The 72,089-nt window shown below is 43.1% G+C and overlaps 1 protein-coding gene across 4 annotated transcripts; it reads left to right on the top strand.

Moving 5' to 3' along the window:
• Nucleotides 1-12,341: 12,341 nt before the first annotated feature.
• On the top strand, nucleotides 12,342-43,790 carry LOC311113163 (cytosolic non-specific dipeptidase-like). Of its 4 annotated transcripts, none has more exons than XM_084156340.1 (12): nucleotides 12,342-12,412; nucleotides 13,036-13,127; nucleotides 14,323-14,466; nucleotides 20,767-20,929; nucleotides 33,569-33,657; nucleotides 37,943-38,143; nucleotides 38,470-38,554; nucleotides 38,901-39,061; nucleotides 39,374-39,538; nucleotides 40,137-40,278; nucleotides 40,400-40,547; nucleotides 42,811-43,790. In XM_084156340.1, the coding sequence occupies exons 2-12, from the start codon at nucleotides 13,068-13,070 to the stop codon at nucleotides 42,875-42,877; spliced, it is 1,425 nt and encodes a 474-aa protein (XP_084012466.1). In that variant the 5' UTR covers nucleotides 12,342-12,412; nucleotides 13,036-13,067; the 3' UTR covers nucleotides 42,878-43,790. The 4 variants fall into 4 exon arrangements, with proteins under 4 accessions (XP_084012466.1, XP_084012469.1, XP_084012468.1 ...); XM_084156343.1 differs by having other exon boundaries at nucleotides 12,358-12,398; XM_084156342.1 differs by having other exon boundaries at nucleotides 12,374-12,525.
• Nucleotides 43,791-72,089: the final 28,299 nt, after the last annotated feature.

A 72,089-nucleotide genomic window follows, 5' to 3' on the forward strand; every position in this document is an offset into this window, starting at 1 on the left:
ACTGTGTTTCTAGCTAGGTATAGTATTATGCTGTGTAGTAATTGCTGTTCTGATGTCCAGAAGCTCTTTTCGGTCATAAGAGACGGTAGCAGCAACATTATATACGAAATACGTTACAAACAATGCGAAAAAACAAACAAAGTAGCACGGTTGGTTAAAAGTCCATAAAACGGTAGCCTTCCCCTCCGGTGCCATTCTCATACAGGGATGTAAAGAAATTTGTGCACAAAATGTTTGCACAACATTTGAGAGAAATAAGCTTTTTGTGCGTATGGAACATTTCTGGGATCTTTTATTACAGCTCATGAAACATGGGACCAACGCTTTGCATGTTGCGTTTATATTTTTGTTCAGTGTAGGTAGGTAGGTAGCTAGCTAGCTTCTTTGCAAAAAACTAGCCAAGTATTCATGGCACATTGTAAATATCTGACTGCTACTAGGGTAGTATTCTGTACAAGACACAAGACCAAATGCATAAATAAGCCAACAAAAATTAGTTAAATAAAATATGGAACAGTAAATGAAAATGTAAAATATATATTTAGCTTTGGATTAAGGTAGCTAGTAGCTGACAGCAAAGGTGTCAGCTAGAGATGATGTGCCTGAGCTTGCAGGGATTTGTAGTCTAGCATGATGTCTACTTTGATGCTAATTTGCATTTTCGAATCTGAGAGTAAATAGAACCGAATATATTGATAAAGTCACCTTGTCCGAGGGAGATTTACATGGTTATCAAAACGTCACGCCGGGTAAAGTTTACATGAAACACAGACCTTGTTTGAAGTGGTTCTAAAATCCCCTATGGGAAATTTAAAGGTGGAAATACCATATAGAATGATGGAGGCCTCTAGTAGCCAAAAGCCCGTGTAAGGATGCGGAACACCATTGAGGGCTTCCACCATTTTAATGAAGTCAACTGGGTGGGACTTCCAACTGATTTTTTATTTATTTTTATTTTTAGTGGGTAGATCAGCTTTAATATTGCAGATAGATTGTAGCTTCCATCAATGTAATTGCATCATTTCCAATCCCCCGTATATTCTTTGTAAATATATTTCCCTTTATTATTTTCCCCTAACCCTACCACCCCTCCCCTTATTGGAGCAAACTAATGGCCAACAACACTTAAGCTTCTACATACTATATACATTTTACAGACACAATGTATTTTACAATAGTTATCTTTTGTTTGTTCTTAATCCCATTCTTCAGGTACCCTCAACCCCTCCCATCTATCTCTGAAGATCATCCAGTTTTGATTTCTATTTGCCATATGTTTTTAACTGTGCTGTTTCACAAAAGTTCTGAACCTTCACTACCAGTCAAAAGTTTGGACACACCTACTCATTCAAGAGTTTTTCTTTAATTTTACTATTTTCTACATTGTAGAATAATAGTGAAGACATCAAAACTATGAAATAAAACATATGGAATCATGTAGTACCCAGAGAAGTGTTAAACACATAAAAATATATTTTATATTTAAGATTTTTCAGATAGCCACCCTTTGCCTTGATGACAGCTTTGCACACTCTTGGCATTCTCTCAACCAGCTTCACCTGGAATGCTATTCCAACAATCTTGGAGTTCCCACATATGCTGAGCACTTGTTGGCTGATTTTCCTTCACTCTGCGGTCCAACTCATCCCAAACCATCTCAATTGGGTTGAGGTCGGGGAATTGTGGAGGCCAGGTCATCTGATGCAGCACTCCATCACTCTCATTCTTGGTAAATAGCCCTTACACAGCCTGGAGGTGTGTTGGGTCATTGTACTGTTGAAAAACAAATGATAGTCCCACTAAGGCCAAACCAGATGATATGGCGTATCGCTGCAGAATGCTGTGGTAGCCATGCTGGTTAAGTGTGCCTTGAATTCTAAATAAATCACAGACCATAAAACCTCCTCCTCCATGCTTTACGGTGGGAACTACACATGCAGAGATCATCCGTTCACCCACACCGCATCTCACAAAGACACAGCGGTTGGAACCAAGAATCTCCAATTTGGACTCCAGACCAAAGGACAAATTTCCAACGGTCTAATGTCCATTGCTCGTGTTTCTTGGCCCAAGCAGGTCTCTTTTTCTTATTTGTGTCCTTTAGTAGTGGTTTCTTTGCAGCAATTCGACCATGAAGGCATGATTCACACAATCCCCTCTGAACAGTTGATGTTGAGATGTGTCTGTGACTTGAACTCTGTGAAGCATTTATTTGTGATGCTTTTCTGAGGCTGGCAACTCTAATGAACTTATCCTCTGCAGCAGAGGTAACTCTGGGTCTTCCATTCCTGTGGGGTCCTCATGAGAGTCAGTTTTATCATAGCGCTTGATGGTTTTTGCGACTGCACTTGAAGAAACTTTCAAAGTTCTTAATGTTCCGTATTGACTGACCTTCATGTCTTAAAGTAATGATGGACTGTCGTTTCTCTTTGCTTATTTGAGCTGTTCTTGCCATAATATGGACTTGGTCTTTTACCAAATAGGGCTATCTTCTGTATACCCCCCTACCTTGTCACAACACAACTGATTGGCTCAAACGCATTAAGAAGAAAATAATTTCCACAAATTGACTTTTAAGAAGGCACACCTGTTAATTGAAATGCATTCCAGGTGACTACCTCATGAAGCTGGTTGAGAGAATGCCAAGAGTGTGCAAAGCTGTCATCAAGACAAAGGGTGGCTATTTGAAGAATCTCATAAAATATATTTTAATTTGTTTAACACTTTTTTGGTTACTACATGATTCCATATGTGTTATTTCATAGTTTTGATGTCTTCACTATTATTCTACAATGTAGAAAATAGTAGAAATAAAGAAAAACCCTTGAATGAGTAGGTGTGTCCAAACTTTTGACTGGTACTGTATATACATTTTACTGATACAGTATATTTTATATTAGTTATCTTGTTGTTGTTAGTCCCACCCTTCAGCTCCGCTAAGGTCCCTCTCAGCTCCCTGTCATCTATCTTTTAACACAATCCAGTTTTGATTTCTATTTGTCGTTATCATTTATTGACTTCTGTAACCGTAAAAGCCTTGGTTTCTTGCACATTAACATCCGAAGCCTCCTCCCTAAGATTGAGTTATTCACTGCGTTAGCACACTCCGCCAACCCTGATGTTCTAGCAGTGTCTGAATCCTGGCTTAGGAAGGCCACCAAAAATTCAGAAATGTCCATCCCCAACTACAACATTTTCCGTCTCGAAAGAACTGCCAAAGGGGGTGGGGTTGCAATCTACTGTAGAGATAGCCTGCAGAGCTCTATCATACTATCCAGGTCTGTGCACAAACAGTTTGAGCTTCTACTTTCCAGAAATAAGTCTCTCACTCTTGCCGCTTCCTACAGACCCCCCTCAGCCCCCAGCCGTGCCCTGGACACCATATGTGAATTGATTGCACCCCATTTATCCTCAGAGTTCATACTGCTTGGTGACCTAAATTGGGATATAATTAACACCCCAGCCATCCTACAATCCAAACTAGATGCCCTCAATCTCACACAAATTATCAACGAACCTACCAGGTACAACCCTAAATCCGTAAACATGGGTACCCTCATAGATATCATCCTGACTAACTTACCCTCTAAATACACCGCTGTCTTCAACCAGGATCTCAGCGATCACTGCCTTATTGCCTGCGTCCGTAACGGGTCCGCGGTCAAACGACCACCCCTCATCACTGTCAAACGCTCCCTAAAACTCTTTAGCGAGCAGGCCTTCCTAATTGACCTGGCCCAGGTATCCTGGATGGATATAGATCTCATTCCGTCAGTAGAGGATGCCTGGTTGTTCTTTAAAAGTAATTTCCTCTCAATCTTAAATAAACATGCCCCATTCAAAAAATACAGAACTAAGAACAGATATAGCCCCTGGTTCTCCTCAGACTTGACTGCCCTTGACCAGCACAAAAACATAATGTGGCGTACTGCATTAGCATCAAATAGCCCCCGCGATATGCAACTTTTCAGGGAAGTTAGGAACCAATATACACAAGCAGTTAGGAAAGCAAAGGCTAACTTTTTCAAACAGAAATTTGCATCCTGTAGCACTAACTCCAAAAAGTTTTGGGACACGGTAAAGTCCATGGAGAATAAGAGCACCTCCTCCCAGCTGCCCACTGCACTGTGGCTAGGAAACACTATCACCACCGATAAATCTACAATAATCAAGAATTTCAACAAGCATTTTGCTACGGCTGGCCATGCTTTCCACCTGGCTACCACTACCCCGGCCACCAGCTCTGCACCCTCCGCTGCAACTTGCCCATGCCCCCCCCGCTTCTCCTTCACACAAATTCAGACAGCTGATGTTCTGAAAGAGCTGCAAAATCTGGACCCCTACAAATCATCTGGGCTAGACAATCTGGACCCTTTCTTTCTAAAACTAGCCGCCGAAATTGTCGCAACCCCTATTACTAGCCTGTTCAACCTCTCTTTCTTAACGTCTGAGGTCCCCAGAGATTGGAAAGCTGCCGCGGTCATCCCCCTCTTCAACCACCGCATTCTTATTGGCAGACTAAATAGCCTTGGTTTCTCAAATGACTGCCTCGCCTGGTTCACCAACTACTTCTCAGATAGAGTTCAATATGTCAAATCGGAGGGCCTGTTGTCTGGACCTCTGGCAGTCTCTATGGGGGTGCCACAGGGTTCAATTCTCGGGTCGACTCTATTCTCTGTGTATATCAATGATTCCGCTCTTGCTGCTGGTGACGCTCGGATCCACCTCTATGCGGACGACACCATTTTGTATACATCTGGCCCTTCATTGGACACTGTGTTAACAAACCTCCAAATGAGCTTCAACGCCATACAACACTCCTTCCGTAGCCTCCAACTGCTATTAAACACTAGTAAAACTAAATGCATGCTCTTCAACCGAACTCTGCTTGCACCCGCCCATCACTAGTCTCGGCGGGTCTGACCTAGAGTATGTGGACAACTACAAATACCTAGGTGTCTGGTTAGACTGTAAACTCTCCTTCCAGACTCACATTAAGCATCTCCAATCAAAAGTTAGATCTAGAATCGGCTTCCTATTTCGCAACAAAGCCTCCTTCACTCATGCTGCCAAACATGCCCTCGTAAAACTGACTATCCTACCGATCCTTGACTTCGGCGATGTCATTTACAAAATAGCCTCCAACACTCTACTCAGCAAATTGGATGTAGTCTATCACAGTGCCATCCGTTTTGTCACCAAAGCTCCATATACTACCCACCATTATGACCTGTACGCTCTTGTTGGCTGGCCCTCTCTACATATTCCTCGCCAAACCCACTGGCTCCAGGTCATCTATAAATCACTGCTAGGCAAATCCCCGTCTTATCTTAGCTCATTGGTCACCATAGCAACACCCACCCGTAGTCTGCGCTCCAGCAGGTATATCTCACTGGTCATCCCCAAAGCCAACACCGCCATTCCTTCCAGTTATCTGCTGCCAATGACTGGAACGAACTGCAAAAATCTCTGAAGCTGGAGACTCTTATCTCCCTCACTAACTTTAAGCGTCAGTTGTCAGAGCAGCTTACCGATCACTGCACCTGTACACAGCCATTCTGAAATTAGCCCACCCAACTACCTCATCCCCATTTTGTTATTTATTTTGCTAATTTGCACCCCAGTATCTCTATTTGCACATCATCTTTTGCACATCTATCATTCCAGTGTTAATACGAAATTGTAACTATTTTTCACTATTGCCTATTTATTGCCTTACCTCCATAACTTACTACATTCGCACACACAGTATATATATATTTTCTGTTGTATTTTTGACTTTATGTTTTGTTTACCCCATATGTAACTCTGTGTTGTTGTTTTTATCGCACTGCTTTGCTTTATCTTGGCCAGGTCGCAGTTGTAAATGAGAACTTGTTCTCAACTGGCTTACCTGCTTAAATAAAGGTAAAATAAAATATAAAAAATTCAACTGTGCTGTGATGTTTCACAAAAGTTCTGAACCTTTCTTCTCTCTTAGTTTCTACAGATCGTAAATTAAAGATAAACATTTTTGCTAAAAGTATTATTATATTATTGATTGATTGACTGACTTTTCAAATCACCCAGCAGTGCTATTTGCAGAATTAGCTCCAGGTTGCAATTCTTCAGCCATTCCTGAACCTGCGACCACAAACAAGCTACATATGGACAGCGCCAAAACAAATGATCTAATGATTCTGTCTCTTCACAGCAAAATATGCAGAGCTGGGATGGTTGTATGCCATACATATACAGTGAGGGAAAAAAGTATTTGATCCCCTGCTGATTTTGTACGTTTGCCCACTGACAAAGACATGATCAGTCTATAATTTTAATGGTAGGTTTATTTGAACAGTGAGAGACAGAATAACAACAACGAAATCCAGAAAAACGCATGTCAAAAATGTTAGAAATTGATTTGCATTTTAATGAGGGAAATAAGTATTTGACCCCTCTGCAAAACATGACTTAGTACTTGGTGGCAAAGCCTTTGTTGGCAATCACAGAGGTCAGACGTTTCTTGTAGTTGGCCACCAGGGTTGCACACATCTCAGGAGGGATTTTGTCCCACTCCTCTTTGCAGATCTTCTCCAAGTCATTAAGGTTTCGAGCCTGACATTTGGCAACTCGAACCTTCAGCTCCCTCCACAGATTTTCTATGGGATTAAGGTCTGGAGACTGGCTAGGCCACTCCAGGACCTTAATGTGCTTCATCTTGAGCCACTCCTTTGTTGCCTTGGCCATTTGTTTTGGATCATTGTCATGCTGGAATACCCATCCACAACCCATTTTCAATGCCCTGGCTGAGGGAAGGAGGTTCTCACCCAAGATTTGACGGTACATGGCCCCGTCCATCGTCCCTTTGATGCGGTGAAATTGTCCTGTCCCCTTAGCAGAAAAACACCCCCAAAGCATAATGTTTACACCTCCATGTTTGACGGTGGGGATGGTGTTCTTGGGGTCATAGGCAGCATTCCTCCTCCTCCAAACACGGCGAGTTGAGTTGATGCCAAAGAGCTCGATTTTGGTCTCATCTGACCACAACACTTTCACCCAGTTCTCCTCTGAATCATTCAGATGTTCATTGGCAAACTTCAGACGGGCCTGTATATGTGCTTTCTTGAGCAGGGGGACCTTGCGGGCGCTGCAGGATTTCAGTCCTTCACAGCGTAGTGTGTTACCAATTGTTTTCTTGGTGACTATGGTCCCAGCTGCCTTGAGATCATTGACAAGATCCTCCCGTGTAGTTCTGGGCTGATTCCTCACCGTTCTCATAATCATTGCAACTCCACGAGGTGAGATCTTGCATGGAGCCCCAGGCCGAGGGAGATTGACAGTTCTTTTGTGTTTCTTCCATTTGCAAATAATCGCACCAACTGTTGTCACCTTCTCACCAAGCTGCTTGGCGATGGTCTTGTAGCCCATTCCAGCCTTGTGTAGGTCTACAATCTTGTCCCTGACATCCTTGGAGAGCTCTTTGGTCTTGGCCATGGTGGAGATTTTGGAATCTGATTGATTGATTGCTTGTGTGGACAGGTGTCTTTTATACAGGTAACAAGCTGAGATTAGGAGCACTCCCTTTAAGAGTGTGCTCCTAATCTCAGCTCGTTACCTGTATAAAAGACACCTGGGAGCCAGAAATCTTTCTGATAGGGGGTCAAATACTTATTTCCCTCATTAAAATGCAAATCAATTGATAACATTTTTGACATGCGTTATTCTGGATTTTTTTGTTGTTATTCTGTCTCTCACTGTTCAAATAAACATACCATTAAAATTATAGACTAATAATTTCTTTGTCAGTGGGCAAACGTACAAAATCAGCAGGGGATCAAATATATTTTCCCTCACTGTGTGTGTATATATATATATATATATATATATATATATATATATATATATATATATATATATATATATATATATATATATATATATGTTGCAAAAATTTTGTATAATAATTTTAATTGAAAAATTATATGTTTTGAATAGGGCGTCGTTTTGTGTATCAGCTCATAAACCATGTGCCATGGAATCGGAATATCGAAAATCTCTTCCCAACTATTTTGCAATCTATATGGCATAGCGGTACATTTTTTGGTCCTTAAATGAAACTGGTATACTTTTTATTTGACTAATTTTGTTCTTTAATGCAGGGCCAACAGACAAGTTCCTTATTTTTTCCACCTTCTTTCTTGCCTCTTCAATTTTTGCCGAATTGCTGCAATTAGTTGGTTGTCATTTTGGGGAGAGCAGATATTTCCATATTTTTGTTAGCTGCATGTGTGACAACTCCTCCAGTCCTATTAATGATATAATTTACAAAGATTTTACCTTTAAAACATTTTTTCCAAAAAGTATTCTATTTTATTTGATCAATTAGTATATTTGAGTTTAACCATAATATTAGTTTTATTATTTGTTCTGTCTTTTCTGGTGGATTAAACTGAAATTGCAACCAATTTTCTATGGCTTCTTTTTAAAAATAGCGATATTTTGGAGATTATTTCGTTTTCAAATAACCGAAAGTCAGAGGTTGTAATCTGAATAAAGGGAAAAAGGCCATTCTTGAACATGGTGTAAGACATTGTTACTAATCTGCTAGAAAACCAGTTTGGCTGCAAGTATAACTTTTGTATAACTGAAGCCGTTATTGAGAGGTTTAATGCTTTAATTATTAATCATTTCTGCCCTCCAAATTCATATTATATAAATAGGCCCGTTTAATTTTTTCTGGCTTGCCTTTCGAAATAAAATTGAATATTGTTTTGCTCATATCATTTTTTTAAACAAGTCGCTAGGTGTAGGCAAGGCCATAAGCAAATTCAGTGCATTCAGAAAGTATTCAGACCCCTTCACTTTTTCCACATTTTGTTACGTTACAGCCTTATTCTAAAATAGATTCAATTGTTTTTTCCCCTCATCAATCTACACACAATACCCCATAATGACAGCAAAAACAGATTTTTAGACATTTTTGAAAATGTATTTACAATAAAAAACGGATATCACATTTACTGTATGCTTAGGGTCGTTGTCCTGTTGGAAGGTGAACATTTGCTCCAGTCTGAGGTCCTGAGTGCTCTGGAGCAGGTTTTCATCAAGGATCTCTCATGTACTTTGCTCCGTTCATCTTTCCCTCGATCATGACTAGTTTTTCAGTCCCTGCTGCTGAAAAACATCCTCACAGCATGATGCTGCCACCATCATGCTTTACCGTAGGGATGGTGCCAGGTTTCCTTCAGACGTGACGCCATGCATTCAGGCCAAAGAGTTCAATCTTGGTTTCGTCAGACCAGAGAATCTTGTTTCTTTTGGTCTGAGATTCCTTTAGATGCCTTTTGGCAAACTCCAAGCGGGCTGTCATGTGCCTTTTACTGAGGAGTGGCTTCCATATGGCCACTCTACCATAAAGGCCTGATTGGTAGAGTGCTGCAGAGATTGTTCTCCCATCTCCACAGAGGAACTCTAGATTTCTGTCAGAGTGACCATCGGGTTCTTGGTCACCTCCCTGACCAAGGCCCTTCTCCCCCGATTGCTCAGTTTGGCCCGGGCGGCCAGCTCTAGGAAGAGTCTTGGTGGTTCCAAACTTCTTCCATCTAAAAATGAAAGAGGCCACTGTGTTCTTGGGGACCTTCAATGCTGCAGAAAGTTTTTGGTACCCTTCCCCAGATCTGTGTCTTGACACAATCCTGTTGCGGAGCTCTACGGACAATTCCTTCGACCTCGTGGCTTGGTTTTTGCTCTGACATGCACTGTCAACTGTGAGACCTTATATAGACAGGTGTGTTCCTTTCCAAATCATGTCCAATCAATTGAATTTACCGCAGGTGGACTCCAATCAAGTTGTAGAAACAGCTCAAGGATGATCAATGGAAACAGGATGTACCTGAGCTCAATTTCGAGTCTCATAGCAAAGGGTCTGAATACCTATGTAAATAAGGTATTTCTGTTTTTTATTTTTAATACATTTGCAAACATTTCTAAAAACCTGTTTTTGCTTTGTCATTATGGGGTATTGTGTGTAGATTGATGAGAAAAATAATAATTTTATCAATTTTAAAATAAGGCTGTAACGCAACAAAATGTGGGAAAAGTCAAGGGGTCTGAAAACTTTCCGAATGCACTGTCCATGATATTTGTGATTTCCATAAGTGCATGCCACTTCATTGGCTGATCCCTCCTGCTGACCCTGTATGGCTCTATATGCATGTCAATCACCAAATACACACAGAGCTAAGAAACTGATTGGTTGTGAGATGGCTGGGTCCTGTGCCGACTGGAAGAGAAGAGAATGGGCTTGTTCGACATTGCTAGGGAAGTCAGTCTTACTTACAATGACAGCCTATCCTGGACATCATAAATAATGATTATTATTTGTTAATCAGTCACAATTTAACCATGACAAATCCTTATGGGATTCCCAATCACAGCCGGATTGTGATAAAGCTTGGAATCGAACCAAGGTCTGTAGACTGGTCTTTCAAGACTGGTCAACCAGGGTCTTTCAAGACTGGTCATTCAACTGAGACTGCTCTTCTCTGTGTCACGGAGGCTCTCCGCACTGCTAAAGCTAACTCTCTCTCCTCTGCTCTCGTCCTTCTAGACCTATCTGCTGCCTTTGATACTGTGAACCATCAGATCCTCCTCTCCACCCTCTCCGAGTTGCTACGCAGACGACACACAATTAATCTTCTCCTTTCCCCCTTCTGATAACCAGGTGGTGAATCGCATCTCTGCATGTCTGGCAGACATATCAGTGTGGATGACGGATCACCACCTCAAGCTGAACCTCAGCAAGACGGAGCTGCTCTTCCTCCCGGGGAAGGACTGTCCGCTCCATGATCTCGCCATCACGGTTGACAACTCCGTTGTGTCCTCCTCCCAGAGTGCAAAGAACCTTGGCGTGACCCTGGACAACACCCTGTCGTTCTCCGCTAATATCAAAGCGGTGACCCGATCCTGTAGGTTCATGCTCTACAACATTCGCAGTACGACCCTACCTTACACAGGAAGCGGCACAGGTCCTAATCCAGGCACTTGTCATCTCCCGTCTGGATTACTGCAACTCGCTGTTGGCTGGGCTCCCTGCCTGTGCCATTAAACCCCTACAACTCATCCAGAATGCTGCAGCCCGTCTGGTGTTCAACCTTCCCAAGTTCTCTCATGTCACCCCGCTCCTCCACACACTCCACTGGCTTCCAGTTGAAGCCCGCATCTGCTACAAGACCATGGTGCTTGCCTACGGAGCTGTGAGGGGAACGGCACCTCCGTACCTTCAGGCTCTGATCAGTCCCTACACCCAAACGAGGGCATTGCGTTCATCCACCTCTGGCCTGCTGGCCCCCCTACCTCTGCGGAAGCACAGTTCCCGCTCAGCCCAGTCAAAACTGTTCGCTGCTCTGGCACCCCAATGGTGGAACAAGCTCACTCACGACGCCAGGACAGCGGAGTCACTCACCACCTTCCGGAGACACTTGAAACCCCACCTCTTTAAGGAATACCTGGGATAGGATCAAAGTAATCCTTCTACCCTCCCCCTACCCCACCCCACAAAAAATTAATAAAAATAAATAAAAACATTTTTGATATATTGTAAAGTGGTTGTCCCACTGGCTATCATAAGGTGAATGCACCAATTTGTAAGTCTCTCTGGATAAGAGCGTCTGCTAAATGACGAAAATGTCAATGTAGTGACGCCACTAGCACTGAGATGCAGTGCCATAGACCACTGCTCCACTCGGGAGTCCACAGGGTGATAAATTATGGGTTTGATGCTCTCGAACACGGCCAATCTCACGTGTTGTGGAAATCTAGAAGAGATAGACCTGGGGCCTATTCATTACGCCAATTATGTTGCAAAACGTTTCTTAAACGGAACGAAACGGGGAGGGACTTACCAGAATTTGTCCAATAGAAACTGTAGTTTTAGTTTGCAACTTTTTGGACTAATAAGCGAATTCGATTATGCGGAGCCGCTTGGTATCGCTTTATGGCCCGAGACGTGAACGGGCAAAAGCGGTGAGGGAGGAGTGCCTTTCTCAAATTAAACAGTAATCAGCGCAGCTCGGTCATGATGTCTACAAGGCAGCATGGTGCTTTGTCCAGAAACATACATATCTTTTCCATAAAATGTGTGTTTTATCAATAGCAATCTCTTTTGCATGTGAAAAAACATAATTCTACCCATTACTCCTCGTGGTTAATTACGTCATTTTTGTTTTGAGCCGTGGGCTTTGAACGGGGCACATGGCTGGCTCACGCCCGGGAGGCATCCCGGTTCCAAAGCAAATTCAATCGCTTTCACACTGTGCAAACACGCCTACATGGGCGCCCGGGACAGATTAATCGAATCCCCTCAACAATGACACGCCTGAGAGGAAGAAGCGCTGTACCACTGTCTTTGTCTGCAGTGAGTGAGTAAGCAAAAGTACGCGATGGTAGTGACTGTCATTTTCTGAAATGTCTTTGCAACACAGTTGTAGTCATATTTCACAATAGATTTCGGAGCTCATTTAGCTTGCTCTACTGACTTGTTAAACAGTAAGCTAAACTTGACAGTGTTTGCTAGCTGTTGTTGTGGTTAGCTAGCTGAATACCTAATGTAGCTAGCTAAATTGGGTTATTGTGTTTTGTAGCTAGCTAGCTTTATTGGTGCATTATTTCATTTTTTTGTTATCCTGAAAGCATAGTGCTACATACAGTACTAACTCATTTAGCTGTAGATAGCTAACGTTAGTTATGTAGCTAGCTGAGGGTGACTTGCCTCTGTTTGTTTGCAGACCATCATATCCCTAGGTTTAGAATCTGATCCAAAAAGGTTTCAACAATGTTGCCACCAAAAAAACTCTCATAGCTACGAGTACTTTGTTATTTGCAATGTTGGGGGTTTCTGAGGTAATGCCATGCGGTCACACAACTACTTGTAGTGTCACAGTCAGCAGTTTGGGAGGAGCTAATGGTCGATAAAATGTTACAAGAGATTGTTAAGGCATGTTCATTGCTCCCCTGTCAGTTCGTAGTCCAAAGTAGGCTGTTTGTCTGTCCCAACAGCTCTTAGGTTCCAGCAAACTCTTCAGCCAAAGATGGCTCATCTTCCAGAACTTTTTAAATATGTGGACGAACACCAGGAGCTGTACATTGAGGTAGTTTTTTCTCATTACTAGAAATATGACAATGCATTTAGTCATGTTTTACTATCTGCGACTTGAATGAGTTGATTAATGCATTTGAGGCTAGCCATATTAATATTTTAACCAAAACATTACTTTCCATGTGAATCCCAAATTATATTAAATTCTTTAATTTCTTAAACTTCAGATTCAGAAGGACTTGATAAGAAGGTTATTGCTTTCACTTCTCCAACCCCTTTAGATCACGAGAGTAGTAAGAACTGATGTGGTAGCAAAAACAACACCAGTATATAAGATAGGACACCACACCACTGTAGGGTATTTGGATTTGGTTTAGTGCCTAAGACTTCACTTCCTTGCCACAAGAACAAAGTAATGTGCTTGTGGGTTTTCCTATTAACTTCAAGAACAAGTATAGGGCTGGGAATTGCCAGGGACCTCACGATACAATATTATTACTATACTTAGGTGCCGATATGATATGTATTGCAATTCTCACGATTCTATATCTATCGCGATTCGATGTTCCAAGCATATTGGTCACCATATGTCTGCTGCAGAGGGACAAGATTATTTGATCAGTCATAGAAATAAAAGTGCTGAAAACAAATGGACTCCTTATTTAAGAAGATGATGGAGAACAAGCTATGAAGGAAAAATACTGGCGTTAATGTGCAGGTACAGCCAACTAGCGCAAAAATAATATCGTGATATTGTCAAAACGAAACGATAAATCATAAATAATATCCCAATATAAAACAACCCTAAAGATGTACTGATTTGAATGTGTCCTATAAATGTAATCTGAAAGTGTTCCTTGATTATTGCCACAAACATGAACTGCGTGCATATGAATTTATGAAATTGCCTTCAAAGCCTCTGTCAATATTGAAAATGCCTTTTTATTGTCATGACAAAAATACTTGTTGCCAAAGCAACAATGTTTAACAATTCTAAATAAAATACCCTACATTTAAGAAACAATCAGAATTATGCCTAATATTAATCTCTCTCTCTCTCTCTCTCTCTCTCTCTCTCTCTCTCTCTCTCTCTCTCTCTCTCTCTCTCTCTCTCTCTCTCTCTCTCTCTCTCTCTCTCTCTCTCTCTCTCTCTCTCTCTCTCTCTCTCTCTCTCTCTCTCTCTCTCTCTCTCTCTCTCTCTCTCTCTCTCTCTCTCTCTCTCTCTCTCTCTCTCTCTCTCTCTCTAGCGTCTTGCCCAATGGGTGGCTGTGCAGAGTGTGTCTGCCTGGCCAGAGAAGCGCGGGGAGATCAAGAAGATGATGGAGATGGCAGCCAAGGACATTGAGAAGCTGGGGGGAACTGTGGAGATGGTGGACATTGGCAAACAAAAGGTAGGATTTAGCACTGTGTGCCTTCAGAAAGTATTAATACCCTTGACTTATTCCACATGTTATGTTAAAGCCTGAATTCAAAATTGATATATATATATTTTTTACACCCATCGACATACAATACACCATAATGACCAAGTATGTTTTTAGAAATGTTAGCGAGTGTATTGAAAATGAAATACAGAAATAGCTCACACCCCTTAGTCAATACATGTTATAATCACCTTTGGCAGTGATTACAGCTGTGAGTCTTTCTGGGTAAGTCTCTAAGAGCTTTGCACACCTGGATTGTACAGTATTTGCACATTATTATTATTTTTATTATTTTATTTTTTTTAAATTTTATTCTTCAAGCTCTGTCAAGTTGGTTGTTGATCATTGCTAGACAGTCCTTTTCAAGTCTTGCCATAGATTTTCAAGCCGATTTACGTCAAAACTGTAACAAGGCCACTCAGGAAAATTCAATGTCGTCTTGGTAAGCAACTCCAGTGTATATTTGGCCTTGTGTTTTAGGTTATTGTCCTGCTGAAAGGTTAATTTGTCTTCCAGTGTCTGTTGGAAAGCAGACTGAAACAGGTTTTCCTCTAGGATTTTGCTTGTGCTTAGCTCTCTTCCGCTTGTTTTTATCCTAAAAAAAAATCCCTAGTCCATGCCGATGACAAGCATACCCATAACATGATGCAGCCACCACCATGCTTGAAAATATGAAGAGTGGTGTTGTGTTGGATTTGCCCCAAACATAACGCTTTGTATTCAGGACATAAAGTTAATTTCTTTGCCACATTTCTTGCAGTTTTACTTTAGTGCCTTATTGCAAACAGGATGCATGTTTTGGAATATTTTTATTCTGTACAGGCTTCCTTCTTTTTCACTCTGTCATTTAGGTTAGTTTTGTGGAGTAACTACAATGCTGTTGATCCATCCTCAGTTCTCTCATATCACAGCCATTAAACTATGTAACTGTTTTAAAATCACCATCGGCCTCATGGTGAAATCCCTGAGCAGTTTCCTTCCTCTCTGGCAACTGAGTTAGGAAGGACGCCTGTATCTTTGTAGTGACTGGGTGTATTGATACACCATCAAAAGTGTAATTGATAACTTCACCATGCTCAAAGGGATATTTCATGTCTGCTTTACATTTTTTACTCATCGACCAATAGGTGCCCTTCTTTGAATTATTCTTCTTGTTCTCAAGTCAGTAATGGGGTAATTTGTCATATGTTATGGACGGGGTATGAATTGTGTGCCGGAATCAACATTCTGTTTGTAAAACATAGCCACTACCAATGAATGCATCTTGAAACATGGCTATAAACACAGCTCTGAATGTATACCCTTTAGGTAACATTAACTATGAGCAGGAAGATGTACACTATATATACAAAAAGTATGTGGACACCCCTTCAAATTAATAGATTCGGCTATTTCAATTGCACTCCACACTGCCCTTTCCCACCTGGACAAGAGGAACACCTATGTGAGAATGCTATTCATTGACTACAGCTCAGCATTCAACACCATAGTGCCCTCAAAGCTCATCACTAAGCTAAGGATCCTGGGACTAAACACCTCCCTCTGCAACTGGATCCTGGACTTCCTGACTGGCCGCCCCCAGGTGGTAAGGGTAGGTAACCACATCTGCCACACTGATCCTCAACACGGGGGCCCCTCAGGGGTGCGTGCTCAGTCCCCTCCTGTACTCCCTGTTCACCCATGACTGCATGGCCAGGCACGACTCCAACACCATCATTAAGTTTGCAGACGACACAACAGTGGTAGGCCTGATCACCGACAACGATGAGACAGCTTATAGGGAGGAGGTCAGAGACCTGGCCATGTGGTGCCAGGATAACAACCTCTCCCTCAACATGACCAAGACAAAGGAGATTATTGTGGACTACAGGAAAAAAAAGAGGACTGAGCACGCCCCCATTCTCATCGACAGGGCTGTAGTGGAACAGGTTGAGAGCTTCAAGTTCCTTGGTGTCCACATCACCAACAATCTATCATGGTCCAAACACACCAAGACAGTCGTGAAGAGGGCACGACAAAGCCTATTCCCCCTCAGGAGACTGAAAAGATTTGGCATGGGTCCTCAGATCCTCAAAAAATTATACAGCTGCACCATCGAGAGCATCCTGACTGGTTGCATCACCGCCTGGTATGGCAACTGCTTGGCCTCCGACCGTAAGGCACTACAGAGGGTAGTGCGTACGGCTCAGTACATCACTGGGGCCAAGCTTCCTGCCATCCAGGACCTCTATACCAGGCGGTGTCAGAGGAAGGCCCTCAAAATTGTCAAAGACTCCAGTCACCCTAGTCATAGACTGTTCTCTCTGCTACCGCACGGCAAGCGGTACCGGAGTGCCAAGTCTAGGTCCAAAAGACTTCTCAACAGCTTCTACCCCCAAGCCATAAGACTCCTAAACAGCTAATCATGGCTACCATGGCTACTATTTGCACTGCCCCCCCCCCCCCCCCACCGCATCTTTTTACGCTGCTGCTACTCTGTTAATTATTTATGCATAGTCACTAACTCTACCCACATGTACATATTACTTCAACTACCTCAACTAGCCGGTGCCCCCGCACATTGACTCTGCACCGGTACCCCCCTGTATATATAGCCTCCCTACTGTTATTTTATTTTACTTCTGCTCTTGTCAACACTTTTTTGTTTTATTCTACTTTTTTAATTAAAAATAAATGCACTGTTGGTTAAGGGCTGTAAGTAAGCATTTCACAGTAATGTCTGCACCTGTTGTATTCGGCGCATGTGGCCAATAAAATTTGATTTGATTTCTGCCTCACCCGTTGCTCAGAGGTGTGCAAAATTGAGTACACAGCCATGCAATCTCCATAGACAAACATTGGCAGTAGAATGGCCTTACTGAAGAGCTCAGTGACTTTTAACGTGGCACCGTCATAGGATGCCACCTTTCCAACAAGTCAGTTCGTCACATTTCTGCCCTGCTAGAGCTGCCCCGGTCAACTGTAAGTGCTGTTATTGTGAAGTTGAATAGTCTAGGAGCAACAACGGCTCAGCTACGAAGTGGTATGCCACACAAGCTCACAGAATGGGACTGCCGAGTGCTAAAGCAAGTATCGCGTAAAAATTGTCTGTTCTCGGTTGAAACACTTACTACCGAGTTCCAAACTGCCTCTGGAAGGCACGTCAGCACAATAACTATTTGTCGGGAGCTTCATGAAATGGGTTTCCATGGCCGAGCAGCCGCACACAAGCCTAAGATCACCATGCGCAATGCCAAGCGTCGGCTGGAGAGGTGTAAAGCTCGCCTCCATTGGACTCCGGAGCAGTAGAAACACATTCTCTGGAGTGACGAATCACGGTTCACCATCAGGCAGTCCGACAGACAAATCTGGGTTTGGCGGATGCCAAGAGAACGCTACCTGCCTGAATGCGTAGTGCCAACCAATGTTCCCTCAAACATTTTGTCACTGAGCAAATTTCAGGTCTGCTGTGCGCAAAGTTGAACATTGAAAATTCTGTACAACTTCCAGTGCGCGTTTACTGTTAACACTGAGGCTGTACCCGCTTTAATTTACAGTTTTTAAGTGGCCAAGTAGACTACTGTGGCTATTTGATCATAATGTAGGCCTACCAGAGTGGCCTACCATCAAAAACAATGGCGAAAATGCATCCCATAACATTTTAACATGAAAATAGCTGTTCTATCATTCAGTCAACAGTAGCAGCCATTGTGTGGTGTTCAATGTAGGCCTACATTCCATGAGACTGTTGAAAAATAAAACATGCAAGGCTTGACATTAACCTGTTCATGACTGAAAATGTTGTTTGATGCAAGAAACCATATTATTATTCCCATACCATTTATTACAGAGAATCAGACAAATTATGCTACCCTCTGCCTATTGGCTACTTGGCTTATTCAAGCCTGTCTCAAAATACAACACTGCCCCTTTAAGACAAAGAAACGTTTTTTATCTGACTCACTTTTCAAAGCTGTCTAGAAATGTACAGGTTTTGTGCTCTTGTAGGAAGTAATCACTCCCCTATTGCTGACTACAAATGATCTATAACTGGGCTAATAACTCACTAACTGGCAAAGGATATGAACAAAATGTGCACATGTGGCTACTTGCAGCTCTTGCTTTGTTCTCAAAACAAGCACATCTACTCACGACCACAGCTGTAAACACAGTCCAGTTCAAGGTAAATGGCACAGATCCACACAGTGCCTTCAGAAAGTAATTAGACCCCCTTGACTTTTTCCACTTATTGTTAGGTTACAGCCTTATTCTAAAATTGATTAAATTGTTTTTACCCCCCTCAATCTACACACAATACCATAATGTCAAAGGAAAAACAGGTTTTTAGAAATGTTTGCTAATTTATTAAAAATGAAACCAGAAATAACACATTTACATAAGTATTCAGACCCTTTACTTAGTACTTTGTTGAAGCACCTTTGGCAGCAATTACAGCCTAGAGTCTTCTTGGGTTTGACGCTACAAGGTTGGCACACCTGTATTTGGGGAGTTTCTCCCATTTTTCTATGCATATCCTCTCAAGCTCTGTCAGGTTGGATGGGGAGCGTTGCTGCACAGCTGTTTTCAGGTCTCTCCAGAGATGTTCGATCGGGTACAAGTCCGGGCTCTGGCTGGGCCACTCAAGGACAGAGACTTTTCCCGATGCCTCTCCTGCGTTGTCTTGACTGTATGCTTAGGGTTGTAGTCCTGTTGGAAGGTGAATGTTCGCCCCAGTCTGAGGTCCTGAGCGCTCTGGAGCAGGTTTTCATCAAGGATCTCTCTGTACTTTGCTCCGTTCATCTTTGCCTCGATCCTGACTAGTCTCCCAGTCCCTGCCGCTGAAAAACATCCCCACAGCATGATGATGTCACCACCATGCTTCACCACCGTGCCAGGTTTCCTCCAGACGTGACACTTGGCATTCAGGCCAAAGTGTTGAATCTTGGTTTCATCAGACCAGAGAATCTTGTTTCTCATGGTCTGAGAGTCTTTAGGTGCCTTTCCAAATCATGTCCAATCAATTGAATTTACCACAGGTGGACTCCAATCAAGTTGTAGAAACATCTCAAGGATGATCAATGGAAACAGGCTGCACCTGAGCTCAATTTTGAGTCTCATAGCAAAGGGTCTGAATACTTATGTAAATGTTTTTGTTTTTTAAATATTATACATTTGCTAAAATTTCTAAAAACCTGTTCAATTTGTCATTATGGGGTATTGTGTGTAGATTGCTGAGGAATATATTTAAAAAAAATCCATTTTAGAATAAGGCTGTAACGTAACAAGTGGAAAAAGTCAAGGGGTCTGAATACTTTCCGAAGGCACTGTATGTTGCAATAGTCTATTTGCATATAGACCGACTGCAGCTCTGATTGGCTATGTCGCACCGGTCTGTGTAGACTACAGGCTCAGTTGTGCACAATAGAATCCTACTCCTATGCGTTCTGCCTATAACAAAATCTCTTGAATACTTTGCTTTGTTTCGGTATGTTGCATTGAAAGTGGCTAATATTGCGTTGATTCAGAAACATTGATAGTGTTAACTAACAGGGAAAACTCTAGAAAGTTGAGTGAAGTTCAAGCTTGTGCTTCTCTCCGTGGGCAGATATTTCTTCTGCACTCTGCTTGGCATTCACAAAATAATGTACTGGGGCTGTTTTTCATGGTTCGGGCTAGGCCCCTTGGTTCCAGTGAAGGAAAATCTTAACGCTACAGCATACAATGACATTCTAGACGATTCTGTGCTTCCAACTTTGTGGCAACAGTTTTGGGAAGGTCCTTTCCTGTTTCAGCATGACAATGCCCCTGTGCACAAAGTGAGTTCCATACAGAAATGGTTTGTCGATCGGTGTGGAAGAACTTGACTGGCCTGCACAAAGCCCTGACCTCAACCCCATCAAACACCTTTGGGATGAATTGGAACGCTGACTGCGAGCCAGGCCTAGTCACCCAACATCAGTGCCTGACCTCACTAAGGCTCTTGTTGCTGAATGGAAGCAAGTCCCCACAGAAATGTTCCAACATCTAGTGGAATGCCTTTCCATCAGAGTGGAGGCTGTTATTTCACGTCAGTGCAATGGTGTGCAAGGTCCCGTGTAGCTCAGTTGGTAGAGCATGGCGCTTGCAATGCCAGGGTTGTGGGTTCGATTCCCACGGGGGGCCAGTATGAAAAAATTTATGCACTCACTAACTGTAAGTCGCACTGGATAAGAGCGTCTGCTAAATGACTCAAATGTAAATATGTATTTTTAGACCATTGAGAATGAGACCTTTTCTTTTCCCCCTCAGCTTCCGTCCGGAGAGGAGATCCCCTTGCCACCCATCGTCCTGGGGCACTTGGGCTCCGACCCGGGCAAGAAGACTGTGTGCATCTACGGCCACCTGGATGTCCAGCCAGCTGCCATCGACGACGGCTGGGACACGGAGCCCTTCACGCTGGTGGAGAAAGACGGTGAGAGTAGCTATTCCAAAGCACCTAAAAGAGAACAATGCTGAAAGATAAAAATCCATGCCAACATTGAGTTGTGGACTTTGATGTTTCAGTGTTGTTCTCCTTTTGGGGGAAGTATGTTTATGATTTGCATTGGCTTGTGCAATTTAGGTTGCTTCTTACTCCTTGTATCAACAGTGTAGCCTACTACCTTAAAGGCAATATTCAAGCACGATGCACCCCTGGGACTGCTGCGCAGAAGAAATATCAGCCCGCTCAGAGAAGCACAAAATTAAACTTCACTTAACTTTCTAGTTTTCCCCTTTAGTTAACGCTATCAACATTTCCCTCTACTGTGCGAATTGTGTTCTAATCAACGCAATATTAGCCACTTTCAATGCAACATACCCAAACAAAATGAACTATGCAAGAGATTTTCTTGTAGACAGAGAGCATTAAAGTATTGGGTTGACAGGCACAACTCAGGCCCATACTCTACACAGAACAGTGCGCCATAACCAATCAGAGCTGCAGTATCCCTATATGCAAATAGACCATTACCATATATGGATCTGTGCCATTCACTTTGAACTGGACTGTGTTTACAGCATGAGTGGTCGTTGTTTTGAGATCAAAGCAAGAACTGCATGTAGCGTTATTAGCCCATTTTATAGCTAATTTATAGTTAGCAATGGGGGAGTGGTTGCTTTTTCTCCATAGTTTTTAATGGTAGGCCACCCTGATAGGCCTACATGATCAAATAGCCACAGTAGCCTACATGGCCGCTGTTATAACTGTAACTTAAAGCGGGTACAGCCTCAGTGTTCACAGTAAACACGCTGAAAGTTGCACAGAATTTTCACAACGTTCAAGTTTGTGGAAAAGAAATAGAGGGAACATTGCTTATAGGTTTCACGATTTCTGTTGGTTCTTGACTTGTGAAATATAGGCTTATGGCATTGTTTTTGTCTTATTCCTTTTGATCTAAAACCATTCCTACATGGTATCATGCATGACTACTGAATCAAAAATCAAATCTGCTAGCAGACTGCAGTTGTATGTGGCACTCCTTTAACCATTTCGCTGCTAGTCTACACACTATATGAAAGGTGTAAGGAGCTATAAAAGAATGGCTTGCCCATAAACGACAATGTGGTATGTTGGTTTTAAGCCCTTTAGACATAGCCAATAGTCCAGGGCATACAGTGCATTCGGAAAAGTATTCAAACCCCTTGACTTTTTCCACATTTTGTTCCGTTACAGTTTATTCTAAAATTGATGAATTTTTTTTCTCTCATCAATCTACACACAATACCCCATAATGAGAATGCAAAAACAGGTTTTTAGAAATGTTTGCAAATATTACAAATAAAAAAACTGAAATATTACATTTACTTAAGTATTCAGACACTTTACTCAGTACTTTGTTGAGGCACCTTTGGCAGCGATTACAGCCTTGGCACACCTGTATTTGGGGAGTTTCTCCCATTCTTCTCTGCAGATCCTCTCAAGCTCTGTCAGGTTGGATGGGGAGCGTCACTACACAGCTATTTTCAGGTCTCTCCAGAGACCCTTTTCCCCCGATTACTCAGTTTTGGCCGGGCGGCCAGCTCTAGGAAGAGTCTTGGTGGTTCCAAACTTCTTCCATTTAAGAATGATTGAGGCCACTGTGTTCTTGGAGACCTTCAATGCTGCAGACATTTTTTGGCACCCTTCCCCAGATCTGTGCCTCGACACAATCCTGTCTCGGAGCTCTAAGGACAATTCCTTCGTCCTCATGCCTTGGTTTTTGCTCTGACATGCACTTTCAACTGTGGGACCTATAGACAGGTGTGTACTTTTCCAAATCATGTCCAATCAATTGAATTTACCACAGGTGGACTCCAATCAAATTGTAGAAACATCTCAAGGACGATCAATGGAAACAGGCGGCACCATAGCTCAATTTCGAGTCTCATAGCAATGGGTCTGAATGCTTATGTAAATAAGGTATTTCTGTTTTTTATTTTTAATAAATTAGCAAACATTTCTAAACCTGTTTTTGCTTTGTTATTATGGGGCATTGTATGTAGATTGAGGGAAAAATAATTTAATCCATTTTAGAATAAGGCTGTAATGTAACAACGTGGTAAAAAGTCAATGGGTCTGAATACTTTCCGAATGCACTGTATCTCGGTTAGCATGTCCGCACCAATTAACCTAAAGACTCCAAACTACAGGTTACATGGGTGGCAGTCTAGGCTGTGTTCAGGGTCACTTGCATTCAAATGGGTTTATAATGATTGGATGAAATTAGTGTTTGATAAGGAACTTTTCTCAATGGTCCAGCAATCACCTTTCTTCACCTTTCCTTTCTGCGTATGAGCCAATCAGTTGTGTTGTGACAAGGTAGGGGTGGTATACAGAAGATGGCTCTATTTGGTAAAAGACAAAGTCCATATTATTACAAGAACAGCTCAAATAAGCAAAGGGAAACAACAGTCCATCATTACTTTAAGACATGAAGGTCCGGTCAATACGGAACATTTCAAGAACTTTGAAGGCTTCTTCAAGTGCAGTTGCAAAAACCATCAAGCGCTATTATGAAACGGGCTCTCATGAGGACCACCACAGGAATGGAAGACCCAGAGTTACCTCTGCTGCAGAGGATAAGTTCATTAGAGTTACCAGCCTCAGAAATTGCAGCCCAAATAAATGCTTCAGAGTTCAAGTCACAGGCACATCTCAACATCAACTGTGTGAATCAGGCCTTCATGGTCACATTGCTGCAAAGAAACCACTACTAATGGACACATAAGAAGAAGAAACCTGCTTTGGCCAAGAAACACGAGCAATGGACATTAGACCGGTGGAAACGTGTCCTTTGGTCTGGAGTCCAAATTTGAGATTTTTGGTTCCAACCGCTGTGTGGTTGAACGGGTGATCTCCGCATGTTTTGTTCCCACCGTAAAGTATGGAGGAGGAGGTGTTATGGTGTTGGGGTGCTGTCTGTGATTTATTTAGAATTCAAGGCACACTTAACCAGCATGGCTACCACAGCATTCTGCAGCGATACGCTATCCCATCTGGTTTGGGCTTAGTGGGACTATCATTTGTTTTTCAACAGGACAATGTTCCAACACACCTCCAGGCTGTGTAAGGGCTATTTTACCAAGAAGGAGAGTGATGGAGTGCTGCATCAGATGACCTGGCCTCCACAATCCCCCGACCTCAACCCAATTGAGATGGTTTGGGATGAGTCGGAGAGCAGGGTGAAGGAAAAGCAGCCAACAAGTGCTCAGTATATGTGGGAACTCCTTCAACACTGTTGGAAAACCATTCCAGGTGAAGCTGGTTGAGGGAATGGCAAGAGTGTGCAAAGCTGTCATCAAGGCAAAGGGTGGCTATTTGAAGAATCTGAAATATAAAATATATTTTGATTTGTTTAACACCTTTTTTGGTTACTACATGATTCCATATATGTTATTTCATAGTTTTAATGTGTTCACTATTATTCTACAATGTTGAAAATAGTAAAAATTAAGAAAAACCCTTGTATGAGTAGGTGTGTCCAAACTTTTGACGGGTACTGTAAGTATACACACCCCTTTGCTATGACACTCCAAATTGAGTTCAGGTCCATCCAATTTCCTTTTGATCATTCTTGAGATGTTGTACAACTTCATTGGAGTCCACCTGTGGCCAATTAAATTGTTTGGACATGATTTAGAAAGAAACACACCTGTTTGAATAAGGTCCCACAGTTGACAGTGCATGTCAGAGCAGAAACTATACCATGAAGTCCAACGAACTGTCTGTATATCTCCGAGATAGAGTTGTGATGAGGCATTTATCTGAGGAAGGTTATAAAACAACTTCTAGAGTGTTGGACGTTTCCAAGAGCACAGTGGTCTCTATCATTGGAAATGCAAAAAAATATGGAACTACCCAGACTCTGCCTAGAGCTGGCCGTCCGACCAAACAGAGCAACTGGTCAAGAAGGACCTTGGTCAGGGAGGTGACCAAGAACCCAATGACCACTCTGACAGAATGACATAGTTCCTTGGCTGAGATGGGATAATCTGCCAGAAGGACAATAGTCTCTGCAACACTTCACCAATCTGAGCTTTATGGGAGAGTGGCCAGACAGAAGCCACTCCTGAGAAAAAGGCACACGACAGCATGCCTGAAGTTTTCAAAAAGGCACGTGAAGGACTGAGATCATAAGGCAAAAGTTTGTGGTCTGATAAGACAAACATTAAACTCTTTGGCCTGAATGCAAAGCGTTATGGCTGGAGAAAACCAGGCACAGCTCATCACCCGTCTAACAACATCCCTATCGTGAAGCATGGTGGTGGCAGCATCATTCTATGGGGATGCTTGTCACCGGCAAGGACTAGGGAGGGACTGGGAGACTGGTAAGAATAGAGGGAACAATGAATGGAGCAAAATACAGGCAAAGCCTTGATGAGAACCTGCTTCAGAGTGCAAACAACTTTAGACTGGGGCGAAGATTTACAGTGGGGGAAAAAAGTATTTAGTCAGCCACCAATTGTGCAAGTTCTCCCACTTAAAAAGATGAGAGAGGCCTGTAATTTTCATCATAGGTACACGTCAACTATGACAGACAAATTGAGATTTTTTTTTCTCCAGAAAATCACATTGTAGGATTTTTTATGAATTTATTTGCAAATTATGGTGGAAAATAAGTATTTGGTCACCTACAAACAAGCAAGATTTCTGGCTCTCACAGACCTGTAACTTAGGCTCCTCTGTCCTCCACTCGTTACCTGTATTAATGGCACCTGTTTGAACTTGTTATCAGTATAAAAGACACCTGTCCACAACCTCAAACAGTCACACTCCAAACTCCACTATGGCCAAGACCAAAGAGCTGTCAAAGGACACCAGAAACAAAATTGTAGACCTGCACCAGGCTGGGAAGACTGAATCTGCAATAGGTAAGCAGCTTGGTTTGAAGAAATCAACTGTGGGAGCAATTATTAGGAAATGGAAGACATACAAGACCACTGATAATCTCCCTCGATCTGGGGCTCCACGCAAGATCTCACCCCGTGGGGTCAAAATGATCACAAGAACGGTGAGCAAAAAACTCAGAACCACACGGGGGGACCTAGTGAATGACCTGCAGAGAGCTGGGACCAAAGTAACAAAGCCTACCATCAGTAACACACTACGCCGCCAGGGACTCAAATCCTGCAGTGCAAGACGTGTCCCCCTGCTTAAGCCAGTACATGTCCAGGCCCGTCTGCTAGAGTGCATTTGGATCATCCAGAAGAGGATTGGGAGAATGTCATATGGTCAGATGAAACCAAAATATAACTTTATGGTAAAAACTCAACTCGTCGTGTTTGGAGGACAAAGAATGCTGAGTTGCATCCAAAGAACACCATACCTACTGTGAAGCATGGGGGTAGAAACATCATGCTTTGGGGCTGTTTTTCTGCAAAGGGACCACGACGACTGATCCGTGTAAAGGAAAGAATGAATGGGGCCATGTATCGTGAGATTTTGAGTGAAAACCTCCTTCCATCAGCAAGGGCATTGAAGATGAAACGTGGCTGGGTCTTTCAGCATGACAATGATCCCAAACACACCGCCCGGGCAACGGAGTGGCTTCGTAAGAAGCATTTCAAGGTCCTGGAGTGGCCTAGCCAGTCTCCAGATCTCAACCCCATAGAAAATCTTTGGAAGGAGCTGAAAGTCCATGTTGCCCAGCGACAGCCCCAAAACATCACTGCTCTAGAGGAGATCTGCATGGAGGAATGGGCCAAAATACCAGCAACAGTGTGTGAAAACCTTGTGAAGACTTACAGAAAACGTTTGATCTGTGTCATTGCCAACAAAGGGTATATAACAAAGTATTGAGAAACTTTTGTTATTGACCAAATACTTATTTTCCACCATAATTTGCAAATAAATTCATAAAAAATCCTACAATGTGATTTTCTGGATTTTTTTTCCTCATTTTGTCTGTCATAGTTGACGTGTACCTATGATGAAAATTACAAGCCTCTCTCATCTTTTTAAGTGGGAGAACTTGCACAATTGGTGGCTGACTAAATACTTTTTTTCCCCACTGTACATTCCAACAGGACAATGACCCCAAGCATACAGCCAAAGCAGTTCTGGAATGGCTTTAGAACAAGAATGTGAAAGGCCTTGAGTGGCCCAGCCAAAGTCCAGACTTGAATCCCATTGAAAATCTGTGGAAAGACTTGAAGATTGCTGTTCACTGCAGACGTACCCAAGACGACTCAAAGCTGTAATCACTGCAAAAGGTGCTTCTATAAAGTATTGACTCTGGGTGTAAATACTTATGTAAATGAGATTTCATTTTCAATAAATGTGCAAACGTAAAAAAAAGTGATTGGGTATTGTGGGTAGATGGGTGAGGAGAAAAACAACAACAATTTAATCAATTTTGAATTCAGGCTGTAACAACAGTGGAATAAGTCACTTTCTGAGGTCTGGTGTCAGTGTGTCAAATGCAGAGATGTGTAAGCAGCACTTTCCTTTCATGCTGACACAGGCTGTTACTCGTTGTCTTGTGACAGTCACCTGACTGTTGCTAAATTCTTTTCACCACTCAAATAAAACCGTCCCCCCCTTTTTTTGATGACCTAATTTCCTTCTTTTGATTCTTGGTATGTTTCACAGGGAAACTATAACTTATGTTAGATTTTTTCTTTCCTTTTTAGTAGCATTTTTTTCAATTTCTTATATTGGTCTATAATAGGCTTGGGAGTTATTCCGTGTATACTGGGGCATTTGGAAAATGCCACGGGATGGTTTTTTAATACTGTCAAGTATTTCCTTACATTTGAATATTTGTAGCTACTTTAAGTTAATACCTGCAGTCAACTTGTGCAATACGTTAGGAGATAAAAACTGATTGTGTTAATTTCACCTGTCACATTATTTCACATTATGAAGCTTATCTTAGTTCCCTAGAACAGTTGAGCCAGTCACGTGTTTGTAAATAGCACAATGGGAGAAAGCAAAAGCTGGTGAGTCCATAGTGTCATGACTCTCTCCTGATGGCTGACAGATTGCCAGACCCCCCCTCTCTCCCACAGCAGAGGAGTAGGGGGGAGTTGGGACGGTTTTATGACTTAACAGACGGTCATAAATAGTTTGCAGAAAAGGACGCCTTTTGGTCTCTAGTATGGGAAGACTGACTGGACTTTGTAACATTATTCCTGACCTCCAAATGTTTGGAATGGTCAGTGGGGACCTAAAGAATAATCATGTCATATTGTTTATTAGTTTGTGATGTCATTAAGGATGGTATAAATAAATAACTCTGAAAGTGTACACATTCTAGTTATCAAGTTTACATTTAAATGTTGTATAAAATATATATATGATTTAAGTATGAGTACTTTTGTGAAGATAGCAATGTGATTTTATTCTTCTAATGAGAATTGTTTTATATAAACTTTTGCCCAGTCAGTAACCATGCCCAAGTGAGCACAGACATTGTGTCGGCGTGATGGAACGCCCCCTTTTTTACCAGAGGATAAAAGCCTTGGTGAAGTGTGGAGCTGTGGTTACACGGCTTAAAATGGTTAGACCAGAAAGACCAGCCGACGTGAAGCGCGAGCTCCCGTTGCAAATGGTTGACACTCTAAGACCAGGAAACGTGAGACGTTTGTCCACATGTTTGAAATGGTGAGAAACTCAAACTCTCAATCTCTACACAAGAAGAAGAAACTCACTAGACCGTAGCATTACCAGTCTGCAGCTGGCATGTAAAGTAGTCTAGAACTTTCACTGAAGACATGAGTTGGAAAGGACATTTTTGACATGCATTTTTCTGGATTTTTTAAATTTTTATTCAGTCTCTCACTGTTCAAATAAACCTACCATTACAATTATAGGCTGATCATTTCTTTGTCAGTGGGCAAACATACAAAATCAGCAGGGGATCAAATACTTTTTTCCCTCACTGTACTAGCTATGCTTGTATAACTATGAGCTGGATTTGCCTGTCTTTGCAATTAGTTATGTTTGTTTTTCGCTCGTTAACATTTAGCTAACAGTGTCTGTGATTTCGCTATTAGTTTGTGTAGCGGTCTTTTATATGTACCACAGAAGAACCAAGAAATGAAGAGCGACACCACTGCTGTCTTTTTGGGCTTCTATGTAGATCTGCAATGGTATTATGAAAAGACAGGACAGGAATACATTAGTCTTCAATGCACCATCTGACAAGTTGTTCTTTCTCTCTGTGTTTTCTCAGACTCACACAATCTCATTTATACACAAAGCCATAATGTATAGAATAAAATAAGCAATCTTCAATACAAAGACTGTATAATAATAATTCTTAGACTATAGAACCATACCTGCAATGGTATTATCAGGACAGGAATACATCAGTCTCCAATGCACCATCTGACAAGTTGTTCTATAGAGGAGCTTGAAGAAAATAAAACCCATATCCTGTCTCTCATCTCCAATACAGTTGGTGTTACTAGGTGTTTTCAGCGTTGACAGTATTAAAATACAACAACTCATGTACAAAAACATTAATGCAAACCAGCTACAACATAAAATCGCCTTCATCCAATTCATACCTTAGAGCTAAAACTACATCTCCCATAATGCAACACTAGCATACGTCGGCAGCTCAGCTAACCATCGGCATCACAGAAAGACATGCTAGCTAGCAACCACAATATCTTTTAGCACTCTGTAAAACTATATCAATAACAACGATGAAACTCTGAAAGTTACATGTTTCAATAGTCCCACACTCCCTTATAACAATACCTATAGCATTAACCTTGGGATGCTTTATTTATTTAATGTTGTGGACTCCTACACAGGAGTAATCTGTGACACATACCTTTCTCTCTGTTTTCTCGGACTGAGGAGAATGGTAGCTACAGGTAAACTCAGCAAAAAAAGAAACGTCCTCACTGTCAACTGCGTTTATTTTCAGCAAACTTAACGTGTGTAAATATTTGTATGAACATAACAAGATTCAACAACTGATACATAAACTGAACAAGTTCCACAGACGTGACTAACATAAATTGAATAATGTGTCCCTGAACAAAGGGGGGGTTAAAATCAAAAGTAACAGTCAGTATCTGGTGTGGCCACCAGCTGCATTAAGTACTGCATTGCATCTCCTCCTCATGGACTGCACCAGATTTGCCAGTTCTTGCTGTGAGATGTTACCCCACACTTCCACCAAGGCACCTGCAAGTTCCCGGACATTTCTGGGGGGAATGGCCCTAGCCCTCACCCTCCGATCCAACAGGTCCCAGAAGTGCTCAATGGGATTGAGATCCGGGCTCTTCGCTGGCCATGGCAGAACACTGACATTCCTGTCTGGCAGAAAATCACGCACAGAACGAGCAGTATGGCTGGTGGCATTGTCATGCTGGAGGGTCATGTCAGGATGAGCCTGCAGGAAGGCTACCACATGAGGGAGGAGGATGTCTTCCCTGTAACGCACAGCATTGAGATTGCCTTCAATGACAACAGGCTCAGTCCGATGATGCTGTGACACACCGCCCCAGACCATGACGGATCCTCCACCTCCAAATCGATCCCGCTCCATAGTACAGGCCTCGGTGTAACGCTACAGTGGGGGAAAAAAAGTATTTAGTCAGCCGCCAATTGTGCAAGTTCTCCCACTTAAAAAGATGAGAGAGGCCTGTAATTTTCATCATAGGTACACGTCAACTATGACAGACAAAATGAGAATTTTTTTTCCAGAAAATCACATTGTAGGATTTTTTATGAATTTATTTGCATATTTTGGTGGAAAATAAGTATTTGGTCAATAACAAAAGTTTCTCAATACTTTGTTATATACCCTTTGTTGGCAATGACACAGGTCAAACGTTTTCTGTAAGTCTTCACAAGGTTTTCACACACTGTTGCTGGTATTTTGGCCCATTCCTCCATGCAGATCTCCTCTAGAGCAGTGATGTTTTGGGGCTGTCGCTGGGCAACACAGACTTTCAACTCCCTCCAAAGATTTTCTATGGGGTTGAGATCTGGAGACTGGCTAGGCCACTCCAGGACCTTGAAATGCTTCTTACGAAGCCACTCCTTCGTTGCCCGGGCGGTGTGTTTGGGATCATTGTCATGCTGAAAGACCCAGCCACGTTTCATCTTCAATGCCCTTGCTGATGGAAGGAGGTTTTCACTCAAAATCTCACGATACATGGCCCCATTCATTCTTTCCTTTACACGGATCAGTCGTCGTGGTCCCTTTGCAGAAAAACAGCCCCAAAGCATGATGTTTCCACCCCCATGCTTCACAGTAGGTATGGTGTTCTTTGGATGCAACTCAGCATTCTTTGTCCTCCAAACACGACAAGTTGAGTTTTTACCAAAAAGTTATATTTTGGTTTCATCTGACATTCTCCCAATCCTCTTCTGGATCATCCAATTGCACTCTAGCAAACTTCAGACGGGCCTGGACATGTACTGGCTTAAGCAGGGTGACACGTCTGGCACTGCAGGATTTGAGTCCCTGGCGGCGTAGTGTGTTACTGATGGTAGGCTTTGTTACTTTGGTCCCAGCTCTCTGCAGGTCATTCACTAGGTCCCCCCGTGTGGTTCTGGGATTTTTGCTCACCGTTCTTGTGATCATTTTGACCCCACGGGGTGAGATCTTGCGTGGAGCCCCAGATCGAGGGAGATTATCAGTGGTCTTGTATGTCTTCCATTTCCTAATAATTGCTCCCACAGATGATTTCTTCAAACCAAGCTGCTTACCTATTGCATATTCAGTCTTCCCAGCCTGGTGCAGGTCTACAATTTTGTTTCTGGTGTCCTTTGACAGCTCTTTGGTCTTGGCCATAGTGGAGTTTGGAGTGTGACTGTTTGAGGTTGTGGACAGGTGTCTTTTATACTGATAACAAGTTCAAACAGGTGCCATTAATACAGGTAACGAGTGGAGGACTGAGGAACCTCTTAAAAATAAGTTGTTACAGGTCTGTGAGAGCCAGAAATCTTGCTTGTTTGTAGGTGACCAAATACTTATTTTCCACCATAATTTGCAAATAAATTCATAAAAAATCCTACAATGTGATTTTCTGAGTTTTTTTTCTTCTCATTTTGTCTGTCATAGTTGACATGTACCTATGATGAAAATTACAGGCCTCTCTGATCTTTTTAAGTGGGAGAACTTGCACAATTGGTGGCTGACTAAATACTTTTTTTCCCCACTGTAATTTCTTCGATGATAAACGCGAATCCGACCATCACCACTGGTGAGACAAAACTGCGACTCGTCAGTGAAGAGCACTTTTTGCCAGTCCTGTCTGGTCCAGCGATGGTGGGTTTGTGCCCATAGGCGACGTTGTTGCCGGTGATGTCTGGTGAGGACCTGCCTTACAACAGGCCTACAAGCCCTCAGTCCAGCCACTCTCAGCCTATTGCGGACAGTCTGAGCACTGATGGAGGGATTGTGCGTTCCTGGTGTAACTCGGGCAGTTGTTCTCGCCATCCTGTACCTGTCCCGCAGGTGTGGTGATCGGATGTACCGATCCTGTGCAGGTGTTGTTACACGTGGTCTGCCACTGCGAGGACGATCAGCTGTCCGTCCTGTCTCCCTGTAGTGCTGTCTTAGGTGTCTCACAGTACGGACACTGCAATTTATTGCCCTGGCCACATCTGCAGTCCTCCATGCCTCCTTGCACCATGTCTAAGGCACGTTCACGCAGATGAGCAGGGACGCTGGGCATCTTTCTTTTGGTGTTTTTCAGAGTCAGTAGAAAGGCCTCTTTAGTGTCCTAAGTTTTCATAACTGTGACCTTAATTGCCTACCGTCTGTAAGCTGTTAGTGTCTTAACGACCGTTCCACAGGTGCATGTTCATTAATTGTTTATGGTTCATTGAACAAGCTTGGGAAACAGTGTTTAAATCCTTTACAATAAAGATCTGTGAAGTTATTTGGATTTTTACGAATTATCTTTGAAAGACAGGGTCCTGAAAAGGGGACTTTTCTTTTTTTGCTGAGTTTAGTACCAGGGTGTTAGTAGGTGACGTAAGCACCCAGAAGAAATAAAATAAATTTAATGAAATAAAAACCGAAGATGTTAATATCATCCAGCTACTGCAGCTGCCTCCTTAACATCAACAGGCAGTACTAGTAGCGCAACAAATGAAAATATAAACCATGAAACCTTGGAACATTCCTGTTTGCGGGCTTGGGCCACTAACCCTTAATATGGATGTTCTGTGTTGTGTACTATTCTAATAATTTGAAGTTTGATGGATTAACCATTTGAACTCTCCTACATTTGTGCAAATTTTGTTAGCGTTCTGGGAATAGAGGCCCAATGGGCTTTTCTTACTTTTTTAGCGCCCCTTGTGTGCTAAACCGGTAATACCATAAATCCTCAGATGAGAGAAGGACGGTATGACGTTAAAAAAATCTGGATACTGCCCAAGCCTAGTCTATAAATATCTAATTTAAGTGACCAAAGGCTAAAATAGTTTTCAAAGATGATATAGTAGATCCTTATAATTTCTACATTTTCTTGTGGTTTTAGTCATTCACGTTTAGATTTAAGTAATGTTTTTACTAAGACATCTATGGCTTGCAGATGATATAGCCTAAGTAGTCCATCATCATCATCATCATCATCATCCTAAAAATATAATCAGCAACTTAATCCCCTGCAGGGAAACTCTATGGCCGAGGCTCAACGGACGACAAGGGCCCAGTATTGGCCTGGTTCAACTGCATCGAGGGCTACCAGAAGATCCAACAGGTAGGACACAGCACCACGACTTGATAAGTACCACTCACTCAAGCTAGCCCAGGACAAAGAGAACCCCATGGTATTGTGTTTTCAAAACAGTTTTAGTACAGGTGCTCTTTTCGTGGTTAGGAACCTAATAACAAGCCTGTTACCAACAGGCAAGGTTTAAAGGACTTGGTGTTGAGATGATGACGTCAGCTATAGGGTAAAAAGCCTCTTGGCTTGAAGACTTTGTCTTGATGATTACAGTCAATCACATCAGTGTTGTCAGCAGCATGGCCGTCCAAAGGTCCTCAAGTAATCTTTATCTCTTATCATCAGCATTTAATGATTGAGCTGACCTACAGTTGAAGTTTACATACACTTAGGTTGGAGTCATTAAAACTTGTTTTTCAACCACACCACAAATTTCTTGTTAACAAACTATAGTTTTGGCAAGTCGGTTAGGACATCTACTTTGTGCATGACACAAGTTATTGTTCCAACAATTGTTTACAGACAGATTATTTCACTTATAATTCACTGTATCACAATTCCAGTGGGTCAGAAGTTTACATACACTAAGTTGACTGTGCCTTTAAACAGCTAGAGATGAATGTACTTTGGTGCGAAAAGTGCAAATCAATTCCAGAACAACAGCAAAAGACCTTGTGAAGATGCTGGAGGAAACCGGTACAAAAGTATCGAGATCCACAGTAAAACGAGTCGTATATCGACATAACCTGAAAGGCCGCTCGGCAAGGAAGAAGCCACTGCTCCAAAACTGCCATAAAAAAGCCAGACTACTGTTTGCAGCTGCACATGGGAACAAAGATCATACTTTTTGGAGAAATGTCCTCTGGTCTGATGAAACAAAAATAGAACTGTTTGGCCATAATGACCATCGTTATGTTTGGAGGAAAAAGGGGGGGTTGCAACTTGAAGTACACCATCCCAACCGTGAAGCACGGGGGTGGCAGCACCATGCTGTGGAGGTGCTTTGCTGCAGGAGGAACTGGTGCACTTCACAAAATAGATGGCATCATGAGGATGGAAAATAATGTGTATATATTGAAGCAACATCTCAAGACATCAGTCAGCAAGTTAAAGCTTGGTCGCAAATGGGTCTTCCAAATGGACAATGACCTCAAGCATACTTCCAAAGTTGTGGCAAAATGGCTTAAGGACAACAAAGGCAAGGTATTGGAGTGGCCATCACAAACCCTGACCTCAATCCTATAGAAAATGTGTGGGCAGAACTGAAAAAGCGTGTGTGAGCAAGGAGGCCTACAAACCTGACTCAGTTACACCAGCTCTGTCAGGAGGAATGGGCCAAAATTCACCCAACTTATTGTGGGAAGCTTGTGGAAGGCTACCCGAAACGTTTGACCCAAGTTAAACAATTTAAAGGCAATGCTACCAAATACTAATTGAGTGTACGTACAGTCGTGGTCAAAAGTTTTGAGAATGACAAGTGTTGGTCTTCACAAAGTTTGCTGCTTCAGTGTTTTTAGATATTTTTGTCAGATGTTACTATGGTATACTGAAGTATGTTTACAAGCATTCCATAAGTGTCAAAAGCTTTTATTGACAATTACATTGTTTATGCAAAGAGTCAATATTTGCAGTGTTGACCCTTCTTTTTCAAGACCTCTGCAATCCGCCCTGGCATGCTGTCAATTAACTTCTGGGCCACATCCTGACTGATGGCAGCCCATTCTTGCATAATCAATGAGTTTGTCAGAATTTGTGGGTTTTTGTTTGTCCACCCGCCTCTTGAGGATTGACCACAAGTTCTCAACGGGATTAAGGTCTGGGGAGTTTCCTGGCCATGGACCCAAAATTTCAATGTTTTGTTCCCCGAGCCACTTAGTTGTCACTTTTGCCTTATGGCAAGGTGCTCCATCATGCTGGAAAAGGCATTGTTCGTCACCAAACTGTTCTTAGATGGTTGGGAGAAGTTGCTCTTGGAGGATGTGTTGGTACCATTCGTTATTCATGGCTGTGTTCTTAGGCAAAATTGTGAGTGAGCCCACTCCCTTGGCTGAGAAGCAACCCCACACATGAATGGTCTCAGGATGCTTTACTGTTAGCATGACACAGGACTGATGGTAGCACTCACCTTGCCTTCTCCAGACAAGCTTTTTTTCCGGATGCCCCAAACAATCGGAAAGGGCATTCATCAGAGAAAATGACTTTACCCCAGTCCTCAGCAGTCCAATCCCTGTACCTTTTGCAGAATATCAGTCTGTCCCTGATGTTTTTCCTGGAGGGAAGTGGCTTCCTCGCAGCCCTTTTTGACACCAGGCTATCTTCCAAAAGTATTTGCCTCACTGTGCGTGCAGATGCACTCACACCTGCCTGCTGCCATTCCTGAGCAAGCTCTGAACTGGTGGTGCCCTGATCCCGCAGCGGAATCAACTTTAGGAAGCGCTTGCTGGACTTTCTTGGGCGCCCTGAAGCCTTCACAACAATTGAACCCCTCTCCTTGAAGTTCTTGATGATCCGATAAATGGTTGATTTAGGTGCAATCTTACTAGCAGCAATATCCTTGCCTGTGAAGCCCTTTATGTGCAAAGCAATGATAACGGCACGTGTTTCCTTGCAGGTAACCATGGTTAAAAGAGGAAGAACAATGATTTCAAGCACCACCCTCCTTTTAAAGCTTCCAGTCTGTTATTCTAACTCAATCAGCATAACAGAGTGATCTCCAGCCTTGTCCTCGTCAACACTCTCACCTGTGTTAACGAGAGAATCACTGACATGATGTCAGCTGGTCCTTTTGTGGCAGGGCTGAAATGCAGTGGAAATGTTGTTTTGGGATTAAGTTCCTTTTCATGGCAAAGAGGGACTTTGCAATTCATCTGATCACTCTTCATAACATTCTGGAGTATATGCATATTGCCATTATAAAAACTGAGGCAGCAGACTTTGTAAAAATTAATATTTGTGTCATTCTCAAAACTTTTGACCACGACTGTAAACTTCTGACCCACTGGGAATGTGATGAAAGAAATAAAAGCTGAAATAAATTATTCTCTACTATTATTCTGACATTTCACATTCTTAAAATAAAGTGGTGATCCTAACTGACCTAAAACAGGGAATTTGTACTAGGATTAAATGTCAGGAATTGTGAGTAACTGAGTTTAAATGTATTTGGCTAAGGTGTATGTAAACTTCCGACTTCAACTGTATGTCTTATACTAGCTCACTGACATAATAATTGTTACGTTCTCCCCTCGGGTGTAGTTCGTCTGAGGAGGAGACATAAATGCCCGTGCCTGCGCACACAATGTGAACTAGATGGATGGGGAAGAAATGTGGGGTGTAATGAACTAAAATAACCAGACACAACAACCAGAACTCAATGTTAGCCCTCGGGGACGTTTAGTAAAGTAATTAAACAGAATTATACAACACCCATAAAGAAACAGTAAATAAAACAAAAACCAATCAAACAAACCAGGGAAGGTAAGAGAAGGGAATGTTTGGGATCGGGGTCCAAGTAATGAAAATAAACAAAAGGTCCCTCTTCTACACACCTAATCCTTCCTATCACACTCTTCCTTAACCAACTTTCCTTCCTGTTACCACAAATACAGGAGTGACACCCGCCCGGCTAACCTAGTGTGTAAAACAGTGGGTTATCTACGTGTGAATGTACACCCCATGGGCAGAACTACCTTTCCCCTTCTCCAGGACCTAGGTAGGGTGGAATACAGCAGGAGGACAGGCTGGAACACAAACAAAGATAAATTAAACCAACCAATAACCAAATCCTCAGCCAAACAAAAAGTACCCCCTCTTCCTCTCGAGCTCACACGGCAAACAGTTTATATAGTCAATCAGCCACAGCTGCCAGGACTCCAGACCGAAGCCACGCCCACCATCGTCAGCCGCAACTCAGCACACTTGTAATGACCAGAACACACAAACAGAACAAATACTCTGAACCACGCACACACTACAAAGGAAGATTGGGAGAAAGAAAAACATGTCACACGTAACAGTAATCAGTATAAAAAAATAATGTATGCACTAACTGTAAGTCGCTCTGGATAAGAGCGTCTGCTAAATGACTAAAATGTAAATGTACAGCCAGAGGATGATGGGCCTCCCCTCTGAGTCTTATTCCTCCTCTAGATAGTGTTTTGGGGGTATAGGCTTGGTTACTGGGAAGCACTTTGTGACAATGATGCTTGAAAGCTAGGGCTATATACATTTAATTTAACCAGAAAATAGCGTCGTTAAGATGTCATGTGGCATATTTTGCCCGCTGAGATTCTCATCCATGCCTCTCTCATGGAAACAGGAGCTTCCCATCAACATCAAGTTCTGCTTCGAGGGCATGGAGGAATCAGGCTCAGAGGGCCTGGACGATCTGGTGTTCGCCCGCAAAGACACCTTCCTGAAGGACGTGGATTACGTGTGCATCTCAGACAACTACTGGCTGGGCAAAACCAAGCCCTGCATCACCTATGGACTGAGGGGGATTTGCTACTTCTTCATTGAGGTGAGGCCATAGAGTAAGCTAGAGGGCTCTCTTCCCACTATAAAACTGTGATCTTCATTGTGGAGTAAGACCAGCGTTTCCCATACTCTGTGCACGTTTTGGTGTTTGCCCTAACACTACACAGCTGATTCAAATGATTGAAGCTTGATGATTAGTTGATTATTTTAATCAGCTGTGTAGTGCTAGGGCAAAAACCAAAACGTGCACCCCTTGGGGTCCTGAGGACAGAGTTTGGGAAACCCTGAGTTAGACAAATCTAGAGGGTGTACTTACCACAAACTGTGATTGTGTGAGTCATAGCCCTGGTTTAAACCTTGTTTTGTCAGATGGAGTGCTGTGACAAGGACCTCCATTCTGGGGTGTTTGGAGGCTCTGTCCATGAAGCCATGACTGACCTCATAGCACTGATGGGTGAGTTGAATCAGGTGTGCAGATGTGCTGCAATATAATTATCATAGAGATATGTAAGGATGTAGGTATGAAAGGATTGGATAGGTATATTTGCAATAGCGTTGTAGCCCTTCAATAGAATCAAATAAAATGCTAGAATGAAATCTACACAAGTGCCTAGGAGGTTCTGTAGGGGCTTGGGGTTGTTTCTGGACAGGGCATATGATATCTCTGCGGGGTTGTGTTCATAATGCGGCAAACAAAAGAAAACGGACTGAAACAAGGTGGAACTCATTTTAGTTTTTTGTAGCAAAATGTATGCTGTTGCGTGCACTCGTGAACATGACCCTGGTGTGTCCTCCTTCAGGCTCCCTGGTGGACAAGAAGGGGAAGATCCTGGTCTCTGGGATGTACGAGGACGTGGCCAAGGTCACCGACGAGGAGAAGAAACTGTACGAGAAGATCGACTTTGACATGGTGGAGTACGCCAAGGACGTTGGAGCTGGGAAGCTCCTACACGACACCAAGGTATGGATGGTCATGTTCAAATACTTCATGAATGAAGAGTCCTTCCTTCTTTCCTACCTCCCTTTAATCAATCACTGATCTTAATTTGTTGGAGTGGTGAAAGTAATAAGGTGCCAACCTTGCTCTCACTTATCCAATCACTTGTGCTTTCGTATGCATTTCTGAAGTGTTCAAACAGGGCCAATGTCTGAAATTACAAACAACTAGTTTTTAAAGCAATGCTGGTTGATTCTCAGTCAATGTAAGTGATTAATTCCCAACGTTCTCTGGTTCATATTGTCCTTTGCTCTCTCCTCTGACCCTCGTCTGCAGGAGGCTATCCTGATGCACCGCTGGAGGTACCCCTCCCTTTCCCTGCACGGCATCGAGGGGGCCTTCTCCGACGGAGGTGCCAAGACCGTCATTCCCCGCAAGGTCATCGGCAAGTTCTCCATCCGCCTGGTCCCTGACATGGACCCCAAAGTGGTGGAGAAACAGGTAGAAACCTCTAGAATTGTGCAGATCTAGGATCCATTCCCCTACCTCAAATCCTAACATCTCAGCATGTTAGGCTGACATGTGAAGAGTGTTAAAGGTAGACTCAGCAATAATTTGAATTATATTCTTTAAATACAGGGCTAGGATCATGTTTTTAGATAATTTCACCATTTAATTAAAGGTGTTATCGAATAAGCACATTGCATGTTCTAGACTTTTGGATGAAATAATAGTGGACAAGCATCCCCCACCAGTGGTCAATTCCTTACATGTAAATTCACTCTCAAACATTAGGTCCGTCTATAAGTGGTTCCCAACCTTTTTTGGTTACTGTACGTCTACCTGAAGGCCAATGGTCTCATGAGTCTTCTCAAGTACCCTCTGTGGATAGGCTAAGTACCCCCAGGGTTCCTAGTACCCCTGGTTGGGAACCACTGGTCTTTTAGCCTGTAATACAGTATATGCCATACACAGACAGTCCTGATAGCAATATGACTGTCTGTTCTTTTCATTACTATATAATATTTGATCTCAATGAGAGTTTAATATGAAGGTCAAATCATATTTTAAAATATGTATACAATCCTCGCCTATCAAGGTTATTGACCACCTGGAGAAGAAGTTTGCTGAGCTGGAGAGTCCCAACAAGCTCAAGGTGTACATGGGCCATGGGGCCAAGGCCTGGGTGTCTGACTTCAACCATCCCCATTACATGGCTGGTAGAAAGGCCATGAAGACAGGTGTGTGGACACACAGGCAAACCCTCTCACTCACACACACACTGGTCTAACTTACTTAAATATTTATAATAACATGTTTTAATGTCTCTCGTGCTCCCGCTCTATTCCTCCTCCCACACAGTGTTCGGTGTGGAGCCTGACCTGACGCGGGAAGGCGGCAGCATCCCCGTCACCCTGACCTTCCAGGAAGCCACCGGCCGTAACGTCATGCTGCTGCCCATGGGCTCGTCTGACGATGGAGCACATTCACAGAACGAGAAACTCAACAGGTAGGCTGCCACGGTTGTCTTTTGATCTATACTCTGTCTGGAACCATGGGACAGCGCACAATGTTTGACACACACCACACAGGTCCTGGACATGACTCTGAGCCATAGCTAACACTGACTCAGTTAGTTGAATCAGGTGTGTCAGTGCTGGGCTGGAACAAAAACTTGCTCACCTAGTGATTCCCTAGGAACCGTATATAAGCACACTGCTTTATTGTCAACACATTTCTATAAACATCGACAACGTATCAGAACTATAAGCAGCAGTTAGCCTAGCGGTTAGAGCGTTGGGCCAGTAACCGAAAGGTTGCTAGTTTGAATTTTTTATTTTTTATTTATTTATTTCACCTTTATTTAACCAGGTAAACCAGTTGAGAACAAGTTCTATACCCGAGCCGACAAGGTGAAAAATCGGTCGATGTGCCCTTGAGCAAGGCACTTAACCAAAATTGCTCCAGAGTCACCATTGATAATGGCAGACCCTTGCTGTGACCCCACTCTCTGAGGGTGTATGCAAAAAATACATTTCCAATTCACACGTAGAATACACACTTGTACATGTGTGAAATAGGACAAATATAAGCACCCACCTAATAATAATAATTATTATTATTATTAGCATCTCCACGTGGTCTTATTGTACATGTTGTGTTTAATTCAATGATGTACACATCTACAGTGCATTTGGAAAGTATTCAGACCCCTTGACTTTTTCCAAATTTTGTTACGTTGCAGCCTTATTCTAAAATGGATTAAATTGTTTTTTTCCCCTCATCAATCTACACACAATACCCCATAATGACATAGCAAAAACAGGTTTTTAGAAATATTTGCAAATGTATAAAAATATAAATTTACATAAGTATTCAGCACCTTTTGGCAGCGATTACAGCCTCGAGTATTCTTGGGTATGACGCTACAAGCTTGGCACACCTGTATTTGGGGAGTTTCTCCCATTCCTCTCCGCAGATCCTCTCAAGATCTGTAAGGTTGGATGGGGACCATCGCTGCACAGCAATTTTCAGGTCTCTCCAGAGATGTTCGATCGGATTCAAGTCCGGGCTCTGGCTGGGCCACTCAATGACCGAGACTTTTCCCGATGCCTCTCCTGCGTTGTCTTGGCTGTGTGCTTAGGGCCGTTGTCTTGTTAGAAGGTGAACCTTCGTCCCAGTCTGAGGTCTTGAGTGCTCTGGAGCAGGTTTTCATCAAGGATCTCACTGTACTTTACTCCGTTCATCTTTGCCTCGATCCTGACTAGTCTCCCAATCCCTGCCGCTGAAAAACATCCCCACAGCATGATGCTGCCACCACCATGCTTCACCGTAGGGATGGTGCCAGGTTTCCTCCAGACGTGACGCTTGGCATTCAGGGCAAAGAGTTCAATCTTGGCTTCATCAGACCAGATCATTTTGTTTCTCATGGTCTGAGAGTCCTTTAGGTGCCTTTTGGCAAACTCCAAGCGGGCTGTCATGTGCTTTTACTGAGGAGTAGCTTCCATCTGGCCACTCTACCATAAAGGCCTGATTGGTGGAGTGCTGCAGAGATGGTTGTCCTTCTGGAAGGTTCTCCCATCTCCACAGAGGAACTCTGGAGCTCTGTCAGAGTGACCATCGGGTTCTTGGTCACCTCCCTGACCAAGGCCCTTCTCTCCCGATTACTCAGTTTGGCTGGGCGACTAGCTCTAGGAAGAGTCTTGGTGGTTCCAAACTTTTTCCATTTAAGAATGATGGAGGCCACTGTGTTCTTGGGAACTTCAATGCTGCAGAAATGTTTTGGTACCCTTCCCCAGATCTGTGCCTCAACACAATCCTGTCTCGGATTCCTTCAACCTCATGGCTTGGTTTTTGCTCTGACATGCGCTGTCAACTGTGTGACCTTATATAGACAGGTGTGTGCCTTTCCAAATCATGTCCAATCAATTGAATTTACCACAGGTGGACTCCAATCAAGTTGTAGAAACATCTCAAGGATGATCAATGGAAACAGGATGCACCTGAGCTCAATTTCGAGTCTCATAGCAAAGGGTCTGAATACTTATGTAAATCATGTATTTCAGTTTTTTTATTTTTAATATATTTGCAAACATTTCTAAAAACCTGTTTTCGCTTATTATGGGGTATTGTGTGTAGATTGATGAGGGAAAAAATGTATTTAATCCATTTTAGAATATGGCTGTAACGTAACAAAGGGGAAGGGGTCTAAATACTTTCCGAATGCACTGTATGTAAATGTATTTGAATATATGTATATGGTTCACTTTCAGGACAAACTACATCCAGGGCACCAAGATGCTCGGCGCATACTTCCACGAGGTCTCCCAGTTGGAGTAAATTAACTAGCCAGACCTGAGTGAGATGTATCCTGCTGCCTACTGCGCTGTGGACCCAACTGTTTAATTTTCTATCCAATGCAAGCTTCATAATGTTTTCCATGAACTGCTGCTGCTTTACAGCAAATCAGATCCTTGAAGTTCTTCCTTTTGTAATTTTTAATGTCATCTTCCATCAAGGAGATCAGTAGAGGAAAATAATATAAAAGTATTGATTATTGTACTGTAGAAGCATCATCGTGTATAGCTTCATCTACTGTGTCGGAGTGTTGTAGACAAGAACTAAACCAAACTCGACAAGGAAGCGTGGACAGTATATACGCCATGACACTTCCATGATGTCGCAGCTTTGTTGTGGTGTATTTATGAAAGTGCTAACAGACAGTACAACGATACACACTCGTTTCCTCAATTTGGAGGGCTTGGAGGTTATTTTATATATGATTTTTATTTTATTTTTTATCGTAATATGTTTGCTTGGTTGGGAAACCTGCAACTGTAATGTAGAAAATAAAAAAGCACACCAACTTCAACCCCCATTTATTCCTGTTAAATATTAGGGGTAATCATTTATGAAGTAGTTCACTCAGGAATCAGAAAACTGCAGTATGTCTTAAAATCTATATTGCAATCTGAAAACATGAGTTGACCAGAAAAATGCACACATTGGACATAGCCATAGACATCTGCAGATATTGGAGCCATGTATTCGAAGTGATGAAAATAACTCTCAATACTTTTGAATTACATTTAAATATTACAGAATACAAAATGGCGTCTTGATTGAGCCATTCAAGGTTATTTTTTAACTGGAGCGTGACTTGACCTGCATATGCATCTATCTTCTCCCTTGTCACTGTGAAACAACAGGCAACAATGTCACAAGCCAATGTATTAAATAAATCATAACATCAGTCTGTCTTTTATCATGCTTCCAATATCCTGAGAACTTCCCACGTCATGCCATCAACCCAAAGAAAACAGAATCCGTACATTTCAAATGTGATTTCGGCTTCTTTATTTTCCACAGTCTTACAAGTGTAATGTGACAATGACCCTTCCCACTGGGCACACTGGTTGAATCAATGTCATTTCAATGAAATTATGTGGAATTAACGTTGAATTGACATCTGTGCCCAGTGGGTTGAGGCTCAATCCCAAACCGATCCCTCCCCCTCCCTGGGCCATTTATTTGACAGTAATCATGAAGGGGAGTCAACATGGGCCTAAGGACAGTGTGGAGGGATGGTTAAGGATAGAACCCAGGAGTGACTGAATGGGGTTGATGTTCCTATCCAAGCTACAGGATGTACCCTTGGTTGATTTCAAATGTTGATTTGTGTGTGAGTGTGTTTTTGACTGGTGGAATGACAAGTAACCAGCGGGGTTGTCCTGTTGCAGACAGGTGGTCAGACTCATCCCACTGGGCACAGTTGTTTTGATTTACATTTGGTTGAGTTTTCAACTAATGTGCAATCAACAAATAAATTCACCATGTCATTGGATTTAGGTTAAAAGTTGGGTGGGGGAAAAATGAAATTCCCTTATGTTGATGACTTGTTGCAAATCCAATCAGTTTTCCACATTGATTCAATGTCATCACACTGATTTTTTTTGTTGTTGAAATGATGTGAAAGCAACATTGATTCAACCAGTTTTTGCAGTGGGATCTTCCACAGCACAGAGGTGCAGAAACCATACTGCCAGAGGAGTTGGGGAGGTCAGGATGGGCATTCTGTCTCGTGTTGGTATTGTCAAGTGCTAGTCCTTCTCCAGATCCAACCTGACACCAGGGTTGTGTTCATTAGGCACCAAACGGAAGAACATTAACTGAAATGCGGAGATACAGCCTTTACTTGTCAAAAAACGTTTGTTTTAATTTTCCAAACGTTTTGCAAGTGTATGCCCTAATGAGCACGAGTCATTGTACAACTGTAGACGCAGAAGCCTATTTAACTTCCTTAAAATCCCCAGAATGAATCTAAGATAACTCAAGAAATCTGTAATTTTAACGTTTTGGCCGAATATCTTTTAACCCCGCAATTGTACATCTAACTAAGGTGTTTGGTGCAGTGTTTCTCAAGTTTAAAAAAAATAGTATTATGTGAACAGTCGGAGCTGCAGGGCAGGTCAACCTCACTGTCTATACTATTGGATAAAGAGCAACCACCGCAGCTGTTCACCCCATGTTAGTGGGCAAATGGACATCGTCAAATCACAACCCAACCTTCATTAACCCGGTGTGATGCACAGATGTTCCAAACTCCGTTTTAAACGAGAACGACTTTATGACCAAAAGTATCCTATTTACACTTTGCAGTCAATTTTGACACTATAATAATTTTTGGACTCATATCGATGCCACATAAGCCGTTTTTAAAGGAATGCGTTGCTAAATCTACCCTTGGTCTGCTAATTTTTTTTTAATTTACTCCGATGATAACCACCAGAGGGCGAAAATGTATTGGTCAATTACGGTTGCAGTTGATAGTTTAACGAGAGATTACCTCGTGATAGTACGATATGCATTTGGAGGACGTAAGGAAGCAAAAACAACCAAACTACTCACTCTGTGGAATGATAACATTGTGGCATTATGGGCACTAGAGGGCGACACAAAACCATGTATTTTTCTTGAGTTCACCAGGGGTTGTGTGGTTGCCCAGTCGGTAGCTGAACTAAAACCTCCAGGAATATTTTGAGGAGGCCACAGGTACAAGAGTATTGAAAGCATACGAGCGCATGACACTTTAATCAATACAATTGCTATACCAATTGGTGTTCAAAACAATTGGCCTAGTTGGCCAGAGTCTAGGCAATCTAGTCTAGATTATCTAGATCAATGCTATTTAATTTGTCCTTTAAAAGGGATTTGTAACAAATCAAATCAGTCATGCAGGATTGCCCAAAGGCATCAAATTACTTCCCGTAAATCAGCCAGCTGTTTGTGAAGGTTTCTCTATTAGTCATAGTCCTGTGATGTGAGTTGCTTACATTTATTTTAACATGTAACTACTCTGTAGCCAATATTAAGTTAGCTGCCTCCACATCCCCATGAAAATGTTTACAATTCATGTGAAAACTCCTCAAATCTGTTTATAAACCCCCTTTAACAACGATGGTTACCTTTTAACAAAGGCAGCCTGCCCATAAATGTGCAAAATGAATGTGGGGTAGTGGAGTTAATCTGTTTTATCAACACCAGGTTCTTTACAAAATATAATTCTTACTTGATATGCTTCAAATATCCTTTGTTGATAAGAATTGAGTTATTCAGACCATCTGTAAATATTTTTACAAGTAAAAGTGTTTTGTTATGAAGGTTAAAGAAAGGGAATGAACTAGATTTATGGCTTCCAAGCTAATGGTCAGGGATTTAGGATTCCATAAGTAATGTCTAGTCAAGACTTTCAACGTGTAATTGATGTGTCCATTACGTGAAGAATTCCCTGTAATTATAGTCAATAAGTCATGTAAATGGGTTAAAGCTCACTAAAAGCAAACCAAATCCCCAAAAGAGAGGCTAATAAATCAAAATAATCAATGCAGATAGTTGAGTACAATTAATTTGTGTGTTCGCTTTCCATAAAAATATATTCAGTTAGATCTAAAACAAAATCGGTCTGTGCCAATTAGAGATGCTATTCAAGACACTTGGACAGGTTAAGTGTTAAACATACACCATTATTCTTCCTCTGTGATATAGATATAAAGATATAGATATAAAAAAATATATAGGAAAGCTTACATCTTAAGCCTACTTTGAGAGGGAGCATTGGCTAGCAGACAGTCTCTCGACAAAATGTGATTTTTTTTTTGTTAAAGCAAACTATGACATTTTAGTGGTGAATTATTTACCTGCATTTTTGGCTCACTTGAGGGTTAACTGTATAGTTCATGTACACGTATAATAATGTTATTAAATTACTTATCACATTAAACAACCTCAAACGGGTACCCCAAACAACCACAAACGGATACCCTAAACAACCACAAATGGATACCCCAAACGGGTACCCCACAACCCCAAACAGGTACCACAAACATCCCCATACAATGCCAACCAACTACAAACGTGTACCCCAAAGAACCACAAACGGATACCCCAAACTACCACAAACAACCACAAACGACCCCATACAATCACAAACGGGTACCCCAAACAACCACAAACGGATACCACAAACAACCACAAATGATCCCATACAACCACAAACGGGTAACCCAAACAACTACAAACGGGTACCCCAAAGAACCACAAACGGATACCCCAAACAGGTATCCCAAACAACTACAAACAGATACCCCAAACAACCACAAACATATACCCCATACACCCCCAAACAACCGCAAACAGGTACTAAAAACAACCACCAACGACCCCATACAGCCACAAACAGGAACCCCAATCAACCACCAACGAACCCATACAACCACAAACAGGAACCCCAAACAACCACAAATGTCCACAAACAGGTACCACAAACAATCGCAAACATTCCCAAACAACCCCAAACAGGTACCCCAAACAACCAACAGGTACCCCAAACAATCCCAAACCTCCCCATACAACCCCAACCAACTACAACTGGGTACCCCAAACAACCACAAACGGATACCCAATACAACCACAAACAGGTACCACAAACAACCCCAAACAATGATTAGCATCTAGCTGCAGATTATGCGCGCTGAGGCCACCTGGTCTGCGATCCTCAACACATTTGCTTGCGTCTCAGACGGTATTTTTTTTGTCTCAGTTGGTACAGTATGTGCACATGCAGTGCTCTAACGCCCTAGACCAGGGCTGTCCAACCCTCTTCCTGGAGATCTACCATCCTGTGGGTTTTCAGTCCAACCCTAATTTAACACACCTGATTCTACTTATTAGCTGCTCAACAAGACCTTAACTAGCTGAATCAGATACGCTAAATTAGGGTTGGACTGAAAACCTACAGGACAGTAGATCTCCAGGAAGAGGGTTGTGCAGCCCTGCCCTAGACTAATCTGTTACTAGCTCTGGTCAAGGGCATAGCTAGTAGCTAGCTAGCTCTGGTCCACTCTAGCTCTGGTCCAGGGCATAGCTAGTAGCTCTGGTCCAGGGTGTAGCTAGAAGCTCACTAACTCTGGCCTGCACTAACAATATCTGGTCCATGGTGTAGCTAAATTAGTGCGGACCAGAACTAGCTAGCTAGTAGTTACGCCCTGGACCAGAGCTAGTGTGGACCAGAGATAGCTAGCTACTACCTATGCCCTGGACCAGAGCTAGTGACAGATTATAGCCCTGGTCCAGGGCGTTAGAGCACTGCAGGTCCACATACCACTGAGACGCAAAAATACAATCTGAGACGCAAGCACATGCACTTTAAGGTTCGCAGACCAGGTGGCCTCAGCACACATAATCTGCAGCTGGATGCTTCTCATTGTTTGGGGTACTTTTGCGTACCTGTTTTATTTTGGGGGAGTACTTTTGGGTTATTTTGGCTACTTGTTTGGGGTACCCTGTTTGGGGTTGTTGTGGGTACCTGTTTGAGGAACCTGTTTGTGGTTGTTTGGGGTGATTAGTAGGACCCCAGTGTACCTGTACTGTAAGCTGTTGCTCAAGGGCGTGGGGAGGTGTACCCCTCTCTGTAGTTCTAATTTGCGGACAATAACTACAATAACTACTTGACTACAAGTTGTTAAACAGAGAGTAGTTCTATCTGCGTAACACTACAAAGTCATTTAATGGCTAATATCATTGAAGGCTAGAGTTGTTGTCGAATTCCTAGCAGTCAGAACTTTCAACTTGTGTCTAAGTTTCAGTTGGAGGCCCCATTTCTTTTTATTTTCTTTTTAGGGGTTTGTTTCAGATAATCTACTATTTTGGCTTTCAGTGTGTAACCACCAGACATCCACGCCCTATCTTGAATTGGCTGCTTCTTAACACTTAGAATCAATCTGTGTAGGCGAGATGCCACGCAGAGACTTATAGTTAATGGAGATGATGACAGAGGAGATTTGAGGCGATGAATAAGTCATTCTTGGTCTCATTTCAAACATGAAAGATTCATACCACCAATTTAGATGACAGTATTAATTTAACATGGCACTGCATTAATGGTCGATTTCAGTTTCACAGAACTCATTTAAATGGATTGGAGTCCCTTAATTTGATGAGATGTGATGGCTGAGAGCTGTAATGTCTCTCTTTCTACTCTCTCTCTACTCTCTCTCCTTTCCTTTCTCCCTTTGGCGTGTTTAATGCAAGCAGGCGTCCTAGAATGGGATGTCCACTGGGGGCTAGACCCGCTGTGTGTGTCTGAGTAAGTATCTGAAAATGAAGATACATCAGTATTCCACATCTAACCACTCAACTGTGAAACACACACCCATTTTTCTAGACCTTCCTGGCAACAGTTGCCATTCAATCTCTGTTAGAGCACCAGGATCTGATTTGTCACATTCCATACTTGCATTGAGTGAAACACACATTAATGTATTAGCAGTCCACTGTATGCCGGCAGCTCTCCTCAGATAGTTTGTTTCCCAGCATGTTGTCCAGCATTGACTAAGTAGTTGTTAAAACCTTTTTACTTTTCATGTAGCACATCAACTAAACTGTTATTATGCAGGCCCAATCATGCTTTGCTATATAGCCCACTAATACTTGCCTAGTCTGGCTTAGCTACCATTGTCAGTTCCACCTATTCCTATTAGGTTTTGCTAGTCTAATGACAAGAGCTGAGGCCAGTTTGGCCAAGCTAGTACAGTCCAAGGAATTAAGTCCCCCATGTTACACTGTACTGGTCAGTGGGGGTTATCCCAGTCAGGCTAAGCTAGTAAGCAGCAATGACTCATCCTTAGCTATGCTACCCCCAGTAGCAAGTAGCTGGGCTACAGGCTAGTTAGCAGCAATGACATCTGTGGTTCATCCTTATCCATGCTAACCCAGTAGCAGGTAGCTGACAGTGGCCTGATAATGACTCTCTGTGCCCCTGGTGATGAATGGCATGCTCGGACGTGCTCCCTCTAATCCTGACAGGCCCCGGCTGGCTGATTTATTAATGACAATAATTAGGCGTAAACCTCTCTACAGTCAAACCAGAGTGATTAGTGCCTTTAATGATGGAGGGGAGTAGTGTGGGGAACCTGATTAATGCTCACCGCCTTGACCTTTTGCATTCTGCCTTTGCAGAGAGAGAGAGGAGGAGGATGAGAGGAAGAGGAGGAGAGCAATGAAGATGTCTGCTGAGTAAGGTGTGTTCATTGTCACTGCCTTCAGTTGTAAACTGAGAGGTTATTGTATGTCATTTCCTACTACTCTGTGGAATTTATGTGATACTTACTTTTTCTTCATTAGTACTGAATAATGCAGTTTGATACGTTTAAGTTTCAGTTTTCAACTGATTTGTTTAACTGAATGTTCTTTTTAAATTAAAGGGGCAAACTGTGATTGCTACATCCATTTTTAGACTTTTAAATTCATGATATATAGCTGTTGATTCTTGAACAATATAACTTATACATGCCTCATGATCTTAGTTCAACCGTCTTACCCCATCAGAACCAAAAATATGCTTGTTTTATTCCTTTGATTTGTAAACAATATAATTGTAAACAAACACTGTATAGCCTCAAAACATGGTTAAAACTTTAATTTGGATGGTAAATATTTGCATCCATAGCTCTGTCTATGAATTTGAGAGTGGCTACATTTCTCTAGCCCCATCCTTCAGCTATTTACCAAATCAGTGGTGGGTAACGGCTTTGTTATCGTTTGAGCTGCAGATTGCCCCTTTAAGTAGCTGACAGATCTCCCAACTCAAAGAATTATGAATCGAATTGAGGAGGAGTTGAACAGCAACTTAAGTTGAGATACAGTGCTTGAAGTGTCAATACGTGAAGAGCCAAACATTAAACCGAGACACAATTCAATTACGCAAGTCAAGGACAATGTTCACAAGTTAGAAAAGAGAAAGCAATGCCACCAGCTCCAGTAAAACAGAAGCTTGGTCGGACCAAATCACTTGTGCATTAACTGGGCACATGCACTCCCTTATGATGAAAGAAAGCATCCAGTGGCTGACTGACTGCGAAGAAGACAAAAGGTCAGAGTCTTTATTTGGGTCAGTCTTGAGTCGGAGAAGCTGGCAGCTAATGACCTACAGGAAATGGAGATCAGTGAGGAGGACTATGGGTGGCCATTTTATGGCGCTGATGTGCTTCAGATCAGACTAGCACTGACTTTATCAGTGTACTCCATCTGTGGGATAAAGCTGTTCACTAATCACAACACAATCTATGGTTGTTGGATTTGACAACAGCCAGAAATAGAACTGGTGTGGCTTATGAAGAGAATTACAGATTTGTCATAGTTTAGAAACTGAAATACGAAAACAGTAATGTTGTGCTAGTGTAAAATTAGGTCAATGTAGACAAATACTTGTCTTGTCATGACAAGCTTTGGCTCAAATGAAACTGATGTATTTCACACAAAAATGAGATTTTACCCCTGGTTATGACATTTAATATCCACTCAAATGTTCCCAATTAATGTTCTTTGATTTTGTCTCGCCGCATCTGGGGTTATTGTTTTCTCTGGCTGAAAATCAGGAGTAGACAAACATGCGACCTTTCCCCATATGGTGGTGTGGCAACTCAAAAGGTGACAGGTATTTGATATGGGTGTCACATGATGGCAGAGAGCATAATTTAAGTGGGTAGAAAACATGCTTCTGATCCCAGGTTAGTATCCCACTTTGATTACACATGTAGAAAAGTAGTTAGTATCCCACTTCTGACACCAATGTAGCAGTGTTTAGTATCCCACTTCTGACACCAACAAAGCAAAATATCTAGAATTCCAATTCTAACGATAATGTAGGAAATAGGTTCAATATATCCCACTTCTGACACCAGTGTAGCAAATATGGGGGTAGCTTGACTCAAACCAGCACATGTCAAAGCAAAGCACAGCACGCTACAGTTATGGATGACTGCCGTTTTATTGACTCTTAACCAACCGTGATATTTTGTGTGTTTTTCACATTGTTTGTAACTTATTTTGTACATAATGTTGCTGCTACTGTCTCTTATGACTGAAAAGAGCTTCTGGACATCAGAACAGCGATTACTCACCTTGAACTGGACGAATAATCTTTGTTTAATGAGTCGGACGAGAGGGATTTGCTCCAGACATCCAACAGGGCCCTCATCCCCGTCATTCGCAGTAGAAAGAAAAGGAGATATCGCGGAAGGAGATCAGGGTGCTTGGTAAGGAGCCAGTGACAAGTGGCTAATCTGCCTTTGCCATCGATAGTATTGGCCAATCAGTTTTTTACAATCGCTTGATAATGAAGTGGAAGAACCACAGGCACGTATATCCTACCAACGGGACATTAAAAACTGTAATATCTTATGTTTCACCGAGTCGTGGCTGAACGAAGACATGAATAACATACAGTTGGCGGGATATACATTGTATTGGCAGGATAGAACAGCAGCCTCTGGTAAGACAAGGGGTGGCGGTCTATGTATATTTGTAAACAACAGGGGGTGCATGATATCCAAGGAAGTATCGAGGTTTTGCTCGGCTGTAGAGTATCTCATGATAAGCTGTAGACCACACTATCTACCAAGAGAGTTTTCATCTGTTTTCTTCGTAGCTGTCTATTTACCATCACAAACCAATGCTGGCACTAAGACCACACTCAATGAACTGTATACGGCCATAAGCAAACAGGAAAACTCTCATCCAGAGGCGGCGCTCCTAGTGGCCGGGGACTTTAATGCAGGGAAATTTTAATCCGTTTTACCTCATTTCTACCAGCATGTTAAATGTTCAACCAGAGTGAAAAAAACTCTAGACCACCTTTACTCCACACACAGAGACGTGTACAAAGCTCTCCCTCGCCCTCCATTTGGCAAATCTGACCATAATTCTATCCTCCTGATTCCTGCTTACAAGCAAAAACTAAAGCAGGAAGCACCAGTGACTCGGTCAATAAAAAAGTGGTCAGATGAAGCAGATGCTAAGCTACAGGACTGTTTTGTTCAATCAATTTTTATTTGTCACATACACGTGTTTAGCAGATCTTATAGCGGGTGTAGCGAAATGCTTGTGCTTCTAGCTCCGACAGTGCAGTAATATCTAACAAGTAATATCTAACAATTTCACCACATATACCCAATACATACAAAACTAGTAAGGAATGGGATTTAAGAATATATACATATATGGACAAGCAATGACAGAGAGGCATGGACTAAGATACAGTAGAATTTTATAGAATAGAATGCAGTATATACATATGAGATGAGTAGTGCAAGATATGTAAACGTTATTAAAGTGACCAGTGTTCCATTTCTTAAAGTGGCCAGTGATTTCAATAGGCAGCAGCAGCCTCTAATGTGCTAGTGATGGCTATTTAACAGTCTGATGGCCTTGAGAAATAATCTGTTTTTCATTCACTCGGTCCCAGCTTTGATGCACCTGTACTGACCTCGCCTTCTGGATGATAGCGGGGTGAACAGGCAGTGGCTCGGGTGGTTGATGTCCTTGATGATCTTTTTGGCCTTCCTGTGACATCGGGTGTTGTATGTGTCTTGGAGTGCGGGTAGTTTGCCCCCGGTAATGCGTTCGGCAGACCGCACCACCCTCTGGAGAGCACTGCGGTTGTGGGCGGTGCAGTTGCCGTACCAGGCGGTGATACAGCCGCCGACAGGATGCTCTCAATTGTGCATCTGTAAAAGTTTGTGAGGGTTTTAGGTGCTAGGCTGAATTTCTTCAGCCTCCTGAGGTTGAAGGGGCTCTGTTGCGCCTTTTTCACCACACTGTCTGCGTGGGTGGACCATTTCAGTTTGTCGGTGATGTGGACGCCAGGGAACTTGAACCTTTCCACCTTCTCCACTACGGTTCCGTCGATGTGGATAGGGGGGTGCACCCTCTGCTGTTTCCTGAAGTCCACGATCATCTCCTTTGTTTTGTTGATGTTGAGTGAGAGGTTATTTTCCTGGCACCACACTCCCAGAGCCCTCACCTCCTCCCTGTAGGCGGTCTCGTCATTGTTGGTAATCAAGCCTACTACTATTGTGTCATCTGCAAACTTGATGATTGAGTTGGAGGCGTGCTTGGCCATGCAGTCATGGGTGAACAGGGAGTACAGGAGGGGGCTGAGCACGCACCCTTGTGGGGCCCCAGTGTTGAGGATCAGCGAAGTGGAGATGTTGTTTTCTACCATCACCACCTGGGGGTGGCCCATCAGGAAGTCCAGGACCCAGTTACACAGGGCGGGGTTCAGACCCAGGGCCTCGAGCTTAATGATGAGCTTGGAGGGTACTATGGTTTTGAATGCAGAGCTATAGTCAATGAACAGCATTCTTACATATGTATTCCTATTGTCCAGATGGGATAGGGCAGTGTGCAGTGTGATGGCGATTGCATCGTCTGTGGATCTATTGGGTCGGTAAGCAAATTGAAGTGGGTCTAGGGTGAGAGGTAAGGTAGAGGTGATATGATCCTTGACTAGTCTCTCAAAACACTTCATGATGACAGAGGTGAGTGCTACAGGGTGATAGTCATTTAGTTCAGTTACCTTTGCTTTCTTGGGTACAGGAACAATGGTGGCCATCTTGAAGCATGTGGGAACAGCAGACTGGGAAAGGAAGAGATTGAATATGTCCATAAACACACCAGCCAGCTGGTCTGCGCATGCTCTGAGGATGCGGCTAGGGATGCCGTCTGGGCCGGCAGCCTTGCGGGGATTAACGTGCTTAAATGCCTTAATCACGTCGGCCATGGAGAAGGAGAGGCCACAGTCCTTGGTAGTGGGCCTCGTCAGTGGCACTGTGTTATCCTCAAAGCGGGTGAAGAATGTGTTTAGCTTGTCTGGAAGCGAGACGTCGGTGTCTGCGACGTGGCTGGTTTTCCTTTTGTAGTCCGTAATTGTCTGTAGACCCTGCCACATACTGGGTGATCTGAAAAGTCATAGTCAATCTCGTGTCTGAACCGTTGAATTGTGACTCCACTTTGTCTCTATACTGATGTTTTGACAGTTTAATTGCCTTGCGGAGTGAGTAGCTACACTGTTTGTATTCTGCCATAATCCCAGTCACCTTGCCATGGTTGAATGCGGTGGTTCGCGCTTTCAGTTTTGCGCGAATACTGCCATCAATCAACGGTTTCTGGTTAGGGTAGGTTTTAACATGACCTATACACTTCCTGATAAACTCAGTCACCGTTTCAGTGTATACGTCTAAATTATTTTCGGAAGCTACCCGGAACATATCCCAGTCCGCTTGATCAAAACAATCTTGAAGCATGGATTCCGATTAGTCAGACCAGCGTTGAATAGTCCTTAGCATGGGTACTTCCTGTTTGAGTTTCTGCCTATAGGAAGGGAGAAGCAAAATGGAGTCGTGGTCAGATTTGCCGAAAGGAGAAGGGGGAGGGCATTATAACCATCCCGGAAGTTCGAATAGCAATGGTCGAGGATTTTAGCAGCGCGACTACAACAGTCGATATGTTGATAGAACTTCGGCAGCCTAGTCCTCAAATTTGCTTTGTTAAATCCCCGGCTACAATAAATGCAGCCTCAGGATATGTGGTTTCCAGTTTGCATAAAGTCCAGTGAAGTTCTTTGAGGGCTGTCGTGGTATCGGCTTGAGGGGGGATATACACGGCCGTGACTATAACCGAATAAAATTCTCTTGGGAGATGATACGGTCGGCATTTGATTGTGAGATATTCTAGGTCGGGTGAACAGAAAGACTTGAGTTCCTGTATGTTACTACAATTACACAATGAGTTGTTAATGATGAAACACACACCTCCGCCCTTCTGCTTCCCGTAGAGATATTTATTCCTGTCTGCGCGATGAACTGAGAACCTATCTGGCTGGACCGATTCTGACAGAATATCCCAAGAGAGCCATGTTTCCGTGAAACAGAGTATGTTACAGGTCTTCTTGTCTCTCTGGAAAGAAATCCTTGCCCGTAGTTCGTCAACCTTGTTAACCAAAGACTGAACATTAGCGAGTAGAATACTTCGAAGCGGTGGATGGTGTGCGCGCCTCCTAAGTCGAACCAGTGCCTCTCCTCCGCCGGCGATGTTTTGGGTCAGCCGCTGGAATCAGTTCAGTTGCCCTGGGGAGCGCAAACAAAGGATCTGATTCGGGAAAGTCGTATTCCTGGTCGTAATGCTGGTGAGTTACCGCCACTCTGATATCCAATAGTTTTTCCCGGCTGTATGTAATGATGCAAAACACTTTCTGAGCTAATAATGTAAAAAATAATACATAAAAAAACAAAATATTGCAAAGTTTCCTAACAGCTAGTCGCGAGGCCGCCATTTTCGTCGGCGCCAGGATCATGTAATACCAACATGTTTCAAATAGACCACCATAGTCCCTGTGCCCAAGAACACTAAGGTAACCTGCTTAAATGACTACCGACCCGTAGCACTCCATCTATAGCCATGCTCCACACTGCCCTTTCACACCTGGACAAAGGGAACACCTATGTGAGAATGCTATTCATTGACTACAGCTCAGCGTTCAACACCATAGTGCTCTCAAAGCTCATCACTAAGGTAAGGACCCTGGGACTAAACACCTCCCTCTGCAATTGGATCCTGGACATCCTGATGGGCCGCCCCCAGGTGGTAAGGGTAGGTAACAACACATCCACCACGCTGATCCTCAACATGCGGGCCCCTTAGGGATGCGTGCTCAGTCCCCTCATGTACTCCCTGTTCACTCATGACTGCATGGCCAGGCACGACTCCAACACCATCATTAAGTTTGCCGATGACACAACAGTGGTAGGCCTGATCACTGACAACGATGAGACAGCCTATAGGGAGGAGGTCAGAGACCTGGCCGTGTGGTGCCAGGCCAACAACCTCTCCCTCAACGTGATCAAGACAAAGGAGATGATTGTGGACTACAGGAAAAAGAAGAAGTCCGAGCACGCCCCCATTCTCATCGACAGGGCTGTAGTGGAGCAGGTTGAGAGCTTCAAGTTCCTTGATGTCCACATCACCAACAAACTAACATGTCCAAGCACACCAAGACAGTCGTGAAGAGGGCACCACAACCTATTCCCCCTAAGGAGACTGAAAAGATTTGGCATGGGTCCTCAGATCCTCAAAAGGTTCTACAGCTGCACCATCGAGAGCATCCTGACTGGTTGCATCACTGCCTGGTATGGCAACTGCTCGGCCTCCGTCTGCAAGGCATTACAGAGGGTAGTGCGTACGGCCCAGTACATCACTGGGGCCAAGCTTCCTGCCATTCAGGACCTCTATACCAGGCGGTGTCAGAGGAAGGCCCTAAAAATTGTCAAAGACTCCAGCTACTAGTCATAGACTGTTCTCTCTGCTACTGCACGGCAAGCGGTACCGGAGCGCCAAGTCTAGGTCCAAAAGGCTTCTAAACAGCTTAAACTCCCAAGCCATAATACTCCTGAACATCTAATCAAATGGCTACCCAGACTATTTGCATTGTCCCTTTCTTAAAATTGCATTGTTGGTTAAGGGCTTGTAAGTAAGCATTTCACTGTAAGGTCGACACCTGTTGTATTCGTCGCATGTGACAAATACAATTTGATTTGATTTGACAGATAATACTGTAACAGTGATAGCTGTGGTTGCTACAATACCAATATACTATCAAGTGCCAAGGGTAGTGTCGTTTAAGTCGACTCTCGCCTCCAGTGAATTCTGTGTCACTGAATTGAATGACTCTCCTTCTCATGAAATCTTTTGGTTTGTTTGCTCTCTCCAAAATATGAGTCTGATGAATCTGCAGAAGTAGCAGAAACAGTTGCCGGGACGACCCACAGCAAACAGCCTGCAGGCAAATATTACCCCAATCCTTCTTCTTTAATGGGGGAAACACAAGGTTGCAAGGTGATTTCTGCTTGGCTCTTCCGACGGTGCACAGCCACTCCCACTGGACAAAAGCCACTTAATGAGAGTGTTCCTTTTCTCCTGCATCATGTGGGAAAGAGGACCTGCACTCAAAATTATCCTCCCCACTCGCTGTGCTTCTCTGACCTCGTTAAATTATGTATCAGGTCTTAAGATTCGGTGAAACATTGGTTTAATATGGACACACCACACGTAAACAGCCTCGTAAAGTAATTGAAGTGCTAGTTTGTGTTGAGCTTTCTTCTTCTACTCTCTCTCTCCAGGAGATGTTGGGTGTAGTGGAAGCCTTGACAACATCATGCAACTCTTAAACTTTCTTGTGAACTCTAAACCTGTGAATATCTAGTATTTTTTCTCTCTTAATCTCAAATGTATTGTGATATCCCTACATTGTAAAAACCCAAAGGATGTGTGTCTCAACTCAAACCTGCATTTGGTATCTCCCTTCTTTGCCCTGTTCAGATTAAACCATCCGTTCTGCATTGTCTGTAATGTGTGTGTGTGTGTGTGTGTGTGTGTGTCTGTGTGAGAAGCCTAGTCCTGACAGCAAAGGGCTACATCTCACTAGCTTCTTATCCCAGAGCAGTCGCCACTTAACTCGACCTATTTTGTTTGGCCGATCCCATTCTACTTTACCATTTTATAATCCTCAAATGGAATCTAGTTAAAAGGAAAAAAATTACTTTTGGCACTACCCGTCGCAGATGAGAGGGAATCTCCGTGTTAGACGATTATAATGTCACTCCCATGATCCTCGGCGCCCATTTAATTGTAAATCATGGCCTCATGATGTGTCAAAGGATGTCAGTAGAAGGCAATTAAATGGCAGAATATAATAGACTTAATTATTGCCTGTCAGACTTTGAACAACACAGTCGGTATTAGAATTACACTTAATCATCATGTGCATTAGAGGTATCGTTGGAATCCTGCTTAACGATGAACATGAAACAGACTGCATTATTAAAACCTCTTATTGTGTTTGGCCATTTATTTGCGGGTTACAGTACAACAAGTAAGGTTTTCGTCAAACACAGAATACTTAAAAGCCAACAGCATCCAAAGTCAATCAAGCACATAAACCAAATTGTGAACAATTGGAAATTTTCCTTGGTTTGGGAAATACTTTAAAATGCTACGTTTTCCAGAATATTTTATAGGAGAGAGGGCGAATATTAAACATTTACTTTAACCAACAAGGAAATGAGACCCTTTTATGCATAGTAAATGTATCCATATAAAAGAGGTTACATTCTGACTAGTAAACCTACTCATCTGTTTTAAATCAGACTTTAACTTTTGGCTTGCGAAGGGATCGTTTCATTTTTGCTCATTAGGACTGAAACAGATGCCACTTGCTCGTCTTTTAAAAACAGAGATGAGAGATGCTATTGATAATGAAAAATTGCCCCCGCATTCACAAAATATGGTGTTATTTCAGGATAGGGCAAATATTTTGTCAGCTTGTGATATTGTATCATATGTCACATTTTGTGAAAGCTTTTGTGAAGAGTTGATAGACACTTGAGTAAGTGTGTGAATGTTTGAGAAACATATGATTAAAACAAAATTCTATTTTTAATGCCTTGCCATACACTCATTTGATAGAAAATCACATACATAGGTAATGATTATGATAAGCTTTGTGCCATGCCCACCTGGCTGCAATACAAATAGGTCCTTCAATTTATCTTCTTCAGCTTCTTATTATCCAATTGGCGCAAATACGATTGAGCTATTAGATTTGTTATACTTAAGCAATAAGACACGAGGGGGTGTGGTATACGGCCAATATACCACGGCTAAGGGCTGTTCTTAGGCACGACGCAACGCAGAGTGCCTGGACACAGCCCTTAGCCGTGGTATATTGGCCATATATCACAAACCCCAGAGGTGCCTTATTGCTATTATAAACTGGTTACCAATGTAATTAGAGCAGTAAAAATACATGTTTTGTTATACCCGTGGTGTGTGGCCTGATATACCACGGCTGTCAGACAATCAGCATTCAGTACTCGAACCACCCAGTTTATAATTAAAATGATCACACTGTCACTTAACTTTTGCCTCTACCTAATTTAACTGTACCTTTATGCCCTGGAGCAGTACATTGAATACTTACAGTGGGGAAAAAAAGTATTTAGTCAGCCACCAATTGTGCAAGTTCTCCCACTTAAAAAGATGAGAGAGGCCTGTAATTTTCATCATAGGTACACGTCAACTATGACAGACAAAATGAGAAATAAATATCCAGAAAATCACATTGTAGGATTTTTAATGAATTTATTTGCAAATTATGGTAGAAAATAACACTGTTGCTGGTATTTTGGTCCATTCCTCCATTCAGATCTCCTCTAGAGAGGTGATGTTTTGGGGCTGTCGCTGGGCAACACGGACTTTCAACTCCCTCCAAAGATTTTCTATGGGGTTGAGATCTGGAGACTGGCTAGGCCACTCCAGGACCTTGATATGCTTCTTACGAAGCCACTCCTTCGTTGCCCGGGCAGTGTGTTTGGGATCATTGTCATGCTGAAAGACCCAGCCACGTTTCATCTTCAATGCCCTTGCTGATGGAAGGAGATTTTCACTCAAAATCTCACGATACATGGCCCCATTCATTCTTTCCTTTACACGGATCAGTCGTCCTGGTCCCTTTGCAGAAAAACAGCCCCAAAGCATGATGTTTCCACCCCCATGCTTCACAGTAGGTATGGTGTTCTTTGGATGCAACTCAGCATTCTTTGTCCTCCAAACACGACGAGTTGAGTTTTTACCAAAAAGTTATATTTTGGTTTCATCTGACAATATGACATTCTCCCAATCCTCTTCTGGATCATCCAAATGCACTCTAGCAAACTTCAGACGGGCCTGGACATGTACTGGCTTAAGCATCCCCAGTCCGCCTTGCTATCCCCAGTCCGCCTGGCCTTGCTGCTATTCCAGTTTAAACTGTTCTGCCTGCGGTTATGGAACCCCTACCTGTCCCAGACCTGCTGTTTTAAACTCTAATGATCGGCTATGAAAAGCCAACTGAGATTTATTCCTGATTATTATTTGACCATGCTTGTCACTTATGAACATTTTTGAACATCTTGGCATGGTTCTGTTATAATCTCCACCCGGCACAGCCAGAAGAGGACTGGCCACCCCTCATAGCCTGGTTCCTCTCTAGGTTTCTTCCTAGGTTTTGCCTTTCTAGGGAGTTTTTCCTAGCCACCGTGCTTCTACACCTGCATTACTAGCTGTTTGGGGTTTTAGGCTGGGTTTCTGTACAGCACTTCGAGATATTAGCTGATGTAAGAAGGGCTATATAAAATAAAATTGATTGATTGATTGATTGAAGCAGGGGGACACGTCTGGCACTGCAGGATTTGAGTCCCTGGCGGCGTAGTGTGTTACTGATGGTAGGCTTTGTTACTTTGGTCCCAGCTCTCTGCAGGTCATTCACTAGGTCCCCCCGTGTGGTTCTGGGATTTTTGCTCACCGTTCTTGTGATCATTTTGACCCCACGGGGTGAGAACTTGCGTGGAGCCCCAGATCGAGGGAAATTATCAGTGGTCTTGTATGTCTTCCATTTCCTAATAATTGCTCCCACAGTTGATTTCTTCAAACCAAGCTGCTTACCTATTGCAGATTCAGTCTTCCCAGCCTGTTGCAGGTCTACAATTTTGTTTCTGGTGTCCTTTGACAGCTCTTTGGTCTTGGCCATAGTGGAGTTTGGAGTGTGGCTGTTTGAGGTTGTGGACAGGTGACATTTATACTGATAACAAGTTCAAACAGGTGCCATTAATACAGGTAACGAGTGGAGGACAGAGGAGCCTCTTAAAGAAGAAGTTACAGGTCTGTGAGAGCCAGAAATCTTGCTTGTTTGTAGGTGACCAAATGCTTATTTTCCACCATAATTTGCAAATAAATTCATAAAAAATCCTACAATGTGATTTTCTGCATTTTTTTCTCTCAATTTGTCTGTCATAGTTGACGTGTACCTATTATGAAAATTACAGGCCTCTCTCATATTTTTAAGTGGGAGAACTTGCACAATTGGTGGCTGACTAAATACTTTTTTTCCCCACTGTATATCACGTCGACAATTTGATGTAGCTGAGGTATTCATCGCAGTTCTTGGGAGAATGGGAGAAAAGTGGACCTTGTTGTCATGATCGCTCATGAACGAGAAGGACCAAGGCGCAGCGTGATATGCATTCATATTTATTTCCGTACTGAACACACGACAAAAGAACAAACGAAACGTGAAGTCCAAGGTAGACAAATAACATACCTTTACGGAACAAGATCCCACAACTGACTGGTGCCAAAAGGCTGCCTAAGTATGGTCCCCAATCAGAGACAACGAGCTACAGCTGCCTCTGATTGGGAACCACCCTGGCCAACATAGATCTAAACGATCTAGAAACTAAACATAGAAATTAACACAACACGAAATATACACACCCTGACTCAACAAATAACTGTCCCCTGAGTCAGGGCGTGACAGTACCCCCCCCAAAGGTGCAGACTTTGACCGCGCCACATAAACCTAACAGGGTAGGGGCCGGGTGGGCATTCCGCCTCGGAGGCGGATCCGGCTCCGGGTGTAACCACCACTTACTCTCCACCTCCCCGTTGCGCCCCTGGTCTGGTCTGGACCTTGGCGCGCTGCTTCCTCTCTCCTTCCTCCCACGAAGTACCACGCCCTGTCTGGACCCTGGTGTGGGAGACCCCGAACCTGGAGAGGGGCTGACGTCTGGGTCTGGACTGGAACCGCTGACTGGAGCTGGACCCGACTACGGTGGATCGAACTGCTCTGGCTCCGGAGTGGAGCCGCTGACCGGAGCTGGACTGGACCCTGGTGGAGCGGATTGCTCTGGCTCCGGAGTGGAGCAGCTGACCGGTGCCGGACAAGGCACCGGTGGAACAGGCACGGGCCGTGCCGGACTGGACACACGCACCACTGGCTTGGTTCGGGGAGCAGGAGCGGGCCGGACTGGGCTGACGACGCGCACCCCTGGCTTGTGCGGGGAGCAGGAACGGGCCGGACTGGGCTGACGACGCGCACCACTGGCTTGGTGCGGGGAGCAGGAACGGGCCGGACTGGGCTGACGACGCGCACCACTGGCTTAGTGCGGGGAGCAGGAACATGCTGGTCCGGGCTGGCGACGCGCACCACTGGCTGGGTGCGAGGGACAGGAACAGGCCGGACCGGGCTGGCGATGCGCACCACTGGCTTGATGCGAGGAGCAGGAACGGGCCGAACCATACTGGGAACACCCACCACTGGCTTAGTGCGGGAATCAGGAACGGGCCGGACCGGACTGGCGACACGCACCACTCGATTGGTGCGAGGAGCGGGACTGGGTTCCTTCATTAACCCCCGCTCCTTCTGCTGCCTAACCAGCTCCTCTCGCCGTGCCTCTACACTCTCCTTCTGCTCCCTCTGCACCAATGACCCCCTTAATCTGGCGGCCTCCTCTGCTAAACGGCTGAACCGCTCTATCACGGCCTCCTGCTGCCTCGTTGTCCACGGCGTGAGCCCCCCCCTAAAAAATTTTTGGGCTTGTCTCTCCCCCGTGATCATGGCCTCCATCCCTCTTGCCAGACTCTCGCTCATCTCCTCCCAAGTCCATCCTCTCTCCTCATCACGCTGCTTGATCCAGGATTGGTGGGATTTTCTGTCACGATCGCTCATGAACGAGAAGGACCAAGGCGCAGCGTGATATGCATTCATATTTATTTCCGTACTGAACACACGACAAAAGAACAAACGAAACGTGAAGTCCAAGGTAGACAAATAACATACCTTTACGGAACAAGATCCCACAACTGACTGGTGCCAAAAGGCTGCCTAAGTATGGTCCCCAATCAGAGACAACGAGCTACAGCTGCCTCTGATTGGGAACCACCCTGGCCAACATAGATCTAAACGATCTAGAAACTAAACATAAAAATTAACACAACACGAAATATACACACCCTGACTCAACAAATAACCGTCCCCTGAGTCAGGGCGTGACACTTGTAATCATTTATGCTCTCGTAACTGCTCCAATGATAACTCACCATATGGGTTTTCCTGCATGCATCCATTATATCAACTGCTTGACACCCCAATAAGTCACGGCCCCTGGTGCTCTTATCTGCGTCCCACCTAGGATGACATGTAAAACTTACACGCTGATAAAACAGTTGCTGTTAGAATGAAACATTGTCTGTTAAAGACAATCTCGCTGTACGATTCTTCAAGGGCCAAATGTTGCAAGCTTGGAATGGAATGCAGATTTAGTTTGGAGGGAATTTATTTTCACTCGAGGGAAACTTTTTCTCTCACACCCATATTCAGAAGAGCGTATTCATAGGAAGTGTTACCAAACTTTCGTCAAACTCTGTTACCAAACTTTTGTCTAACTCTGAACTGAGCAGGGGACATTTTTGTTGGCACCCTAGAAGACTTTCATTCAGAATTTCTCCCCTGCTGCAGCTACAGGTACTCAGCTACAATCACCATCTTCCAGACACTTCATTAGCCACAAAAGCACCTCTAACATGGGACACGTACTGTACTTGGCGCAGGCTAACTACTGTTGTCTCAGCGAATCAGCTAAGCTCACTGATTGTAATTGCACGTTAGCGGTAGTGCGTGATGTGCATGTGATGACAAAGCGCAGTTAAGGATGATGATTTATTTAAAGGTTTTTAAAAAGCCATGCCATGATGGAAAGAGAACTCTAGCCAAACTTTACCCACTGAAAGTGTGGTTAATTGTAAGGATAAAGTCAATAATATGTTTCTGTACTTGTTTGACTTTAGCTCGTATGGTTATTTAGCCCATGGTACGGTCATAGCTATGCCGAGCTCTAAGTCGCCATTATGCAAACCCATGAAAACCATTTCATTTTGAATGTGGACTGTTGTGCTTAATTGCTATGTTCCCTGTTATACTGTTTATTTTTGTATAAGGAATAAATCAGGGGTTCCCAAACGTTTTTTGTATTGGGACCCCTTTTGTTATAGCAAATTAATCAGAGACCACCTCATAATATCAGAACACAACTCCTACTTTAGAGTGCAATAAAATAGCATCCAAATAGTTTTACTTTGATTTCTGCAGTGCATGGCCAGATTAATTAAGTCTCGGGCCCTGGGAAATAACATTTTAAAGGACCCCCTCCTGGCATCAGAAGGAACACGTTGCAGTTTTAATGCTAATGTCCTGCAATTCTACACATTTTGCCGTGGGGCAGAGAGAAAATGTTGCCTTTTTAAAGCTTAAATTTCAGTGCATTTATGTTCAAAACAACTCATTTTGGGGGAATACAAGAAGAGTTGAGTTAGAAAAAAAGTATAGTTGATAGAGTACTGTGGATACCAATATCCCTGTGAGCTTCCCAGGCCCAAATGGAATGATGAAAAGAGCAGTGGCTAGAAGGCTGGTGACGACGAACGCCGAAGCCTGCCCGAACAAGGAGAGGAGGCAGCTTCAGCGGAAGTCGTGACACCAAGATAATCCATCCACCTGACAGGTGTGGCATATCAAGAAGCTGATTACACAGCATGATCATTACACAGGTGCATCTTGTACTGGGAAGAATAAAAGGCCACTCTAAAATGTGCAGTTTTGTCACAGAACACAATGCCACAGATGTCTCAAGTTTTGAGGGGTACGTGCAATTGGCATGCTGACTGCAGGACCAGAGCTGTTGCCAGAGAATGTAATGTTAATTTCTCTACCATAAGCCGCCTCCAACGTCATTTTAGAGAATTTGGCAGTACGTCCAACCGGCCTCATAACTGCAGACCACATGTAACCACGCCAGCCCAGGACCTACACATCCAGCTTCTTCACCTGCGGGATTGTCTGAGACCAGCCACCCGGACAGCTGATGAAACTGAGGGGTATTTCTGTCATTAATAAAGCCGTTTTGTGGGGAAAAACTAATTCTGATTGGCTGGGCCTGGCTCCCCAGTGGCTGGGCCTATACCCTACCAGGCCCACCCATGGCTGCGCTCCTGCCCAGTCATGTGAAATCCATAGATTAAGGCCTAATGAATTCATTTCAATTGACTGATTTCCTTATATGAACTGTAACTCAGTAAAATCGCTGAAATTATTGCATGTTACGTTTATATTTTTCTTCAGTGTATATATACATTGAGTGTAGAAAACATTAGGAAAACCTTCATAATATTGAGTTGCACCCCATTTTGCCCTCTGAACAGCCTCAATTCGTCGGGGCATGGACTCTACAAGGTGTCGAAAGTGTTTCACAGGGATGCTGGCCAATGTTGACTCCAATGCTTCTCACAGTTGTGTCAAGTTGGCTGGATGTCCTTTGGGTTGTGGACCATTCTTGATACACACGAGAAACTGTTGAGCGTGAAAAACCCAGCTGCGTTGCAGTTCTTGACACACTCAAACCGGTGCGCCTGGCACCTGCTACATACGCCTTTCAAAGGCACTTAAATCTTTTGCCTTGCCCATTCACCCTCTGAATGGCGCACACACACGATCCATGTCTCAATTCTCTGAAGGCTTAAAGATCCTTTTTTAACCTTTCTCCTCCCCTTCATCTATACCGATTTGAACTGACATCAAGAAGGGATCCTAGCTTTCACCTGGATTCACCTGGTCAGTGTATGTCATTGAAAGTGCAGAGTTCCTAATGTTTTCTACAGTCACTGTACTTTTGAGTTGTTACTCATGTCTGCATTAACTCATGTTAATTTAGTGTTATTTGTGTAAAAAGTGTTAAACACTTGTTACAAGTGTTAAGTGTCAAAGTGTTACCTAGCAGTACTTTTTTCTTGAGCACTACCTAGAGCGAGTAGTACCTGTGCCACAAAAAGCACGGGCCTCAGCCAGTAGAAGACGAGGCAGTTGAACACTCATATACGCTGTAACGCTAAATCGCTACAGCCGTATCGGTCATATAGTGTGAAGAATCCCCACCCCCTGAATAATATAAGTAGTGGTTTGACTTGCTTGGAGACAGTTTCCAAAGAACATCTGTTTCTTTTCAATGGGGAGGGGAGGGGAGGGGGCATTTGTAGAGAGACAAATAAACTGTCTGTCGAGGGTACATCCTCGCTCATATCAAGTTTCCTTTGCTCGTGGGACAGGTTGGAATTATGGAGGGAAGAGTGGGAGGAGTGGGGAAAGACGAAGGCCCCTATAACTCAATCACCATTGTGCGGAATCATTCAGCGCTTATGTTAGCCTAGCACCCAGGCACAATGACTCCCATCGTGCACCCTTATCCGCGCCTTCTTGAATTACTTTCCGTCTTGATAGACCCGAGATGGATCATTTAAATGCAAGTTATGATTAAAAGCCTGTTACTGTCAACCCCTCAGAGAACAAATAACAAATACCCACTGTTTGGGAAGTGAGAAAAGAAAAGATGACAGCTTAAAAAATATATATAAAATGATACAGTGGGGCCAAGAAAGAGCGTTGGAATTTATTGAGCTGAAATGTGTTGTGGGGAGATTTAAGAAGTGAACCCCGAGGGGGGTGGAGGAAGTTAATGACTGATTAACAACAGCAATTATAAGATGAGGGGAAGGTATGTAATTAAAATTGCACCGCTTGCCTGTCAAGTGCGTGTGTCAGCCCATTGTGTAGCCTTGTTAAAAAAGCACAGGAAAAAGAAACCGCCACTTACTTCCAGGGCTTGGCTGAGAGGATCGGGTGGGAGTGATGGGAGTGTGGGTGAACGCTCGCCCGTAGACACTGAGCTCTTGAAGGCTGTAACTCAACATTTTAAGAGATGCCCAGCTTCATTAGAAGTTCACAGCCATGCATTTTGTGTTGACAGTCTTTGGCACAGGATATTTGGCAGTCAGGGAATAATTTAACTTAATTAATAGGATGCATATTTGATGGAGGAATAAACTATTCAAGCTCAGCAAAGTGGAAAAAGCGAAAGATTTAGTGGGAGGGAAAGGTGGAGGGACTTAATTAGTGCATTCAATTCTCCACTTCAGAGAGAGAGAGAGAGACTTCCACAGAGTACCAGAAAGGGACAAGAGATCTCAAGACAGTCAGACAGAGTTACATAAGGACAAAAGACAACGGGGAGAGGGATTATATCGTGTCTTTCAGGTGACATATACCCAATGGTGACATATACCCAATCGAAAACCATGCTGTCTTTTAACGCAGGCAACCATCCATTTTACAAAGGGGGTGGGGGGTTACAGTGTTTAGCAATCTTATACCAGCGCACGGCAAGTGGTGAGGGCCTCTAGAATTCACAGGGGCCATTTAAGAAGGCTCACTACACCAAGGCCAAGCAAACAGCCAGCACGCAGAGATGCAGACAAACAGGCAAAGGAGCTGCCAACGATGGCCTAGTATCTCCTGGCAGTTTTTAATAGACTTCCTGGCGCTTGACAGGATTTCCTGGTGGCTTTGCAGGGGAGGATCATGGGATATCATGGATGTAAGTGGGTGGGTAGGTTTCTGTGAGCTTGTAGTGGAATAATGGAATAATCCATGAGGTTTACTATTCAAATGTGACATTTTCTGACATGAATGTAGTGTACAGCTGCAGTATTGAGTGTTAAGGAGAAGTTTTAATGTAAGGTGATGCCAAAGAGAAATTTTCATCCTGGATGGACAAAGTTTTATTATATTCTAAGTTATGAGCAGTATTACATTTTATTACATTTTATTTCTACTAAGCTTACATATGGAATTGTTTTAAGATGGTCATACCATGGATCATTTAGATAAATTATTTGGAATTGTAGGACCCCTATAGGTATCCCAAAAATTATAAAAACATTATTTGATAAAATCTTGAATTTGGCCTTTACTACTATAGCCAATTAGAAACGCATTGAATAACACATTCATAAATGGCAAAACAGACAGTCAGAAAATAAATCATAAGGAATACGGTTTTGAAGTGTCTGTCCTATATCTAGGACATATAAAAAAGCTCAGGAAATATTCTAGTTTTTTGGACACATATTTAACCCCTTTTTTTTTGTTGGCACAAAACTACCTCCATGCTTCCATTCATTTTATTTTACCGGTACTGGGTTACCTTCAGATGAGTCCTGTGACACTTGTCATGCACCGCCGTGCTTCTGAGAGTCTCATCTTTCCATAGAGTGGTCATATCGTTCGGACGCTATAGACGTTTTTGTGAGTCTGACAAAGCACTGTAGCTCTGCCACTTTCCACCGCAGATGTGGAAGTCCGACATAGGCGGATGCGGTGGATTGCGGCGCAGCCCATGCAAAACAATTATATCTCTAGCTTAAACTGACAGATTTTCACCTGGATTTGTTTATTATGTTAGATTGACGCACGGGTGCATCAATAGACTCTTAAGGATGTATCCGTATTGGGGAATCCTACACATTTACATTTTAGTCATTTAACAGATGCTCTTATCCATAGCGACTTACAGTTAGTGAGTGCATACATTATTTTTTATTTTTCATACTGGCCCCCCATGGGAATCGAACCCACAACCTTGGCGTTGCAAACGCCATGCTCTACCAACTGAGCTACATCCCTGCCGGCCATTCCCTCCGCTACTCTGGACGACGCTGGGCCAATTGTGCGCCGCCCCATGGGTCTCCCGGTCGCGGCCAGCTACGACAGAGCCTGGATTCGAACCATGGCGTGTGTAACCATTTCATACCGCAGAACCATTTCAATCCCATTTCATAACCATGTATTGTAAGGCAGATAGCGATTCCGCTCCAGTCGCCTCGGATCAAACCAAAAATGTGTCAAACTAAATTCAGCAATTACATCCATCTCTCTCTCATCCCCTGCTTTTTCTAAAGCCCTTCTTTTTTCTTTCACAAGTGTTGCATGAGCGATTGCACTGTCATATCATTTGCTGTCAGTGATAACCCCTTTTGGGTCGCATCTGCATTTGAAGAGAAACAAATATATGCATTAAGGTCATCGTGGGGGTGGGGGGGGGGGGGGTCAGGCTAGTTGACAACATGGCCAATCCTATCACTGTTCGCCACTGCGGCTGAAACTAAATATGTTTGTGAGGGCAAATGTCACCGCTGTACACAAAATAATATATATATATAATATAATTAAGCAATAAGGTCAGAGGAGGTGTGGTATATGGCCAATATACCACGGCTAAGGGCTGTTCTTATGCACGATGCAACGCGCAGTGCCTGGATACAGCCCTTAGCCGTGGTACATTAGCCATATACCACAAACCCCTGAGGTGCCTTATTGCTATTATAAACTGGTTACCAATGTTTTGTCATACCCATGGTGTACGGTCTGATATACCACGGCAGTCAGCCAATCAGCATTCAGGGCTCGAACCAACCAGTTTCTAATAGAATATAGTTCATATACGGTGGGGTTCGCAATTATTGACACCCCTTTATAAAGATAAGCAATAATGAGCTATATTGTATTATTATTTTATACTAATAGTAATAGAATTGCTCAGACAAAGATATATATATTTTTCTCTCAAAAAGGTATTGGTCAAAATTTGACACCCCTGTTTTCAATACCTTTCAATACGTCAACTTCTAAAATGTTTTATGAGTTACAGAAAACATTGGGAGGGATCTTAGACTATTCCTCCATACGGAATCCTTCCAGATCCTTGATATCCTTCGTCTGTGCTTATGGACTGCCCTCTTCAATTCAAACCACAGGTTTTCAATGGATTTCAAGTCCGAAGACTGAGATGGCCATTGCAAAATTTAGATTTTGTGGCCAATTAACAAAGGATTGTGGATTTTGATGTGTGCTTGGGATTATTGTCTTGCTGGAAAATCCACTAGTGGCCAAGTTTCAGCCTCCTGGCAGAGGCAACCAATTTTTGGGCTAAATTGTCCTGGTACTGGGTAAAGTTAATGATGCTGTTGACCTTAACAAAGGCCCCAGGACCAGTGGAAGCAAAATAGCCCCAGAACATCAAAGATCCACCACCATATTTTACAGTAGGTATGGGGATATTTTCTGCTCATGCATTTTCATTTCGACGCCAAACCCACCACAAAGAGCTCTATTTTCATGTAATCCAACAAATATAGATGCCTGGAGTTTGCTAAATGGCACTTGGATTGGAACCAGTGTTTTGGTCAGATGAAAATAGAGCTCTTTGGCCATGGACCTTGCTCCTCCTCCATTGATAATACTAGCCCTTTCGCCATCCCTCTTTGTGTTGATATACTTCAGTGGTGTTAGTGCCTAAGTTATGCACACACACTATGCACACACACTCTAGCCACACACTCACGCATACTTACAATGACACTCCTACACATACACACACACACACACACTCACTCACGCATAACACGTACACACAGGCACACATTCGCCACACACACACTTCCACACTCATCACATACGCGGCTGCTGTTGTCTATTATCTATCCTGTTGCCTAGTCACTTTACAACTACCTATATATACAGTGGCTTGCGAAAGTATTCACCCCCTTGGCATTTTTCCTATTTTGTTGCCTTACAACTTGGGGGTTTGTATTATTTGATTTACACAACATGCCTACCACTTTGAAGATGCAAAATATTTTTTGGGGTGAAACAAACAAGAAATAAGACAAAAAAAACAGAACTTGAGCATGCATAACTATTCACCCCCCCCCCCCCCCCCTCCCCAAAGTCAATACTTTGTAGAGCCACCTTATGCAGCAATTACAGCTACGAGTCTCTTGGGATATGTCTCTATAAGCTTGGCACATCTAGCCACTGGGATTTTTGCCCATTCTTCAAGGCAAAACTGCTCCAGCTCCTTCAAGTTGGATGGGTTCCGCTGGTGTACAGCAATATTTAAGTCATACCACAGATTCTCAATTGCATTGAGGTCTGGGCTTTGACTAGGCCTTTCCAAGACATTTAAATGTTTCCCCTTAAACCACTCAAGTGTTGCTTTAGCAGTATGCTTAGGGTCATTGTCCTGCTGGAAGGTGAACCTCCGTCCCAGTCTCAAATCTTTGGAAGACTGAAACAGGTTTCCCTCAAGAATTTCCCTGTATTTAGTGCCATCCATCATTCCTTCAATTTTGACCAGTTTTCCAGTCCCTGCCGATGAAAAACCTCCCCACAGCATGGGATGGTGTTCTCGGGGTGATGAGAGGTGTTGGGTTTGCGCCAGACATAGTATTTTCCTTGATGGCCAAAAAGCTCAATTTTAGTCTCATTTGACCAGAGTACCTTCTTCCATATGTTTGGGGAGTCTCCCACATGTATTTTGGCGAACACCAAACATGTTTGCTTATTTATTTCTTTAAGCGATGGCTTTTTTCCATTTAAATTACAGGTTGTAATGCAACA

This window comes from Coregonus lavaretus, assembly GCF_964263955.1.
Source record: "Coregonus lavaretus genome assembly, chromosome: 3".
Lineage (NCBI taxonomy): Eukaryota > Metazoa > Chordata > Actinopteri > Salmoniformes > Salmonidae > Coregonus > Coregonus lavaretus.

What these genes read in the sequence shown, in the direction of transcription:
- LOC311113163 (XM_084156340.1), top strand. Translation starts at nt 13,068, where the DNA reads ATGGCTCATCTTCCAGAACTTTTTAAATATGTGGACGAACACCAGGAG. An exon ending in CACGCTGGTGGAGAAAGACG is followed by an intron (nt 20,930 to 33,568) that starts GTGAGAGTAGCT and finishes AATCCCCTGCAG; the next exon opens with GGAAACTCTATGGCCGAGGC. An exon ending in CCAAAGTGGTGGAGAAACAG is followed by an intron (nt 39,539 to 40,136) that starts GTAGAAACCTCT and finishes TCGCCTATCAAG; the next exon opens with GTTATTGACCACCTGGAGAA.